We start from the raw sequence: 70,751 nt of genomic DNA on the forward strand, positions 1-70,751 counted from the left end.
AAGACTTGGCATCGACAGCTTGTTTATGAGTTTAGAGGAACAGAGGAACAAGGTACAGGCCTGAAAAAAAAGAGTTTGTAAGATTGCAGAGTTAACAATCAACAGGTACATATTTAATCAATATTGAATATTATGATGTATAATAAAGATAACAATATAAGGTCGTTTTTAACTTGCTGCAGGGAACAATCTGGCTTCTCAGCAACTCAGAAATCAATCAAACTGATCGGTTAAGCCCCTGAATATGGAGTAAGAATCAACACAAAATTGAAAGGTTGTTCCCTTCTCGGTCCTAAAACCAAAATCTCAACAGTATGATTTGTATCTAAAATGAAATAATTTATCATTACAAAAGACGGTGGTGACAGTGAACTGAAGCAATATAAGTCAGGGTGAAGCAAGGACAAAATAACAAAAGAAGAGCTAAAAAAAAACCTGGGTGAAACAGTTACTACATCTGACTGCCATCTAAAAAAAAACCAGGAGAAAGCAGTGCAAAAATGATAGCTAACAGTTCTTTTTTTTTTTTTTTTTTTTACAAAATGTGAATATTCTATTTGCAGATGTACGAAGACACGTGGCCTTTAAGATCACACAAACTATCAATTAGAAAAGTCACAAACAGCAGCTACGAAGTGACGAACAGATGTAAAAAAGAACTGAGCATGGAAGAGTACGGAGTAACTATATTCCTGACTGATCAGCCAAATGTTAGATTCATAACAGTGCCAGCAGCAGCCTTTATTTACAGAAGTAGACACACAACACAAATAAAAAAAAAGCAAAGGCCTCAGTCCCCATTAAAGCACCTCACACTGACTCCTGGCTGCAGCACTGCTGACATCTACTCCCAGCCTGCTCTCACTGCCCTCTGCTGCACTGAAGTGAAGGGGAAACTTCAATCCTTGCTTGGCCTTATACAAAATATACTCTACACCAGAACCATATATCAAACTCCGATGGTACTATTTTTCCTGTCTACAATCTTCATTCCTCTCCCCGGCTGGAAGAAATGTCCTTGAGAATTCTGCGTCTCCATGCGAGAAGTGCAATAAGAGGCGGAAAGGAGGAAAAAACAAGGCTCTTTTTGTCTGCGGTGAGCCGAGGTTTTATCCCAGCATTGCCGAGTGTTGTCTAGCATTACAAATCTCAGCCCTGGCCTGGATGGACACAGGAGGGCTCTGCTGGCCCTGCTCACACTGTGTGCATCCTTTACGCTCTGCCATGCAAATAAACCCAAATGAGAGAGCAGCTGAGAGAGAGAGGGAGAGAGAGACAGAGCGATGGAGATGGAGGGTTGTGAAAGGGGGAGAAAAAAAAAAGATGCAAGGAAAGAAGGGAGTGGAGATGGCTGCAAGGAAGAAATTAAGAAATGTATGTGGCAATGAATGAAGGAAGGAATGAATGATGGAAGGAAGGAAGGAAGGAAGGAGGGAAGGGAGGAAATAGTTTGGAGTAGTTGCATAGGGACAAAAAAAAGAGTAAGTCTCTGTGTGTTTGTGTGCAACACAGACAGAAAGAAAGAGAAAAAGAGTGGGCACTAACCGGCCTTTGGAGGGTGAGGAATGCCCGGCCCTGGCACAGGAGAATGGGATGGAGGGTGGAGTATTTTCACATTGCCGCTGCCAGCCGAGCACATTCCCACTACAGAGTCATGGAGACTTTTTAACCTAAACATTCTGAAGCAGCCGCAGTTTCCTCAAGGAGACTTCTCACATACTGCAGGCGTGAATAATAATACAGTATAGGTCTTATAAATGTTTCAGTTTATCAAACAGCTTCTAAAATTACCCCGAGTGATGCTGAAATCATCTGCTGAAGCCAAAAAAAAAAAGGATGTGAGTAAAAGTTGTTTTTTTTTAGATTGATATTTGTTGGCATTTTATTCAGCAGTTGACAGCAGAGAGAGACAGAAGATGGTCCGAGAGATGAACCTTATAAGCCTTATTGCCCCACATACACACACACACACACACACATGCTCTGATAAATGCATTATTTCAAAAAGGAAATGATTATAAATGAGAGGCTCAAAAACATGCTGAATGGAAGAAGAAGAAAATGTTAAGTTTCCTTTATATAAATTCAATGTATTTTGTAAATTATTTGTCTGAAAATGTAAGAAAAAAATTAATTCACACAATTCACTATTCATTTGCACACATCCTAGTCAAGTGCTGCTCTCCAAACACTTACTTGAGTATTTCCATCTTATTTCTACTTCATATTTACACTCCACTACATTCATTTGACAGCTATAGTCGTGCATTATTTTATGAATTGATGCAAAACTTATGATCATCTTATAAAATATGATGCACTGTTTTAGATTAAATAACCCAACAGTATATAAAGTAGTTAAAATGAGCTCTGCTTCCACCAGCTGTGACATTAAAATCCTCTTTATGTGTGAATGCATCTGTAATAATAATCCATTAGTATAATATGTATTAATATAACACTGATAGAGGCCTTTCTGCTGCTTAATGAGTAGCTCTGCTTTTGATACTTTAAGTACATTTTTACTTGTGATACAGTGTTTTCACCATGATTTTACTGCTAATTTTACTTAAAATTTGTCTACACATTTAACTGCACACAGCCGGACGTTTGGCAGTGAGAGCTGGTTGAGGTGAGGAGTGCGATGAGCCGTTTGTCTATCTGAAGAGAGACCTCACCTTTCTGAGAATTTACACTGTGGTGAGCGTGTAATGCGTCACTATTACACTGTCTTTGTGTTTCAGATGGTGGTTTATCAATGGCTAACATTGGGCTCAGGTTTGATAACACACACACACACACACACACACACACACACACACACACACACACACACACACACACACACACACACACACACACACACACACACACTGTTAAACTGATAAAGCATGAGTGCAGTTTTCAAAATCAGATATTTTGTATCAGAAAAAAACATGAATCACTAACAACTATATTATTATTATTTAGAGATGAACTGACATACATTTTTTGGATTTTTTATAACTATTTTTATAACTGATTAATTGTTAAAATCATTTTTCAAGTGAAAACATTTGCTGCTTCCGTCTTCTCCAGTGTGAGAGTTTGTCTCTTAATAATAAAATGAAATATCTTTAAAATATATTTGAAGACATTATATTGGCTTCTGAGAAATTTTGATGCTCATTTTTTTCAATTTTTTGACATTTCAGAGGAAATAGTGGTCACATTAATTGACAATAAAAAGAATTGTTAGTTGCAACCCTATCATCATAATTATTATTATCGTTATTATTATTATAATGTAATGCTGTTTAAACAGGACTAAACGACCTCCTATCAAGGACACAATGACACACTCCCGCCTGTATCTGTGTAAATGAAGCAGGCAGATACTCCCTCACATCACTCCTCTTTGTGTCATAAACAGTTAGCAAACGTGACCTGACGTGAGGTCACCTGAACCGACAGCACACACTGGCTGTCATTGTGCCTCCGTGTCTCCACCCATCCTGTGAGCTGGGACGGCCTCAGCTCCGAGTGGATTTGTTCTGGGCTGGGCAGGTCAGTGCGGGAGCAGTGTAAAAGTTAGAATTAGTTAGTTTTTATGTTTGTGTGAAGAGGAGGAGGAGGAGGGCGGCTGAATGGAGGCTGTGTGTGTGTGTGTGTGTGCGTTTATATGTGTGTGTGTGTGTGTGTGTGTGTGTGTGCGTGCTCCCCCAGGAGAAAAGAGGACTCCTAATCTGTTTTCCTGGCTCTTCTTTAAAGGGAGAGCAAGACACACTAGAGGCTCCCTCTGATCTGCTGCCCCATCCATCCCTCACTTTCTCTCTCTCTCTCTCTCTCTCTCCTCCATCTCTCCTTTCCTCGCCTCCATCATCTGTCTCTCGTTCCCTCTGCTTTTAGCCCTCGTTTTCTCGGCCCCCCGTCCCTATGCTCTCTCATCTGTTGTGTTGGCCCGCTCTGGTCTTTGTATGGCGACAGCCCCCATCTCCAGATACTGCCTAAGAGCTCTGATTCCACTTAATCACTCGGTTTTTTATTAGTTTTCCCTCGCAGGGTATTTTGTGTTCTGAATTGCGTTTATCTATTATGCTGTTTCAGATTTATTGCTTTAGGAGGCAGACTGTGTGGCACACTACCCACCAATACGGTACACGACGCTGTGATCTCTCTACGTCTGCCCCTCTTTATGCCTGTCTGCTTTCATCCCTTCAAAATTAAATGAACAAATACACAAGGAGGGTGCTGTGCCACACTTGCTCACAACTCCTCTCATACTTTTTTCCTACACTTTTTTATTAGTTTTTCTTTTATTGGGTATCTTAAGCTCTCAACTACATTCATTTAGCATGGAGGAAGACCACAGGGGAAGATGGGTCTCTACACCCGGATCCATCTGTCCTGGCATCTTTAAGCCTCATTGCTTTACTTTACCAATTTCAAATGAAAATTGAAAGTCACAGGTACGGCTTTATTTCTCTGTGAGCACAGATGTCTGTCTGTAAATAAATCTTTGGTAATTTGCAGAGTGTTTAAAGTGGCTTAGTAGTGACTGTGGCACCTTTGAATCACTTTGTATTCTCAAAAGCCACAAATATACAGTTCATTATTCATTAACTGAGTGCTATTGAGAATTTTTAGCAAACAGACACTAATGCTCGGGGTCATTTTGGTGCATCAGCTTTTGCACTGCAGTCCGAAATGTTTATTCTACTTAATTAGGAGACATGGCATGCATACTCAAAATATTTTCCCCAAAATGGCGGCATACCATGCCTGCCCTCCATTTTGTTCTGTCACTGGATCGAGTCTGGATCCTGCACCTGACTTGTTGGACCAGTGTTTGCATTTGAAAATACCCTCTCTCCATGCCCCGCTGTTACTATGCATCCCTCTTCTGGCTATTGGTCACCCAAGGTGTCGTTAACCTGCTGCACCAATAAGCGGGCGCCCTCCGATTGGCGTTCCCTCCTTCTCCGCTCTCCTGTGACGGGGGGCTGGGGGTGGGGTGAGGGGGTGGGGGGGGGGGACATGGGCGCTGGCCATCACCTCCACCAAATCCAGAACCAAATGAGAAATGAGAGAGAGAGACAGAGATAGGAAGATAGAGACAGAAACACTGAGTGAGTGAGGATGCGGTGAAAATGATGATTATACATTGATAATCAAGACAAAGCAAGATACGTTGCCATATTCACCACAACAGCTCCTTTTCTAAAAAGGACACAAAAATATTAATATTCATGACCCTGTCCCTCCCATCCAAATTCAGCACCCTCCCTCCCCTCCCCACCCAAATCCTCCCTCCTCCTCACTTCCTCTCCCCTCCATTGGGTGGCAACACTTGGTAGGGCACATGGTGAGACAGCTGTTGCAGGGCAACATGGGCATCTGTGGTGCTACGTAGAGAAGAGGAGATAGCACGGGGGTGTGGGGGGGTGTTTTTAGGGGGATGGAGACGGCATCAAGAGAGAGTGAGAGTACCCTGTCTGTCGTCTGTGCGTACGCACCCATGTGTTTGAGAAAACTTTCCCGAGATTATTATTGGACATGTGGGGGAAAGGTCGAGAGGTATTTTAGGGATAGGCACAAGAGAAGAAGAGAGTGAGAGTCTTTTTCTTCTTCTATGCCAAGCTGTGGATAAAAAGTAGCACCTGTCCTCCAACCTATGATAGAAACAACATTAGCATAAGAGCACCAGGGCCGCTCCAAGACTGGAGTTAGTGTGTTCAACACCCAAACACACACACACACACACACACACACACACACACTTCTCCCTGTCTGCATTTCATTCTGTCTTTCTCACACACACAGCTGACACCCCCTCCTCCCTCTGCACCTTCCTCTTCAGAGGGAATGGGCGTTTTCCCAGGGTTATTATCACATGCCAGGTGCCCCCCCCCCCCTCGATCTACACACACATGCACACAAACACACACACACACATTTACCTCATCCCCACCCATCTTCCCTCCCCCCAATTCCTCTCTCCTCGTCCCTCCCACATACACCCTTGCCATTTCTCTCTCCCCCAAAGCGCCAGCGCAGCCCCACCTCGCCATGCCAAAGTGGGCAGCCTCTGCCTTGGCGTTGCCTGGGCCTTCTGGTGCCCTAGATAGCTGCGTGAGTGTGTGTACATGTGTGTATGTGTGTGTGTGTGTTTGTGAGCACTGGCCCAGCTCTGTGCGGACACAGCCAGCCCTTTAAACTGTGTCAAGGCTCCAGATGCTGGGAGAGACTGGGATTAACACAGGCGTTTGTATGCAGACACATACGCACAAACAGACACACACAAAATATTCTCTAGGCCCATATATTGCATCATACCTCACATGCTATGCGTTAACATGATTTTTTTTTTTTGCCTGAGTGAGTCTCACAAAGCAAGAAAAAGATATGAAAAGGACAAAGAAAAGAGCCCGTACCTGCTTCATTATTTATTGAAACATTTTCACCGGAGCAGCGATGTCAATCTCCCTCTAAACCTGTGAACCCTCTTTTTATGACATTAATAAAATGCTGGATCACACACAGAAATGTATGAGACAGGAAACAAAGGTATCAGAGATCCTATGGCGAACCAACAGACCCTGGCAGTGCGCTGAGATGATGTACTGATGCCAACGCAGCACCTCAGAGAGTGGATTTGGATTAGACAGACAGAGAAAAGGACCTCGGAGACCTGACATACACACACACCCCAGTGTCCGTACACTAGCCCTTTAGCAGCATGCCACTACCCCGAGGGCATAGATCCACACACACACACACACACACACACACACAAATATGCAAAGACAACCACGAATACCAACCAAGTGTCCACCTACTGTTTCTTTAGTGGTGTGCCACTGCCCTTAGGGTATGCAGCTTTACACACACACACACACACAAATACATTCACACAAACACACACCAGCATGCACATTCCACTGGTGATTCTGACATCATTGCAACTGAACGCAATGAATAGGACCGAAGTGATGTGAATGATAGTGAATCACCAAGACAGTCCCCCCGCAAACTAGCAAAGGCTACAGACTGCTAATTACAAGTATGCAAGCATGTGTGTCCAAGTGTGTGAAAAAAAGAGAGACTGAGTGAATGTTTTCTTCCAGTGTTCAGCGTCTCTCTCTCTCTCTCTCTCTCTCTCTCTCTCTCTCTCTCTCTCTCTGTGTCTTGCTGAGCAGTAGTTATGGTGCCAGTTATGGAGTGTTTGCCATAGCAGGGAGCTGCCTTGGCATCGTGCCCTAATTTAGGGGAATTAAAAAGCACTAGACAGGCCCCTTTGTGGCACCGTGCGCCTGCTTTAATCTCCCCACGCCTCAGCGGGCACCCACAGCACCAGGAGTGGGCACCGTGCCCACATGACCCCAGGCAATATGGAAATCGCCACCAAAAATCCTAACTAAGCGCCGAGCCCTGCCCCTGGTGCACAGTGTACACAGTACACACAGACATGCGCAAAGCAATGCTATCACACACACATACACACAGTGCAAGTGGGACAACACCCAGCTCACAATGGTGCTTTGCACACTGTACTCACACTCTCATACTTAGACATATGATTAAAAACATGAAAAAGTAATTGCCGGCTGTTCACATGTGTACATAATTACAAAACTGAAATACACACATGCAAACACACATTTAGTTGTTTCAGAAGGCCACGGGGCCATGAAATGAAATACTCCTGCTGTTGTCCCTCCTGGCACATACGCCAGCATGTACACACACACACACACACACACACATTCACTTTTCCACTCATCCGAAGTTGGTGTGTGTTCTCTTTGAAGTGTAGGTGAGTGTAATGCTTGTCATGAGGTCATCCATCAGGGCTAATGAAACTGGCAGACCCTGACACTGTCTCACTGGGCAGCACCGCTGGCGCCGCAAGCTAACTCAAGGAGAAATGGACTGATTTAATTACACAGCGAGGGCACACGCACACACACACGCACATGTAAACACACCTGTGCACACATGCACAAAGAAAAAAAGACATACATGAACGCACGGAGGCATGCAAACTCTGCTTACAGGTACACGAATATGAATAAACATGCTGTCACACAAATATGCAGAAACACACTTAAAAAAAAGGCAGATATTGGGCATCTCTCTCACGCACGCACGCACACACACACACACACACACACATACAGCTCACAACACTTAATCAAATATTGCCCATTAGCCACATCTTGCCAATGCCAGCTAGCAGACTGGTGCAACCTCTGAAAGTACATGGCAAAGTGTTAACTCATCCTGAACGTGAACCTTTTCTGATAAACAGAACTCAGAGCACCATCACGCATGGTAATGATATGTTAAGGTGCTGTTGTCATCTCTAGAGCAAAAATCATTGAAGGCACCATTAGTGAGCTAGCTACCCCTCCTCACTGCAGGTTCACAATGTTCCCTTCCCTAAAACAAAGACCCACTTTGGCCCTGAAACAGGACGCACTCCCATCCCTCTCTCTCTCTCTCTCTCTCTCTCTCACTCTCTTGCTCCCTCTCTCTCTCTCTCTCTCTCTCTCTCTCTCTCTCACTCTCTTGCTCCCTCTCTCTCTCTCTCTCTCTCTCCCTCCCTGTCCATTTGTCTCCCTACTGGTTTCACTTAATAAGCTTCAAAGGTTTCTGGGCAACGTGGCTTTCAAAAAAAAAAAAAAAAGTTACCATGGCATTTTTTTGGCACAGCATCTTCCCTCTTGCTGAGGATATGGGGTTGCCATGACATCGGTGGGCACCTTATAAAGCATACAATTGTGTATGTGTGTGTGTGTGCGTGCACATGTGTGTGTGTGCGATGGACATCTTGTGCCAACCTCGGCTAAATGCTTAGACACTGGTAGGAAACCCAGGACAGCGGCAACGCCAGCGACAGAGTTCAATTTTGCCCGCCAACTCATGCTTACAGTTCACTATATCCCCCCAACACACACACACGCACACACTCCGAAGCACTCGATTATACTCAATTCTAATCTATTGATGTTTGGGGTATAAATTGGAAAATATATTAAAATGATAACTGATCAGATGTAAATGGTGCTGACTGAAACTTTGCATGAAATCTTACAGTTTGTGTAAGTAAATGTGTAAATGTGTGAACATAAAATAAAAACATAACATAACATGTTGTTGGCTTTGACATATTATTGATTAATAAACTCAACAACAAAAGAACTGGTTGAGAATAAACAGCATACATGCATTTTCTGCAAGTACATTCTGTGTATTTTTTTGGTTAAACTTCCCCCGGGGAGGCTCAAATCCAAGAGCTAACTTTAAAATTGGCTCTAGATTTCTACTGATGGTTAATGTTTTCATATCGGCATCTGTCTTTGTCTCTGCTAATATTCTGTGTTAGTGTGTGTGTGTGTGTGTGTGTGTGCACTCCAAAGTAATTAACAGTGCAGAAATAACCTAATCAGCAATATACACAATCAATAAATGAGTAAGGTCAGAGCCACATCACCCGGGTGATATTCCTCTGACGGTCTGTGTGTGTGTGTGTGTTTGGTGTAAAAGCAATATGTGACAGGGTTAGACAGCATAATTCTTGTTCTTTTCATGATAGTCAAGTGGTTCCTTGACCTCAGAGTTGTATTTGCCCAAAGTGAAACAACAATTTGAGGTCTGAGTTAGTCACCACACACTTCAGGGCACATCGGTCTCCTCTGTGAAGTGAATGGGAGCTGTGAGTAACTGCAGCATGTCTTTAATTTTGGCTTTAATCTGTCCTCACATAGACAAAGTACGGATCTGAATTTAGGCTGATTAAACAGAGCCGTCTTCTAAATTGTGTTAAATCTAACAGTTGCCTCTATGATTTCCTTTTTTTTTCCTGTAATAGAAGTGAGAAAGTTGTTGCTTTGTCCAATTCTCATAAACAAGCATTATGACATGACAAATAAGAAGAAATTACTATTAATTAAACCTTTTTTGGAAAATGAAAAACTTCATAAAGACCTGGTGAAGACAGGCTAATTGTGCTCTGCTTGCCCCGGACAGGGCCTCTAGTGGCCTCTAGTGGTTTATATATGATGTTACTGTCATGTTTTATCAACACAATCTGCAGACATTGTACATTGAATTGGTTTATTGTGGCGACACATTTTTTTCAAATATGTGCCTGTATATACTGACACACACTATTTAAATAGATGTTATTTATAGTGTCATATAAGTAAATGCACACAGAGATCTTTGGTTAAATTCTGCTTCACGAGAGGCTCTATCGCTCTGTCGTTGTTTTTCATGAGACAATAAAAATCTTGGTTTATACCAAACATCAAAAGAATAACTTCAGTTCCAATTGTAAAGCAATTAAATGTTGTATGAGAGCAAGATATCATTCTGCTCATGCCAGAGAAACAATCACTGCAGGAAAGAGCCCACCAGAGAGTTTCAAAATCATTTTTGAAATATTAAGGGAATAAAAGCAATGTACCTTCATTAAAATGTAAGTAAATGCTTTTATAATCTTGTGTTTTCCTCCGACTTGGTGCCATCTGTTCTCTGTCCATTGAGCTTACTGTCCCTCATGTGCTCTTTCGAAGTTTGTGTGACCTTTCCAAGCTAGCAGGAATGTGGATCATCATGGGCTTTGCCAAAGTTTGCTTCAGTCCCCCCTTTAGTCCCTCATGACAAAATTATATATGTAATTTCAAACTTTCCTAAAATTAGACAGATTCTGTGTTTTTTGCGTGAGACACGAGAATAGATCAGGCCTATAAGAGTGAACAGAGGATTGTGGAAGCTTTGGGAAATAAGCCTCTGACAGGTTCTGCATTTTCAGAGAATATGTGTGGTACTAATCTGTGTTCAGCTTTGGTTCACCCCAGCAGTATAAAACACCCTACAGAGCTCAGGTCATATAATTTGCCTTCTCTCCAAAAAAAAAATCCCTCCCTGGGACTCAGAGCATGAGTTTAATAGTTATTCTTATTAGCTTGTGCAACTGCTGGGAGCCTGCAAAATAAAATAGCTGTTTTTTTGTTGATCTGTTTACGCTCGCCTGAGGAACTTTACCGCCGAAGGAGCCAAAAGCAAAAAACTCCAGAGCAAAAAAAAAAAAAAAACCTTTCTCTCTCCCTCTCCCTCTCCCTCACAGCCAAAGTGGACTTATTATGTTACTGATGGCAGAATTCCCAGTGTGGAATTAGGACTTTGAGCTCCGATAACGTTCCTGAATCCCAGCACGGCGCTGCTTTTACTGGTGGTGGTCACACACTGCTTTCTGTCTTGCCCTGAGCCAAACCAGCCGAGGAATTAGTCATTAATAGGGGGACAACTTCAGGCTGCTACTGTTTCCCATACAGATAAAGAAAGAATATAATTGTACAATGATCTTTGTGATCTTGTTGGGGGTCCAGAAATGTTTCTCACTTTGTTTTTCAGAGTGTGTGAACAGATTCATATTTGAGAATTTGCTTATGAATAGTTTGCATTCACCTGCATCAGTCCTCACACAACCTCCATACCTAAAATGACACCAGCTTTAGCTTTCAGTAACCTCCTTATCTCTTTAACCCCCCCCCCCTCGTACCTCTTGTTCCTCGTCATTAGCAGTATAGCCTCTGTGCCCCTATGTTGCCATAGTAAAACAATAGAGTGCAAATCTTCCAATCTCCTTAATGTTCACTAATCTAATGAGTGCGGCGGGGATATTAAGCAGATTGCTGAGCATTACGTTTTTACCATTAGAGACACAGCCACCAGCTATTTCAGCACTTCTGGACTCTTTTCCTCGAAAGCCCCCCCCCCTCCTCCCCCCCCCCGAAAAAATCTGATTTTACCATTATTTCTCCAGTCTGATCCTATCGGCCTGCTGCGTCTTGCGTAGATTATGATTTGGCATGATGAAGAGAAGTAATCAAATCATGCTGCTGCTGCTCCTAAGTGTGGTTACTGCTGAGTGTGGGAGAAAGTGAGTGGGAGTATGTGTAACCGTATGTGTGCGTGTGCGTGTGTGTGTGTGTGTGTGTGTGTGTTTGAAAAAGAGAGAGAAAGAGAGAAAATGGTGTGATAACAAGCCAAGTTAATAAAGGGAAACAATTAGGACATAAAAGATTGATATGGCCCAAAGATTTTAATGCTCTTGTCTGTCTTAATGAAATCCCTTCGACTATCTGCTTCATACACGCACACACACACACACACACACACACACACACACACACGCACATATATAGTCATGTACACACTCATTATAGTGGTCTCATTGCTTCCCTCAGGCTCTCCTGACAGGTGTGGCTCCCACACACAGACAAACATTCACAAACACACACACACACACACACACACACACACAGACCAGGCCCTACAGGGCATTTTCCCTATCCTGGGACTGCACAATGGGCACTTTGTACACCCTCCCACCTCCCCACCCCAGCCCTCACCATCAACCCCCCACCGGCTTCCAGCACATCCCTCTTTAAATGGGAGATTATGCAAATGAACTCACACCACCGCGGCACCCCACATATAAGTGATGTGCATTCAGTGAAATCTATAGTCTGTCTATGGGAGCATGTACGGGAGTCAGCACATGAATGTTTCCACTCACTGGGAGACGGATGTGGCCTAAATACACAGTCGACACCCCAGGTGCTTCAACCACACTAGAATATTCTTCCTATCAATCATGAGCTACAGTGCTTCATTGTTGTGTTTCATGTTCTGCCTAAAGGTTTTTCTTTTTTACCTCAAATATGTTGACATGAGCAAAGAAAATATTTCTCCAGCTTGCAGGCAAATTTCTGCATTCACAGCTGAGAAAATATACACATCTATCAGGTCTATAGCAGCTGTAAATGAAGTGATGCAGAGAAGAAAATATTCAGATCCTTTACCTAAGTAAAAGTGGCAGAACTGCAATATGAAAATACTCATTAGCAGTAAAAACCCTGCACTGAAAATACCACTTCAGGAAAATTATTATTAGCAGAATGTAATTAAAGAATTATAAATTTAAGTACTAATAATGCAGAAAAAATGAGTGTTATATTATTATAGATAATAAGATATTATTGGATTATCATTACTGATACATTAATGTGTAACTAGCATCTATTTTATATACTGTTGGATAGTTTAATCTATAAGAGTGGATCACATTTAAATGTTTGCAGTAACTAAATAAATTCAGTGAGGTAAAAAGTAGAATATTTCTCTCTGATGTAATGAAGTAAAAAGCATAAAATGGAAATATTCAAGTGAAGTGCAAATTAAAAGTACCTCAAAACTGTCCTCATGTATCAGTACTTGAGTAAATGCACTAACAATTGTTTTTATTATCAATTAATCTGTCATTAATCTGGTGTTATTTCCTTGATCAATTAGTGGAAAATAGTGAAAAATGCCTGTTCAGATTTCTTACAGCCCCGTCTGACGCCTTCAAATGTCTTGTTTTGTCTGATAAACTTTTCTATCATGTATAACAGAGAAAAGTTTCTCACATTAAAGAAGTTGAAACCAACATTTTTTGGGGCATTTTTCTTTAAAAAATGACTAAAAAATGTTTAAATTATTAAAATAGTTGCTGATTAATTTCCTGTTGATTGACTACTTCATTAATTGACTAATTGTTGCAGCTGTATTACATTCCACTATTGATTAATGCCCATCTGTCGATACTTTGATTGATCATTGATTCTTCCTGTGGACAAATGTGCTGAAATAAAAGAATTCGGACCGTTTGATTTAGAATAAATTTTAGGGGAACTATTGAATAAAGTGGAGATCTTCTAGTAAAGCAAAGTTCATTTAAGAGATAAGAGTCAGGTGAGAAGACGCAACGACATGAACACGTCGTTATCAGGTCAAGTAAGACACAATCCACTGAAACTGCTGATACTTGCTTCCATAGGGTGCCGATTAAACTGGTTTGTAGACAGAGACATACTAGAGATGAATACAAGATGACACACACACAAGCACACACACCGCAGGCTTGTTACATACAGCAGTTAGGTTCAGGGTCAGGCCGGGACACAGGTTACCACAGGGTTAAAGCCTCGTGCACATGAGAAAAACAGCAGAAACAGATTTAAGAGAGAGGTGGATGCCAAGAGTGCCATCTGTTTGAGTTACCCCCCTTTCCAGTTTCCTCTCTCTCTCTCTCTCTCTCTCTCTCTCTCTCTCTCTCTCTCTCTCTCTCTCTCTCTCTCCCATCCCTTCCTGGCCTTCTCCATCTTTGTCTCTCTGCACATTCCCCCATTCCCATCTCCCACTGAAGCCACATACATATTTTGTCAACAGCTAAATATTACCATTCATTATTTGTTTTTTTCGCACACTGCTCAAGCACTGATAATAAACTAAGATAGTATAGATACAAGGACAAGTGTGGGGGTGGGGAGAGAGAGAGGGGGGGGGGGGGTAAGATAAGTCCAAATCTGGCAACCGTCTCAAGTGTAATGACACCTCCATCTCTATGGAAAACCATCCCCTTTTGTCTTCACTTGCATGGGAGCTCTTTCTTTTTACTGTTTTGTTCCCAGAAAACCCATGGAACATTTGCCAACATTTTTAAGAGCTGCGAAAAGCAGGATTTTTTTTTTTTTTTCTGCTGGTTTTTTAAGTCTTCCACCTCGCAGGTGTTTCTTTTTAAGGCGTGCTCGACAATGCCAAGCTCGTCTTGGCTCGTCTTGAATGCCGCAGGCCTCGGGGGGAGAGAGAGAGAGAGAGAAAGAGAGAGAGAGAAAAAAAAGAGGTTGGAGAAATCTTATTGATTAGCAGTTGTCGCTTCCCTTTTCTTTATCTCACTATGGCTCTCCTTTTCTGCCTCACTCACTCTATCTCTACACACTTTTTAAGTGTTGATAGGGGGATAAGAAACCTTTGTAGGACAAGCCAAGAATAAAAAAGGGAGCAAAAGAAATCTTAACTATAACTTAAAAACCCTCTGCTCTCTCACAGGAAGTGGCTAGATTGAAGTGTCAAACAACAAAACCGGAGCTTTGCGTGACTTTTTTAAAAAATGTATGAAGAATTATGCATTTGAGTGTGTAGGTTCACATGTCAAACACTCTCAGAAAGTCCAACTGGCTCCAGGCCTGAATGTGGGGCTTTTATTAAGAGGTGTCTAATTTCCCTCAGACCTTTAGGCTATAAACACTGGCTTCATAGATGCTGTCAAAACTGATTTATGATGCACGCCTACGTGTAATACAGAAATGGAAAAAGAATAATCAATCTTATCTCATTCGGATGTGCTCATATTTGTCTGATTAGTATTCTGTGGGTAATTGACACAATTGCAGCCAAACCTCGGTTCATTAATGTTAAGACAGATTGCTGCTCGTTAGAGCCACCATGTGGTGCAAACACAAACAGCAGTCATCTTCCTCAAAGTGGAGTTGATAACTGTGTAAAGCACATTAAGTCTTAACAAAATGTCATGTAAAGGTAATACCTGCAGTAGATAATAATAAAACCACGTTAATGCCCAACGATTCAGGTTTTTAAATTAGAGAAGGAGGGGGGGGGGGGGAGAAAGACAGAATAAACAGGTGGACTGCCAGTTAGGATCAGTGATATGCCGGCTGGATGCAAAGAAACACAGGACAAGAGGGAGGGAGGGGGAGAGCACAGAGATAGGGATGAAAAGAGGGAGCCGGGAAAGAAGTACCATCTGTTTTTTAGGGACAAGGAAGATAAAAATGTGAGTAGCGCTCAGAGGCAGAATGTTAGTAGAGACTCAGGGTGTGAGAGGAGTCTGCGTACAGGGGGGAGGAAACTACAAGGGGCACGGAGAGGTAAGGGAGAGAGGGCAGATAAGAGGGAGGCGGACAGATGGAAGACAGGAAGATGCGAGAGAGAGAGAGAAAGAGTGAGAGAGAGAGAGAGAGAGAGAGTGAGGAGGAGAGGGGACCAGAGATTGGGTCTGGCAGCGGTGCGAGCGCACTGGGCACGCTCACATCAGGAGGGGACATGACTCGACATGGCGGCTCAGCCCAGCTGGGTCAACGCTCTGCACTGCCATGTTGTTTTGGCGTGGTGCTCACTTCTCTTACAAACACACACACACACACACACACACACAAATGCACAGACGCACAACAAACCGACAAACAAATCCAGTTACCCCCAGCTAGCTCCCTCGTTCTCTCTCTCTCCCTCTGCCTCATATCTAGACACACACTCACTCACAGGCAAACACACACAAGCTCACACCCAAAATGCCATGGTTTTGGCTAGCACCGGCCGGGCAGGCGAGGGCCCTGGACTAATGGAAACGCCAAACTCGTTACTCTAACGCTGGGTGACAAGGGCACCTTGGGCTGCAGATGTTCCTGCTGATGACAGATGGAGCCTGGCACTGCCAGGGGACAGTGGGCCAGGCCTGCGCCAGCTCCATGCCACCTGCACCCCTCCTCTGTACCCCACCACACAAACTCAAACATACACACACTCCCTCGCTCTCTCACTTGGCCTATCTCTCTTGAACACTGGCGCACTACTCCCCCTTTTTCTACCCCCACCTCCTATGTGTATGTCTGTCTCTCTCTCAATCACTCTTCCTCTTTCTCTCTCTCTTCACACACACACACACACACACACACACACACACACTGGCATGCTCCTCTTCCTCCTCTGCCCACTGCGAGGATGACTGTTTGTCGACAGATATCTATGACACTGGCAGAATGTGTTGGATAAATTGTGTCTGTATTGGTATTGATCCTATTAGCAGTTTCATGAGAGTAATTCAAGATGAGGAAATTAACAAACTGTTTTGTCATGAAATGTCCGTTGCAGCATCCTGATGAGCGCTGCAACAAAATGAGTTAGCAATGTTTGTCACACATTCTGTCACTGTTATCTGATGACAGAGTGTAGTCCATAGCAATTTACACTTTTTAACAGGAAGTGGATTCCAGATCAGCTAATGCATGATGGAGACTGTGTAATGATACCATTTATCTTCATGGAAGTGGTGACAGGCTTCTGGAGTTGATTCGCCATCCTGGCTCAAAGAGACAGTCCACCAGGATAATTTGCTTGATGCTGTTAGTCGCCAGATTACCAAAGTGTGCTCAGCTGTAATTTTGATGATGGTGGTTTTCAGAAGGCTTCTGCTTTCAACTCACCATGAAAAATTGTCTTGAATGTCACCAGTCATGCCTCTAACTGAGTCAATATGTGAGGTATCAGATAATTAATGTGGCTGATCCTGCAAAAGGGTTTCATGGTTAGTTTTACACATATTTAATGTTTTATAACATAATCCATCACATTTCTCACCTGCACTTTTGGTCAAATGTCACAGAGAAATGAAAGGGAAATGAGCTGAGAACACATGAGGAAAACAAGGTAAACCCAGGGTTCATATCAAAGTCTTTTTCTCACAGAAAATGTGATGAGATTCTGGAAAAGTGTTGCGCTGCCACGCCAGTTACAAATCCAGGCACATCGTCTGTCAGTCTGGGATTCCAACTGTTGAAAGAACACCAAGACACTAGAGATTCATATGTTTGCCGTTTCATAAATTTTGATAAATCTGACCAGGCCCGGTAGCCAAAGTTGTGTCTCCAGCTTGGCCCGATGTGGTCTTTCCCACTGTTGGAATTTGTGGACTGTGATATTGAACTACTCTGTGATTAATGTGTATTTTGACATTGAAATGTTCTTGAAGTCCTGTGAATGGAAGACAACAATGTGCGTGATCATAATCAATGTTTCATGGGAGCTTGAGAATCTGTCAGTGTAAAAACCACTTAGCAGATTCCAGTGTTGTGTGGTGGTTGCAGATTTTTGGAACCTTTTTTGCTTTGCTACGTATGACCGCCTATTCTGCGCTGCAGCCCCCCCCCACCCCCCGCCCCCCTCCTTTACACTTTCACCACTCTTGCATCAAGCCTGCATCCCTCCGCCCCTCCCGTTGCCCACTTCATCCAAAAACCATGTGTGGCATGTCATTTCAACTCCCTCCACACAGAAGAAGGGCCCCTAACAAAACAAAACAATTATCTCTCCCCTCGTTAGGACCTGGCTTGCATCCCCTCTCCCTCTCTAACTCCCCTCTTTCTCCTGTCGGACCCGGCCTTCGCTCTTTCGCTTCCGTGGCTGTCTCTGTGACAATAAGTTGAGCTGAGGGTCTCTTAAGTGCTTCTGAAGTGGAGCGTTTAGCTGATTTTAGGCTTCATGTTTCTTTTAAAGGCCTCAGCAGGAGCAGAGGCACAGGATGGTGGTGGAATGAAGGCGAGGGTGAGGTGCCCATGAGAGAAAGATGAAGAGGAGGCAGGACAGCAGAAGTAGCGCGACGGATGATGGCATGTAGTGGTACGTGGCGGGCGCTGATGTGTGTTGGATGAAGAGGAAGGGGAATGGATGGGCTGGCAGTGGGCGGGTGAGCAGGTTTCACTGTGCCAGCTCTTAATTACTTTAATTGGAGTCATTAGCTAAGTGAGCATGAGAGACATCACCTGCATGGCATGCAGGACCGCACCTGCCACAGCGACATTGCTATCATCATCACACTCCAGCAGAGGGTTTACTGACAGCTCAACACTCAGCCACGCTAATGCTGCCACACAGAGGCTACAATCAGCACACGTACAGTCAGACACACAATGCAAACAAACATACGGACACACAAATATCTTCATGTACATTTGTAACCTGCGGGCCAGTGGTCACTGGGTCAGGTATTTGTCCTTCTCAACTACCATAGAGACAAGAGAGAAACACTACAGTTGTACAGGTTATTATGTTGGGTGCATCAGGTCATATGAAGGAAGGAGTAGGGCAAAAGAAGCAAAACATAAGCAATACATGGTAGCATTTATATACAACTGGTGGTTACAGTATATGCATTCAGTGGCCAATCACAAGATATGTTTAAGGTGTGGTATGAAGAATTTAGTGGCATCTATGTTTTAATTAGTGTATAATCACCTGAAAATAAGAATCGTTGTGTTTTCGTTACCTTAGAATGAGCCTTTATATCTTCAACGGAGTCCGCCATGTTACACTGCCATGTTTCTACGGAGGCCCAGAATGGACAAACCAAACACTGGCCAGCGTAGGTTCTCCTCCACGCTTGGAAGGGTTGGAGAGAAGGGCTATTCAGTTGGTTGCAATCACCACTAGATGGCACTAAATACTACACATTGGTCCTTTAAAAGCGCCTGAAGACTGTGTGACAACAACGATGGTTTATTGCACGTCACATGATGCGAGACGCCTATAAAATCTTGGTCATAATCTGTGTCAGACTGCACGTTATCAGTGTGAGGCATTTCAGATTGTGCACTGGTGAATCATCACTCTACCATGTAAATAGAAAAAGTCGTCAATGCGTCATCCGTCTGTGTTTTAAAAATGCAGCAAAGACACAAATTTATTTTTTGCTTCACCTCCATTGTTTTGTTTTTGTGTGATTATTAAGAAGATTAAGAAGAACAAGTGTGTTTTCCCCCTAAACCTTATTCAAAAAACTATACTTAATGAAATGTCACGCTGGCTGGTTTATTTTGTGTCATTTCATGTCATATTCTGATTGGTTTGTTTGTAGACTTGGGTCGTAGCAGCAGTCACACTGTGGGAATTTGGTCTTAAATTTCTGACATTTTTGTCTCAAGCTGTCGCCAAAGCTCCAAATCAGTCATCAGTGGATCTTTCTCACAGTGTGATCTAGGCCCTCTGTTTTGGATTAATGATTAAAGATTTCACATTGTTCCACTCACAATAATTAACTTTAATCTCAGACAGCCCAAAGTCGTGCAGTGCATAGAGGCCTTAAGATGATGTATTCCACTTAAAAAACATGATTAAGGCAATATCAATCAATCATGAACAATAATAATAATAATATATGGTGTATAATAATATATATTTACATCTATAATTTAATAACAATCATTAACAGATGTTATAGTTTAATAGTTTTATATTACATGAATTACACTAAATTATATACATTTGCAGCTATTATCTCATAATACACTTTTTTTAAAGCAAAGCGCTTCCTAACAGAAATAACTGGTCATTTTAAATTAAACCACATCAACTTTGCAGAAGTATAAATATGAAGTGACCTTATTTATTTACATATTATCAAAGTCTAAGTCAAGTCTCAATTAAATAAAACTGTGACATGAGATTCAGCCCCTTGTTTTTGAGGTTGTGTATGATTGCTGTACACACACGGACCTACAGTACTTAACACGTGTTGTCTTTGTTATGGCCGTGATATGACTGCCAGTCATTTCATTTCATTTTCAAGTTTTATTTGTCACATACACATTATCAGGACAATGGCAGTGAATGTTTTTCCCACTGTGCCCCCCACCCCCATTGTGCAAAGAGGTAGCAGTCAGCAAACACCTAACTGACACAAAGGCAAAAAAAGTGCACACACACACACACACACACACACACACACACACACACACACACACACATCAACCCATTGTATTCTTGTAATGGTGACAGTGATAGTACCAGATACTAAAACCAAAGAAGAATTTATCCAATGACAAATTTTGATGTTGCTGTCTGCAGGCTACACCTATCTCAGTCCTTCTCAGCACCCCACAGACAGCCTGGCAGGCGGGCTGGCAGCCAGGCAGAATGGCAGTAGGCTGGCAGGCTTAGCCCGGGGCACTATCTCCAGCAGAGCCAACTTTGACCAGCTGGTCCAGACTAACACCACCGAGTGAGAATGTACCACTGCATCAGTAGGGAGGTAGATGTTAGCCATGGTCCAGACACCCTCACACCCAGAGCCTGACACCTACAGCAGTAAACCTGTACCGGCGGGATTTAGGTGAGAAGAATCTGTCTGGTCTATGACTTAACAGGACATTACGATATTACAAATATTCCTCCTGGTGTACCTTGCTACCATCCCGATTTCCTTCCAGAGAGTGCGTGATGGACCCCTGTTCGCTCTCACTTGCTGGTGCCAGATCTAGGAGCCTGATCTGCTCTCCAGGCTGGTCCAATCTACCATGACGGTTTAGCTCCAGTGGACCCCTAAGCGGCTGGGAAAAATCTGGTGGACATTCCCCTTCCAGCAACATTTAGTTACTTAGGTAGCTTAGCACCATATAGTCTACCATGCCAGAGCTAGAGATACAGAGGAACACACAGGAAGTCAGAGGTAAGACATCATCAGCTCAAAATGGTCTGACCTGGGAATATTTGTTTTGTAGTCGATTAACACGAGACACAATGAGCCACAATAAGCACCTCACAGACTTAATTAACTGTAACTATGAAAAAAAAGTAAATGTACAAAAAGAGGCCTCAAAACCTGTATTTGTAATTCAGTTTCCCCTTGATACACCTGGTCTGAACTGATATCGTGTGCCCCCCCCCCCCTCCATGACATACACCTCCCAACCATTTCCATCTCTGACAGTTAAAAGGCCTACACACAAGCAGAAAGAGCAGGCAGCTCATTGTGCGTTTTAAAGCGCTAACTAGGCCACTTAGCACCCCGTGACGCTGATCTGATCCCCGAGGCGCTGAACTTGGCAGCGGGCCCTCCTCCTTTCGCTCCTTCCTTTCCCCTCGCCATGGGAACCAGGCCATCCTTAATGACGCAGGAGTGCTCCGCCGGATCCCACAATGCAAAGGGGGCTGACATCTGTCTTGCTAAGTGGTGCACTCTCTTGTGCACCTTGTTTGTTCAATCAACAACCACCCTCCTCCTCTCCTTTTCCTCCCCTCCCTCCACTATGCCCATTTTCTTTTTTTATCTCTCTTTCTTCAGAGAAAAAAAAAAAGACAAAAGATTACATGAAGGATAGTACAGAGATTGGAGAGAATACACGGTTCAACACAATCATCATCATCATCATCAGCATCATCATCACACACATACCAGCACAACACAACAGCGCAGTGGGGGAAATTTTTGTAGAGAGCAAGTGCACCATTGTATAATAGCAGAGCTGGATGACTACACAGAGTGCATGTTTAGTTGTAAATAACCCAGATTCTGACACTTCACAAACAACCACCTTCACTATGAGGAATGAGAATTTAAATTGCAGAATTTGATTACCGCTAGTGCGGCTATATGAGCCTCCCAACATCTCCACCTTCTGCATATTTAGAAAAAAACAAGTGCCTGATTAAAAGTGGCCCCTAATTCCTCATCGCTAAGACCTGGGCAAATATTTGTCCCATCAATCTCGGGAAATATAGCCATCAACCCAAGATGTTAATCACATGCTAATGGAAACCAAGGGACTCAATGCACCCCCGTAGCGCAATGTACGCTTTCACTTTTTCAGAAAGCCCACGTGAATGCAAATGGCCATCTAAGCAGTCATTTTGACAACATGCCAAGGAAACGTAAAGAGCCCCCTTCTTTATGCTCCTCTGGGAATGTATGTAGAGATGTGTGGGATGAGTTCACTTTACCAGGCCCAGGTGCCAGGATATAAATGAATAATAGGTTTTATGGGCCCTAACTGAAAAAAAGCACACACACACACACATAATCACACATACCCACTCGCTCAAGTGCATCTGTGGTGAATGATGTTCAAATTCCCACAACTACACTGAAAAGAGATTGGGCATGAGAATAGGTGGTTCCTATACATAATTCAGGGGTCCATGCTGAAACAATTATGTTTGCTTACTGCTAAGTACCCGTGCTCAATAGCTCGTTTGCTCTCTAGTTTGGTGCTTTCAGATGTAAGTGCTATGTGCTAAAAGTCGGCGGAACACAGCTTTTTAATAAAATATAGGAGCTGACACTTGAACACTTGAATACGAGAGTGGGTGGAAAAAAAACAACAAATGCTCTTCATGTTTTTACTCAAGCTTTGCATGCAAACTAAATTGCACTAATCTAACAGAGCTGGAAGAAAACTCATTAGCAATGCCAGGCAAAAGGAATGTGGACAAACAGGCTCTTTTAATGACAATATTACACAACACAACATTTCGGTTTAGATTAATCTAAACAAAATTTTGAACATTAACACAAGTCCAATGTGGACAGTTCCATCTGTTGCAACAGAAAAAATTGCATGACCAAAATATAGGTCATCTTGTCAACAATTAGTGGTGAAATAAGCCACCAGAGCACTCTGAATAATACATTCAGACTCAAATACATCTACATATGTAAATATTAATTACAATTGTCAGAATAAAAAGATAATGGCGATATCTTGGAAGTGATTTGACAATGAGTCAAAAAGTTTATCAGAAGATAATATGAGGCTTCAGCGATCTGAGTTAGTCAAAGTGGATATTTTCCACAGTTACAGTCTTTTTAATGTAATAATTCCCTCTCTGTGTGTGGGCAGACAGTGTTTTCCTGGTTAGCTGCAGTGGAAGGATCATAACAAAAAGAGGAAATCTGCCACTAAAAAGATTGTAACTTTGAAAGATATCGACTTCATTTGATTCATTTGGACAGCTGAAGCCTCATATCAGCTTATCAAATACATTTTCAAATACATTTTTGCACAGAAGGAGGGCTGTGGATTTTGTCCCCCATCACTTACACTCACTTGAAAATGCATTATGAAGGGATCTCTAAATGGCTGCTGTTTTGTGACAGACTTGAAATATGTGAATCTATCCTTTAACTGTAGTTAAAGGATAGATTCACATATTTCAGAAAACAACAGTGTCATGTATTCATGTCACCACAGCTGAAAAACAATTAGAGGTGTGTTGAAGCTGCAGTCTCAGCGTTCTTCTCCTCACGTCCCGTCTCACACTTGCACTCCTCCACCACCATCACGCTCTTCTCCCGGACCTCAGCTCCACAGCGCAGGGGCACAGCCACAATGTGAGCTTTGGACGGGGCGCAGCGGGAGCAGGGGGCCTGGCGGTGGGACCCCACCCCGGCACCCGGCCCGGAAAACTCCCCTTCAGATGGAACGAACAGGGAGCTGCACTGGCCGAAACACAACTTGTTGTGCACTGTTACTGTGTTGCATCCGTCTGCTGTCACACGCTGGGAAGATGACAGAGAAGCACGAGATTAGGTTAAACATCACAGCAATATTGTCAGTGTTACCTCTGAGGGTGTAAAAATCAACACAATGTGTTTATGTAGGTCCACACCATCACTGCTAATCCACCAGCAGAGCCATAATCAGCTTTATGAGTAAGCAGACATCTCTCTAATTGCCACTGAAAAATCAACACTTCCTTGCACTAGGAAATTTGCTATATTCTATTTAAGTGTGTAAAAAAAATCACTCATCTAAATGTTATTTTTCATGCTCAGAAATATATTTGGCAGAATGAGGAAATAAAGTCTTAGAATAACACAGGATATAAACATCTTACCTGAGCGAAAGGTACTGCAGTGCATGTCTGTTTGGTGTCCTTCAGGTTGACTGGCAGGGACATGGTCATCTTGTCTCCTTTATCTATGGCTCTCTGCCACATCTGCAGGCCTTGTCTCTTCTTTAGTTCCATCTCAGTGGGGTTTTTAGGGTGCAGGTGGTGTAGTGGATTCACAGGGGCCTTGGAGGCCGGACCTGCACGCCCCTGAGACAGGAAGGCAGGGAAGGACAATCTGGAGCTGAGGGAGGGGGCTCTTCTGGGGGTCAATCCCCGTCTGAAGAGCCCCGACTGGGCTAAGGCGTGAGGGTCCAGCTGCACAACTTTGACTATTCCCTGCAAAGGTTCATCGGGTCCGCTGCCAGATGACTCAAATTCGATCCTCGACCCTCTCAGAATGTTGTCAAAAGTGTTGTGAGGAAACGTGAACGCTACAGTTGTCCAACTCGACAGAAAGACGAAGCGGATGAGGAGGGCCATACTCTGACAAAAAAGGTGATACTTCTCTAAAATGACTGGAGAAATAGTACAGAAATGTTAAAAGACAGACTAAAAACAGCCAAACAAATACAGCAAAAGTCAGTATAAAGAAACAAAACAAACAAAAAAAAAAATCTGGTGGTGTGGTCCAAGGTCCCAAATGGTAAACTTGCTGTCAGTGCTTTGACAGTGTGATGGAGGGAGTCTTTTATATAGACAGCTGCCAGTTCTCACCTGTGTTTTAATGCAAAGAAGGTGTCGCAATTCCCACACCAGACCAGACATCACACCAAGCTTAAAAATCCAGGTCGTGGATGGTTGCCAGACTGAAAGGATTTCAGTTTCAAGGTGAGTGTTAGAAACATGGTCATAAAACATCTGAAGAGGGATTTTGATCTCTGAGTTTCTGAATAATGGAACCTGTGGGTTGATTCAGTGGGTGTGCTTTAATTTAGAGTATTTTGGTTTTTTAGTGAAAATTTTAATGGATAATGGGTGAAAAGTTAAAGGGAAAATCAACATAAAGTGTCTTTGTTTAATTAGCTACACGTTTAACACATCTTTGCCTAAAAACATAAGTCCAAAATCTCCAAATGGTGTTGAGATCTGGTGGTTTTCAGCCATTTCAACCAGCCTTTGAAACCATTCAGATTTGACTGTGTGAGTCACATTTATTAAATCAGGATTAAACCCCCTTGAGTTTCTCATTTTTAAGGGGGTCCCAAAACATACACTGACAAAGACAAACTGATACAAAACACAACACATAACACAACAATGCAAAAGAAAAAATGAGAAAATTATGGATTTTTCTTGCATCCTGCATACAATATATTACAGATCATTCAAAATTTTCTGTACAAGCATCAAAAGTCAAGTACAATATGCAACATGCACATAAAGGAAATGAGTGTAATTGAAACAAACAACAAACCAAAACACTGCAAACTTAGTAGGGAATAAAAAATAAAAAATAAGCTTCAGGGAGACTGCTGTAGTTAAAAATGTTGTCTAGTCACCAATAAAACCTTCTTATTCAGCAGGTGTTCCAGTTTCCTCTGGCTGTAAAACAATGAGTTTATGTTCTCTGTGTTAACAGCCTCTCCCTTGACATCCCATCATTACACCATTAGACTTCAGTGTGTTCTGTCACCCGTGACCTGATCACACACGGGCTGTTGACGGGCCATCAGTTATAACAGAAAGGATGTTTGATTTTCTCATAGAGACCCGGATGTTAAGAGGCACTTTCTCCTTATTGCCTCCTCTCTATGCCTGTTTCCCAGAGCCACCGCTGAGCAGTGTGGTCCAGATAGGTGCAGGAATGGGAAAGTCCAGCGACTTAAGCTGTTTAATTCTCACAGACACTGATCTTGCACACACACCAGTTGGTGAGGTCTATATACCGATTTTATTGAATGATTGCAGTATTAGTAATAATATAAGATGTGTGAGGATGTGTTCAGTATTATTGACAATAAATAAATCTCTTCTTTTATCTGCAGGATAAACTTTTTCCACAAGAGGGCACAGTTTACAAAGTTTTAACTCCTCTTCCAATTCACCTGCTCTCTCACTGTAAGTTCAACTCAGTTCAGTTCAGTGTAGAAATTGTTTCGGCCTTTGACAATTATAATGACTATTATACTATTTTCAGAATGCAGAAACTCAGTTTAGAAACAAGGTTAGGTCAGGTTTATTGACTTTGTCAATTGTTTTACACAACTTCCTCCTTCTGTCGCTGATGGAGCCAAGAGATAAAGCCAATAAAACAAGATATAAGGAAGCATGGTGTTACAGTAAGTGCAGAAGAAATCAGTATTGTGCTTGTAAGAAGTGTCCCGACTGACGGGTTGAATCTTCTGAAGGAAAAGATCAACAAAGGTGGAACTTTCAAAGGTCATCTGGTCCTGACTATGATCGTCACTCTCTAAGCAGTGCTCAAGGAATATTAAAGGGTTATAGCTTATTGATTTCGAAGTGAGACACATAATGTACATATAGAAACAGCGGCAGAACATGTGGCAGGTATGAAACAAAGTGCTGCTAAAAAACTGTAAAATCCAGGTCATACATTTTGTCACATAGCAAGTAATTATCTAAGTAAACATACAAGCAAAGAAAAGATAAATTAATTATATTGTAAACATTCATTGTAAATAATGATAAATACACAAAACACATGTTGGAGACGGCTCCACTTAAATAACATGTGTATATATCCAATTAACTATCATGAAAGCTTTGAATAGATGTAACCTGAAACCTGACTGAGGAAGCATATTTTTGTATGTCAATAGATAATAATGTACTAAATGCTCATATAAGTACATTATGGTGTGACACGAGACTGGCTGACATGTTACTGTATCCTGACTTCACTTCATGTACTCTTAAAGTTTTCCTTTTCAAAAGCGCCTGCAGATGTATGCGCCTCCTACCTCAGAGTGAAAAGACACTCGGCATTGTCACGTGTTGCAATAAACTGCAGTTCCAACTGTTTTATGATGTAGGTAAGAGGGACATGTTTTCAGATTATGACGCCACTGAACGGGGTCATCAGGTATCTATGGTACAGCATGTTACGGGAAAACCTGCTGATTCAGCGGCCAGACATGAAGACACATTAAACTTCACTAACTAGACCCACTAAAGATATCCACAGTACACTGTAATCAGTCCTGTCTAACGTAACCTCCCCTGTGCTGTATGTATCAGCAGCAGTTGACCTGTGGAAATGTACTCACACTGCATAAAGCACAGTGAAGGAACCACAAGGCTAGACCAGAACATTTACAGCTTTCCATTCTACCATTAATAGCTGTTCACTGTTATTATTTATCACTGAGGTCTGACCCTATAAACCTCGCTAACTGTACTAATGGCCCGCAACACAATTGAGAAATGACTATCTCATTCAATCTGTTTGTGATTGGAAGTGTTTATGTGAAAAACTGATGAACTCTGTCAGGCATTTGAAACCACACAAATTTTTTTTTTATCTGTGCCATAAAATCACCCAGCATGTGCAGATAAAATACCAGTTATTCCTTTAGATGAAAAAAACAACAACAACTGAGATGCTAGACTGAGAAAGGACTGGTCTGTGTATAAATATTGAAAATATATCCTCATGATTTTGAAAATCAGCATATCAGGCCTTCATTCTGCACCTTTAAGCTTCCAGTCTCTCTCTTCCCTTTTAAACTTGCATTAACTCTTTTTTTTTTTGGCCACTTGGTGGCAGCAGAAACGAGCCATAAGCACAACATTAACACTGTCACCTTGTAAAGCTGATACAGTGAGTAACTTGGCAAACATTTGCTTATTTACACAACCAGCAAACACAGAGTAACACATGCAGTCATGTTTCTGTCCAACTGAAGAATGTACACAATAAATTGACTCTCCATTCAGATGTTTTTGCTCCCCACTAACTCCTGAGTAAAATCCTCTGTTAAGCTGCTAAATGCTTCACTATAAGCTCACCAGCTAGTCACAAACATCTGTCGGTCTGCTGTTTGGTGCAGTGAGTTTACAAAAATAAGCTGAAAGACACTAAAGCTCCACAGAACAAAGGTACAGTAGTCATGTGATCTATCGTTAATATAAAAATAGTGATTATACTCCCTTTAAGGACCAGTTCAGTTGTTTCTTAACTGTAATACTTACTGATGTTCTCTCTTTAAAGGATTTAACAGAATTATATTATGATATTTAGCATAGCAGAAATAATTTTGTACACATATTTACCAGCTCTGTTACATCAACTAGTACAAGTTTACTAGTAATAGTTGATGTGGATGATAAATGAACTGTTCTCATCTGACGTAGTTTTACTTTTAATCTTGACAAGCATGCGTTTGCATATTAAATGTTTACCAAACTAATGTATGAAAATATGTTAAACCAAAGAAAACCAGAATCATTTTATGAATAAAAAACAAATTGAGTCTGATATTTATTATTTCAATCAAAACATACAAAAATGATTTTATCATATCATTGAAGTGAAAGCATGTGATACAGTATTAACACCTGACAAACTGAATGCATTTTATTACACATTACTAATGTCCACACATAACTGATGACAGCCCTTTTAAAAACATAAATAGATCACAGTATAAATGTGCACTGAAACACAAACACAGCATCTCCATCGTCTGTCTCTCCATTTTGGATTGAAATGCTCAACATACTGACAACGCTTGTAGGCCTTAGTTTATCTGTCTGTTTTTAATTAAATAAAAAAGAAAACAAACTTTATACATAGAAAACAACTTTACACGCAAGATTTCTCCTCCAATAACAGGACACATCATGCTTTGTTACCGATGTCCTTGTAGAGAACCATCGAAACCACCATGGCAGCAATCTGTAAAGACAGAAGTTCATCAACACATCATCTAAACAAAGTTCAGAAGAGCTGGCATGTAGGTTAGGTCTCTTTGACAGTGTTTTCTGTACCTCAAGAGCGGCGATCCCTAAAGCCACAGCTGCAATTATCACAGCGTTGTCCACTATCAGATCCATCAGCTTGTCAAGGCAGCCATCAACCATCTGGAAGAGAAACGACAGGTTTTAGAAGAAGTAGAGAATAACTGTTGCTCTACATCACGAAATGGTTTTACTGCTAACGTGGATGAAGTTCTTCCACAAGTAACATGGTCTCATACCGAACGTTCTGCTGCATCTGCACTGCATGTACCCTTAACGTCAGTGATGGTGCTATTGCAACATGTGGTTGGATACTTTCCTCCATGGTCAGTGACATAAGGGGAGCCTTCAAAGTCTGTGTAGTTCATGTATCCGCAGCACTTAAACTAGAGGGGGAAAAAAGTGTTAGTGCCAAATCTTAACAAAAACAGTTCAATAGCCTTATCAGCAGTGCCATGATGTTGTAGCAGAGCGTGGACAGAGGTGCGGCCTGCTCCATCATGTAAAAAATATAATGTAAAAAAACAAAAAACAAAGACTTCCTTCCACCGAGGATATTAGATTTTACACTTTTCCATTACATTTGGTAAAATTTGGTGGTGATCAGCAAAGGGTTAGTACCTAACTGCAAGTCCCTTAGGGTTCAAAAACTCAAAGAATTGTTTGTGTATGCTCAAAGAGCCACAACCTTTGTCTCAAAAGTGGATAAAATGATTATCTGTGACCACAGCGATGTGCATATCTAAGATGACTTAATTATAAATACAGTACCTCCTCCATGGTGGCGTTCCAGAGAGAGGTCATAGCTTCGTTTTTTCCGTACTCCTTCTTGATGCTTTTTCTAACTTCATCCCCGAGACTCTTAAAAAGCTCATCAGCCTAAGAAGGACCAGGTTGACAAAAACACATCATCACGCTTTGTGACATTTTAGCACAGTTCTTCAGGATTTTTCAAGTTGCCAAATCTGACTGGAAGTTGTTGGCGAGGAGCTTCGCTTCTGAGAGGCACTTACCAAACCCTGAAAGACGAGCAGCACCACGGCTCCTGCTACCTCAACGAGGAAGATAATCAGCACGATACTGAAGAACTGAAAGGGGAGAAAATAGATAAATGATACTGTGAGTCTCTCAGTGTAAAACATTTGATTGATAGCAGCATTATGTCTCACCAAGAGCGTGAGAGACAGACTTGGACCAAAAACATTTAAGCAGATGTAAAGTTAGCAGGAAGCCGGTAAATACTTCAGGGATCAAACGTAAAGCTACAGTCTAAAATATTTAACAAGGTCCCCTGAGAGCCGTCACATCCATACTGAGAAGGCATTCTTCTTCTCTGCTGAAATAACCACTAAATATTTCAGCATTTGCAGTTACCAGAATTTATATCTAAATTGGCTCATAGTTCTCTCTTCTGTCCTTCTCTCGAGTTACTAATTAAAAATCCCTTTTATTTAAAAAAAAAAAAAAAAAAAAGAGGCTTATCTCACTTTGAACAGACTGAGACTGTACAGAGCTACCAAAAGTAACACAATAAATCAGATTATTTTAATTTGATTTAATTCAACTTAATTTCATTTGGAGAAAGTGTTCATTCTTCAAAAGGGTGGTGGTGGTGGTTGAGGGGGGTGAGTGGTGGGGGGGGGGGGCAGTTTAGCAGTATTTCAAACAGATACTGTTTTCAAAATATAAGTAAGTAAAAGGCTGCTACTGCTAATGATGATTATTATTGACAGTGTAATGACTTTATTCAGTGCTCTCAGTTCTTCAGCAGAGGTTGACCTGTCAATCATTGCTCACCGTCAGCAGCATACACCTGCTCTCCCTGATGGCTCCGCAGCAGCCCAGGAAGCCAATGACCAGTAGCACACCACCCACCGCGATGAGCAGGTAGCTGATGTTGAGCAGCTGGGATAAACCAGACGGATCATCTTCCAGGTGCTCCAGTAAACCCATTAGAGAACCGCTGTCCACCTTCACCCACACACCAACACCCAGGATGGCTGCACCTGCGGCCTGCACGGCGGGCGCAACACAAAAAGAGAGCCTGATAATTATATAGAAGAGGTTGTGCCTTTTTTAAAAGAATATTTTTTTTGAACAACACATACTTGCTTTTCTGACAAGCATTGAAGGACAGGTTCACAATTTTTCAAGTCAACAGTCAGGTGTCCATAGGAACAGTGAAAGAGGTTTTTCCTCGCTGTAATCATTCCTCCTGTTCATACTGGCTATTAAAAGATCCCCTTCAAATGTGCTTTCAATGGAAGTGATGGAGGCTGAAATCCACAGTGTGTCCACACAGTCTGTGCAAAAATGCATTTAAAAGTTTATCTGAAGCTTACATGAGTCATATCAAGTGGATATCTGCCACATTTACAGTCTTTTTAGCATTAAATTCCCTCTTTGTGTTTCTTGAAAAACTGTGAACCCGTCCTTTAAATAACGCTCATATTTGTTCATTATCATAGAGACAGGAAGCACTGTCTCTATCCGAAGGCAAAGGAAATCTGCCTGAACTCATTAATTAACACGTCATATCTCATTTGTTTTATCACCACAATAAAATGAACTGTATAAAGGCCATGCTTTACATTTACAGGAGGTTATCTGTGGGACTATTTCATGGTTGGGTGTGGTGACTTCCCATAGTCGTCATCAGAGACTCATCTTACATCTTTGTACATCTTTAATGTACAAAAATGAGAATGGTTTAGATATTAAGCGAATAAGTGTATTTCCTAAAATGTCAAACTATTCCTGTGAGCTATTACTGAAAGTACAAAGTACGTAGCTATGTTTTTCTTTTATTTTTTTTTTTACAGAAATAGATGGAAATATTCTGTAAAAGCAAAATATGAAGCCAAAGGGAATAGCTTGCTTTCTTTGATATATTACTTTGTGGGCTGTGTGTCTTCTATGTGTTTTCTTGTGGGACAGGACCATGAAACAAAGCCTGACAGCAGAAGCAGAAACTTACAAAGATGCCGCCGTTGAAGATGAACATCATGATTTTGAGAAAGCCCGTGCAACACATCTTGGCTGATATTTTCACACTGTAAAAAAAAAAGTTCCTTATTTCAGCAAAAAACTTATTGAGAGTACAATTGGTCACACTTCATATTAATCACTTAGGGGATTTTAGTTAAATGGACAACTTTGCCTTTTATCTCTTGTAGGAAAATCAATGGCATGGGGCTGGTGTATAACATAAGCAAGCACCAACATGGGTCAGATAGCATTTACTTTAGTTATACATTAACCACAGTCACTGGCAGTAAAACAGAAAGGGTCTTAACCTTCTTCAAATGTGGCTGAAAAGTTTTTCATGCTGACGTAATCCAGGGTTTTGGTTGAGGTGTGAGATAAGATACTCACTCAAAGCCACCATTTACTGTTATTTTTCCCTTTCCTGTGAGTCATTTAAAGGATTATCAAGCACCCGTGTGAGTCACACGATATGTTTGTGTGTTTCCTCCTCGCACATGCTGTTAGACTTCATCTGGCACAGAGAGGGGAATTTCACTTCCTGCAGCTTTGGACTTTTGTACTCGTTATTTGTAAAAACGTGATAAGTGTGGCACCCTTTATAAATTATTACCCCCGTCTGTGCCAGCAGAGAGTGAAAGTGTCTCTTCTACATTGTTTATAGTGTTTATAAGATGAGCTGAATTTGAGGCAAAACATACAATTTATGAAAAACAGATTAAAAAGTTGCCATATAACGAGGTCATGATCATGTTGTTGTGACCTGTTTCCAATTAATCATCTAAACGTGACCTCTGGTGAGATCATCATAAATGATAAAAACCAATCAACTTACTGGTAGCACAGAAGAACCATAAAACACAAACACAAACACACCCTTGTCCCCAACCTTGCACAACACTTGTCTCAGAGAAATGACCTTAGTTTTATAGTTATTGATCTTTTCTTCCTCATTGCAGCTTTGATTGTAACCTTCTTCACAGCTGTTACTTTGTTTCTGAGAAGCAATAAAATATATCACCGGCAATATAACATGTTGTTTACATGAATACTTTGCATGAAAGCAAAACGGGCAAATAACAGTATTAACTCTACTCAAAAAGTCAGAAAAAATCTGAAGATTAAAGCTGCTACTAGAAGTATAACCACTAAGGAAACCTTAACTTCCTGTTTTTATATTCCTGAACAGAGAAGTGAGATGGAGTGTACTTGGTTGTCTGTGAAATACTTCTAGTAGAGTTATTAATACAAGTGGCCCCATTTAATTATGGCTACTTACACAATGTGACATTACTCAGACATCAGATTGCTATTTACATCACTTTAAACCTTTGATTACAACAGAAATATGAGAATATAATATATATATATATATATATATATAATATATATGTCATTCATTAATCATTGTTCTGACTTATGACAGTAAGTTCGGTGTGACAAAAACAAACCACATTAAGGTTTCTGTTCATTCATCATCAGGTGTTTTGAGGTGGGTTTCAGATTAAGACTAAAAGGTTTTTAGTTGCTGAGTTTATAGATCGACATATGAATAAAACCTGAATATGGAGCTCGTACCTGTGCTGTAGTAACGTCTGTCCGCTGAGGTCTGATCAGTCAGGAGTGTCTGCTCAACGAAGCCTTCACATCCCCCTTTATAGTCTCGCAGGTTACACACACACACACACACACACACAGAGAGATAAAGATAGGGGGGAAAGAGAGTTCATGCCCTAAACGTCATTGACTTTGCTTTAGTGTAATATTTCCTGGTGACCAAAGTCCCTTCAAAAATAGAAACTTTACAACATCCATGGTCACAATAAAAATATAAAATATGATATGTCCGTTATTCATTATTTAGCACAACAACAGAAACAGATGATCATTTCAATATGAGGAGCCAGTACAAAAAAATTCACTAATTTAAAGTTGAGCATGAACACAAACCTGTTGAATGTTTTATTTTTATAACACTTGGGATAAAATGTATGTATGTATATGGTTGATTCCAGGTTACAGTGGAATGATTCATTACTGACGTCAACACTGAGTGGAAACTTGAAAACTAGAACTTTTGCTAACTTTTTTTTTTTTTTAAATAAAGTGTTTAATACATAAAATAACTTATTTACTTCATGTAAATGAAAACCAGGAGACATACTTTAAAGCTCCATATCTTTTAATCTCAATCTTTAGAAGGACCAAATTTGAAACCTGGCAAAGGAAATATTGGACTGCCATTATAATACAAAAACAAAACCATAAATTAAAAGCAGATCAGAATATCCCTTCAAAACAGTAATAACAAGTCTGTACTACGCACAAACCCCTGGAATGACACAGCACCTTCAGGTATGTTTGACTTCGTACTGAGCAGCTAGTGAGCAGTCTTCCTCAGCAGGATCACACAGGGCCAGTAGTTCTCAGGATACACAGTGTTTGTCAACAAGTCACAGTGATGCAGTTTCAGAAAAACACCCACAAGGGGGCAGCATGACACAAGTAGATCACAGTGATCCTCCACTCACTGCTGATCTGGTTCATTCATTCTCATTCTTGCCTGCAACAGGTGCTGTTCACAAACGACTGTGTAAACAGGAAATAATAAAGCAAAAGGCCAAACTGATCAAAGCAGCTCTTTGGCATCTTAGTGTAACAGTCACGTTCAAATTATGAGGAAGTGCTGAAGACTCTACCGAGTTGAGAAAAGATCAAATGGAAAGAAAAAGAAAGTCAAGCATAGTGTTGCAGCAACATATGGTAAAATACATTCACAATAATCAATTTTTGGTAATTCACTTGATCATGAAACCAGCGCTCTATGAGTTTCCACTGTCAACGATCAGCATGCGCAGCCACTCTGGTTGTTGGGGGGCGCGTCCTTCAGGTTAGCTCCCTTGTTATTGGCCGATAGACTGACATCACCGTTGACCGTCTCGTTCATCTTCTCACAGATGACGTCCACCAGCTTGTCAAAGACCTGCTTCACGTTGATGTTGTCTTTGGCACTGGCCTCGAAGAACTGGAAGCCTGCGGAGAGAGCACGGGGAGAGGTGAGGGTTATGAGTAATTATTAGGCAAAGTTCTTGTTGAGCACGTGATTGAACTGTGTGTGTGTGTGTGTGTGTGTGTGTGTGTGTGTGTGTGTGTGTGTTGACCTAGCTCTGTAGCCAGTCTTTGGGCAGCCTCAGCTGGGACCTGCCTGTCTTCCTCCAAGTCCAGTTTATTGCCTACCAGCACTACCTGAGCGTTGTCCCACGAGTACGTCTTGATCTGGGTTGCCCTGGGAGACACAGACACAATATTTTCACAACCTCTATATGTCCTGCAGTGCTGGTGTCATTTTATTGCTGTATGTGTATTTCTTACATTCAAATGGTGCTTTATCAACAATTAAGCATCGTTTAAAGATGAAGAACCTTCTGTAGGTAAATTAGAGCTGTTTCAGAAAATCATAAATATATGTTTTGTTTGCTATTATTTATTGAAAGTATTGCTATTGTTACTACTGCTGTTATTGTGCTGGGATTGTATGTGATTATTCTTAGATTTCTATACTTTAATTGAATGTCTACATGTTCTGAAGTTAATGTTATCAGATGTGTGTCTTCATAGGGAAAAAAACCTTGAATCTATCTTTTTTTTGGCACAATTTGGCACAAAAAGGCACAATTTTCCCTAAGTTTTGTCTTGTGAATTAAATACAGCAAAAGAAGAAGCGTTTCTCCGGTATATAGAAAGGAAACTAATTCAAGCTTTATAGAGACATACAGGATAACACACAAACACTACACACACACAGTGGCTTAATAATAATGTGACATTACATCCAGAGCTCTACCCACCAGTCCTGTACGGCGTTGAATGACTCCTGGCTTGTGATGTCATACATGAGGAGGAATCCCATGGCTCCTCTGTAGTAAGCTGTGGTGATGGTCCGGTAGCGCTCCTGACCTGCTGTGTCCTGTGTAAACACATGGCACACCTTAAATAATTCTACTGTCATTATTTAAACCACAACAAACCTCCAGGGAGCTGGGAGTTCACAGTTGACACACTAACTGGATGAAATGTCATTCCAACACATGTAATCCTTGTAATTAGCGTTAAAGACAAACGTATAGAAAAAAATAGTTTTCTACAAAAGATTCCTGGGGGAAGAACATAAATGGTTAACTCTGCTGTTCTGAAAAGGTGAATCATTAACGCCTCCCATCATATGTTGATGCTGCCACACCCTGTAAGTACACCAGGATACACTGTGTGCTTTTTGACTGTGCCTTCATGGACAAAAATAAGTTCGGACGGTTGTTATGCTCCTTCTTTATTCTTCTTTATGCTCCTGTCCAATTAAATGAAATTATATCCCTGACATGAATACATTAAAACTGCCTTTAAAAAATGACACTTTTAAGACTCAAACGGATTCATCTGATAGGTTTGAATGTTCCCTCCTCATGAAAAATATTGCCAGCAGCTACAGTATGTATGATATTAACATTATGCACACTAAAGATAGAGATTCAGAGTTTGTCTGTGACCTATAGTACATGTCAAAGGAACCGTACGAGATGTTACTGCTCATATGCCCAACTTTGGTGCAAGGTTTTATAAAAATGAGTTGAGCTCATTTTAATGGCCCCACGAAACCTATTCAAGTTGCTCAGCAGCAGACAATAACATTTTACTTGGCACTATCCTCATGTAAAAGTATGTGACTGTATCACTGTTAGGCAGAGCAGAGGAGGCATGCTATGCTGAATACATTAAGTTGAAAAAAAAAAAGAAAATGGAAAAGATGTATTACTTTCATCTAACAGGAGAAGTGTGGGTGAGTCCTCGCCTTGCACTAACATTCAGTAATAGATCTGTCCTGAGCGTCAGTCTGCATAGTAAGCACATTCAGCTCCAGCAGCTCAAACCCTATGCATCTTTCATGAACCCCGCCGTCTTGGGACGATGTTAAACATCAACTGTCATTAACTCAAGAGTGTGAGAAATTGGTTTACGCCACATCCATGACAGGCAGCGGCGTGTAAGAGGGCAAACTAGGGAATGGGTTGAAGATAAACAGTCTGTGTTGTGTAACAATGCTTTCGAAAGCACTACAGTATTGACTCTGCCTTTGGTTTAGGCTGGATTTTGAATTTGCAGTTAATTACATCAAATATATTACAGCTCTCACATTTAAATTTTTTTTCTTTCTTGATACATTGTCTGTCAAACCTGTTCTCTCTGTACTGTTAATTTTTTTTTTTTTATCTGGTGCGGGTAATAAAAGAGCATTTACAGTAAGATCTTGTTGATGTCACAGCTCTCTCTAAATTGACACCTCTGCTGCAGGCTAACTAGACACTTAATCCTCTTAAACTAATGTTCAACTTGGAGAATGTCTTGTTTTTGTCAGGGATTCCTGGTTGAACTCAAAGATAAAACAGTGTGTTGGATTTTTGGAGTTTGGTGTCCCAGTGTATTGTATTATTTCATAAATACATGGGCTAATTTTTGCAGTTGCATGTGTATTGTAAGTCGATTTATGTAAAGGTCATTATAGTACAGTATATCCCAGAAAATATCCTGCTAAAAAATAATTGAGGTGGCCATATACTCTTTTTTGAGTATTGAGTATATACTCATACAGTCTTCAGAGATCATAATACAGGCCTTACACTCTCCAGGGACATGGAGAGTGGTTAAATATAAAAACTGGCAAATATAAACACCTTCAGGACAAAAATAATGTTGTAATCGTCCACTTTCAATAATCTATATCACTACTAAAAGTGACTGTTTGCAGATATTTGGCTGTCGTCCACTAGAGCTCAGGGTTAACTGCTAAAGGTGCAGGAAAGTAAATTATTCTTTAAACTGGGGGGCAAACAAGGTGACTTAAGTTTTCCTGACTGTCTGCATGTGAGGCATCAGTTAATAAAACTAATAGAGCTAATAGTATCACATACAAAATCATAATCAGTATTTAAAAAAACTAAGGACGTTGAGTTTTAACGCTCGGTACTGTAACAGTTTGTGAGCCAAATTAAATAGGGTTAAATCTGCACTACTGGAACACTGCGAGCCTTTAGCATCAGCTTCTGCACAGAGCAAACACCTTTCTCCGAGCCAAAGAGAGTCGCAGTGTGCTCTGGCCTTATCTGCCAGATTTCTGCCCTTTCTTACTGCTGCAGAGGAGAAACCAGACTACGTGCATGTAAAGGTAAATAGTTTGAAAATAAAGGACTTTTCATCAGCTCTGGTATTTGAGTTTTTATGTCAGAAAATATTTCCAAAAATGCTCCAATAACCAAAAAGGAGCCACAAACTGTGGCTTTGTCTGTAGAAATGTATATTTCTTATCGACTGAATTTCATTTTGTGCACATGTTCACATAAGCATGGCGGTCTGATTTAAAATAGAAGTGCGTTCAAGCTACCATCGTGTTCCCAAGACGAGACCAAACCACCCCCCCCCCCCCCCCCCCCCCCCCCCCCCGCCCTGTTTATACAGATGAGAAAGCAGAGAATAGCAAGACAAGAAATACATTTAGAAAGTTTTGGGGGTTTGTTTTTATAATACTTCCTTCAAAAGCTTCCAAGCCCATTTTAAGTATTGGCAGTTGGGAAACTCATACACCACTTACTGAGTTTCAGAATAATGACTCCTTTTGACAGTGTTAGAAAGTATTTTGGTTCCTAGATATCTGTCTGGTGCAATACTTTTGTTCTACTTTTCTTTTTCAAGTTTGCTTTTTCCAACTTTCAACTTCTAATTGGAAAGAAAACATAACTGGAGAAAAGTATGTGGAAGAGAAGCTCTACCAAACACACGAACGCCTAATTATCATATAAACTATCATCTGCACAAAGGCATTAAAGGATAGTTTCAGATTTTTTCAAGTCTGTCTAAATAGAATACTGACGTGCTAATATGTATGTGGAAATGGGTCTTGGTCGCTGCAACAATTCCTCCTCTCCATACTGACCCTGAAGCTATTCCAACAGAACACAACTCTCACCCAGATCTGCAGCTTGACCCTCTTGTCGTTCCTGTAAATGGTCTTGACTTTGAAGTCGATTCCCACTGTGCTGACGAATGCTGAAGTGAAGGAGTCATCTGCATAGCGGAACAAGAAGGAGGTCTTTCCCACGCTGCTGTTGCCGATAATCAGCAGTTTGAACATGTAGTCAAAGTTTTGGTCCGCTGCGTCCCTCTGCTCCTGGCCTGCCCCTGGATCTCTGGCTAATGCCATCTATCACAGTCAGAGAGACAACAGAAGAAGAAGAAGAACGAGCTTTCAGACACACATCTGTATGAATAAACTCTGGAACTCATTCATAAAAAAGGCATCCACCATAATTCTGAGATGTCTCTAATAGAACCTGTGACCAAATAAGGACTTTGCAAACGATCGATGTATGAATCCATAGGCCTAAAATGACTCATCAACAGTTTTGATGATTGATTATCATTTAATTCATTTATCAGCAAGAAAGCCAAACATTCCTTGGTTCTAGCTTCTCCAATGTGAGGATTTCACTGTTATGGTGTTGACTGGACAAAAGACATTGAAAGATGTCACCTTGGACTCTGGGAGACTGTGATGGATCTTTATTAATGTTTTATGACATTTTATAGATTCATTAATTAAACAACAGAATAAGTGATCATGACAATAACTGTTAACTGCAGCCCTACAAACAAACAACACTGAATATCAGAATATAGCTGAAGGGTGTACAGTATGTACAGGAACAATATAATCACCTCAGGTAAAAACATGTAATTACAGGTTCTGCACGCTGCACTGAGCCTAAAAGACAAGTTAAGTCCTGCACATTCAAGATGACTTAAAACCACCATGGCTGCTGTTTTCTGTTTAGTTATGTTAGATTATTGCACATGGCGTAATGCATGTTACCTGAAAATAATAATTTAACCCCAACACAGAGATAAAAGATATTTTTTGGTCTTGACAATATACTGTATAATGTCTTAAGGTAAAGAACTAAAAGTCTGATTATGGTGGGAAAGTGAATGGAGATGCTCTCAGTAAATGAAATTTGATAGAGGTTTCAATCCAATAGAGATCTTTGCCAGGCATTGTCAAGAGAAAGTTAATGTAGCAAGTAAAGTTAATGCTGAAGTAAAGTGGTCATGTGGTTAAGGTCTAATTAATTCATTTGAATTAGTGATGAAAGGGGGAGAAGAAAGGTAAAGTTTATCACAGAATTATTTGCATTATGCGACAAGTATGACAACTATTTACCTTGACGATAACTTTTCTGTTCTAAAGAATAACAAAAAAAAGAGATGAATAAAGAGTAAGCTTTGGTGAATCTGGCTTGTAATCTGGAGATGTGAGCCAGCTAGCTGTAAATGTAAAGATCGGGGAGTTGTGGGACAGAAATCTGGACAGACAGTAGTTGTGTGTTTGAATGTCAGAGTGCAAAATCTCAGCTGTTTGAGAATTCAAGTTAAAGTATCAGTTCACAATTTTTCAAGTCTGTCTTAAAACAACAGTCAGGTGAACAAATGAACATTGAAACAGGTTTTTCTTGCTGTAATCGAGAGCTGCCATGATTAATCAATTAATCTATTAGTTTCCTGTTTAGCTGCAGTGGAAGGAACGTAACAAAAAGAGGGAAATTGGCACTAAAAAGACTGTAACTTAGAAAGATATTGATTCGATTGGCTGAAGCCGTCCAACTTTAACAACATGTTTGCAGAAGGAGGGCTGTGGATGTTGTGCATCACTTAAAGTGCATAATGAAGATAATCTCTTAATCATCAGTATGCACAGGAGGGCAGCATGTTTGTTTGTGCACCTCACTATTGTTTTAAGACAGACTTGAAAAATTGTGAACCTACCCTTTAACACTCACAAGCCTGAAATCCATCTACACTAACAGGCGAGGAGATGCTGGTAAATGGAAGTGTTGGTTTACAAATGGGCCATCTTTCTGCCTCATCCTTCTTAGCTCCCATCTCTGTGTTATGAATGGCTGCCAGGGCGTGCTCCGTCCACTCTTCCTCCCTCCATCCGTCACCCGCAGCTCCTGCTTTCTATTTTTCACATGGACTCTTGTTATAAAACTTATGGGATCAGTGGAGGCTGAGTGCCGGGTGAGTGGCGATAGATTCTCCTCCCCTGCCTGTTATATTTCATCCATCATCCATTTGACCAGTTCATCCACCCACAGACACTCCCACTTAAACCATTAATTAAGGTTTATCTTATCTTAGACACACACACACACACACTTTCATATTCCATCTGTGCATCCCTCCTGTCACCATCCATTCATATCTCACCCTCTCCACACTTCCTCCCTCTGCATCATACTGTAAGGAGGCTGCACCATCCATTCATTGACACCCCCCCCCCCCCCCCCCCCCCAGCCCGACCCCCTCCCTCGTCTCTCAGAGTGGCTGAGCTGAGCCTTCCTGATTGCTGAGATCCCTCCAGAGACCAGCTCAGCATTACCGCTTCCAAGACCTATAAAGAAAGACTGGCCGGCACGCTGCTCTACACACTCAGCAAAACACTAATGTCCACGCATGCGCCTACACATCAATATGAAAATAGGCACAATATGATGTGTGCAGGATTATAACGTTAGCTGCATTTACTTAAGAAAACAGGTCGTCAGTCATAAAATCAACCAACTTCTGGCACAGGATCTGACTAAACAGCAGATGTTGACATCTGGCCTAAACTAGCTGAAGTTGAACTCAATGGAAATGGGGTGTGCACTTCACGAGGACACATGGAGTCATGATAAGCCAACTTGTTGACATATAACAACAAGAATTTATCTTGTACAACTACAAACACACAAAGAAAAGTGTGTATTCTGCGCTTTCCGCTGATACTGCGATGACAGTTAATTCATTTGTCTACCCCGCGCCACCATACGGTAACTCAACCACAACCTGATGACAGTTAAACACGCTCTCAGCCTTTTACTTCAAATGATGTGACAGTTTTGTACCTTGGATGCTGTCTGTGAATGTGTCTCGTGCTCTCTTCCCGCGGTCCTCCACCTGTCCACCTGGAAGCCGGTCACTGTGCGCTGCTGTCGGCCGCTTCTCTCCTCCTCAGGTGCTGCGCTCCCGGATCTCCAGACTCTGCCTGTCACTGAGAGCTGCACCGTGTAACCGGGGCCAAGTCAGACTCAATGGCAACGTAGCATTTCCGGCACAGACTTTCAAAATAAAATCACCATTCACAGAGCCATTCAACCCTACAGTCTGAGTAAATGTTTAACACACATGTAAGTTTACCTATGGGGCAACTTCCCAAAAAATCCTCCTCTCCTATGTCTCAAAAACATTCACCTACTGTAAGATATCTATATGAATCAATGGTTACATTTAGGCTCTAATGATTGTTTTCATTATCAATGAATCTAATAATTCCCTTTTCGTTTTAATTGATTAATTGTTTGGGGAGCAAACAGTTTCAGGGAAGGATCAGTGAATGAAAGGAAAAAAATTGAAGTTATTACATCAGTTATCAAAAGGAGATCATGTCAAATAGGCTAAATGTGTGTGATTTGGTTGAAGAGATGGTTCAGAGATACAGCAGTTTTTTACTGGAATTTTACTGTTTTTTCCTAGAATCAGAAACTAATGAACGCCATGAACTTGGTATACACTGACATATGTCAAGCAGCAATATCAGGCTATCTCGGCTCAACTGTTGAGTGTCTATGGGATCAAATAACATAATCATAATTAAATAAATAAACAGGGGATGGATGAGGGGAGGCCCACAGTCTCAGACTTAGAAAACTCCTGGTTTAGAATAAAAATGTCGGAAAACAGAAGTTGAAACCTGCGAAGGTTTGACATTTTTGATTCATTGATGATAAATAATTAATTCTTGTTGAACTTCTTCTCAAATAACTTCCTGTAAATAAATAGATCAATCGATTAGCCAACTAATTAAATGGGACCTCGAACACATTTTACACAATTGTCCTGCCATCCTTTTAAATTGAAGGTAAAATCACCAAATTTCCGGTACTATTTTGTCAAATCACCGGCCAGCTTGACTCTTAATAGAAAAGTAAACTTTTAAGAGGCCCAGCCACTGAGTGTAGGCGTTACGCACCATTTACGCATCCAAACTCATGACCGCTCAGTTAAATTGGTCCCTTACATACCGTGGATGAAATATAGCAGCTGATTCCTTTAGTCTAACAGTCTCATTTAACACGCTGAACTTCACGATGTAAAAGACTGAAATGTCGCAAGTGTTAAGTCAGACAAAAGCCCTTCTGGCCTTTATCAACAAGCATAAGCCTGACTCGGAGCAACGCAGGGAGTCATGCACCCAGCCAGGAACATTCATCACCTCCAAACCAGATCAACTCTTCTTGCACCGGAGAAGCTCAAAGGCGGTATTGTTAAAACACTTGAGAATACCAGCGTGGATTTTGTGCTGTGAGGCCTTTTCTGTGAATCTGAGTAAATCATGTTGGAGCAGGAGCGAAACCACAGCTGCGGGGCTCTGATGCAACAGACCTGTCAACACTGCAGTGTGAAACCGGGTTTTTATTGGTGCCTGATACAGCAGCAGCAGCACATCGTGAACACTGGATCTTTAACCGCCAGTGTAATTCACTTATACACAGAGTGGACTGTGGACTGGTTTCAACAGTCATTACATTCAATTTCCTAACTAATCTATGTGCTGTACTCCCTCTAGTCTTGAGGAGGAAAATGTATCATGTAATAGATTATTGATTATGTAATGAGCATGAAGAAAGAGTAATTGATAACATCAGTGGAGATCTTTAACAAAAGCAACTGTAATTAAGTCATGTCAAATTAAGAAATGTTCTCACCTTAAAAAACAAACAAACAAAATCAACATGGATTCCACGTCCTGAAACAGGAGAAATCTCTTTAGAACTGGACCAAACCTTCTGTTTTGGATCTTACTCCCTCTACTGTCCATTTCAACAGGGATTGTTTTGTATGGAGAATTTAAAGAAAACACACAAAAACCAGGAACTCTTAACTGTAGACTTGGTCTAATAAATTACATTAAAATTAGACCAGAAACTAATTTAAACTGCCTTAAAACTCCTATAATCTCAAACAGTAACTTACAAAACTAACAGCACCTCCTGATATCATGAAAAGATGCACTATGGAGGCATTTTCTGTCCAAGGTGACATGAGCTCTGACACAATATTCCTTTCGGGTGATCAGTTATTAGTTCTAGAGGTCATGTGAGTGGGTTTTTGTGGTCGTTTGACGGGTGGTACTGAGCCGGGTCGTTGCGCGCCCACAACCTGTGGAACTCCTTGATGAATGGTTGGACCAGGTCTGGCTCCTCAGTGACGAGGATGTTCTCCATGTTGCTCTGCACTGCTGTCAGCGTCCAGTTGAGGGAGCCCGTGATGAGCAGCCGGCCGTCCACCACTGCAAACTTGTGATGCATGTGCACGGAGCCCACGTCGCACCGTACGCAGATCCCTGGAGAGCAGATTGAAAATTCTTCAATATCTTAATGTCTCCGGTACCTGCTATGAAATTCTGCACCAAAAAGAATGGTGATGTTCAAAAGTTAATAGAAAGATTATGAATGAATACCTCTGCACTTTAGTCCTAGGTGCTCTTTTAAGATTGAAACATCAATATACTGTCTGTTTTTAAACGGACAGTGCTGTTGGTGATTTGAGGGGTTGTAAAATAGAAGGCTACAACAAATCTAAAAGCATTTAAACCTCTCCACTTTCACTACATAGATTATTCGACCCCACTGCATAATACTACTTCCAATACTGAATCTTATCACAAAATACAGTCTCGCTGCATCTGAAATCACGTTCTATGTGTTGTACTATCGTTCAACATACTCATGTGTGAATAAACAGCAGGATGTATCTTTTCGGAAGGCACTGAGCTGTAATTATCATGTCACTTCCTGAGAGCCTCCTTGCTGGTTGGAGACGTGTAACCATGGCAACCCATGCCAACCTAACCACTACTGGCATCTGCCGTACTAATTTAAAAAAAAAATATTATGCCTCGCAAAGTGAAACCTTAGACGTGCACTTAAAGTGAAGCACTACTGACGTTACGCCAGAGCTGACTTCACTGTCCGCCATTGTCTGTTATGTTGTTGTTGTTGTTGTCACTACTGCATTGCATTGTGGGATATTTATACCAGTGTAGTGTCCAGTGCTTACATACTGTAATATTTACCCGTAAACAGAATGCAATTCACATACTACTGGTTTCATACTAAGGTTTCAGACATACTGAATAGCATACTATTATTACTATTATTAGCATACTAAATAACATGTTAGCATGAAGCTTCAGACACAGTATCTGTCTCTACTTGTGTAGAATGGAAACCATACTCATCTTGTTGTCTTGAGTATTTCTGTTCCAAGAAAGCTGCCCTGTACACCTCCCTAATCACTGTGTGTAAATGCCTTTTTGGCTTTTTAAAATATTATTTTTCACAGCTCGAAGTCAAGAGAGTCAGAAATGAACAAGAAGATGCAACAGGCGATACAAGTTTGGGTTCTTTCCTGTTTTGACCCCTTTAAGATCATTTTCCTTGTCTGTCTCTGGATTACCTCAACCAGTACTCAACTAGTGATACTAAACCAGTGATGTAAACTAAGCAGAAGCACTGTGCACTTGGTTCTTTTACATTCGAATAGCTGAGGATGAAAGGTTTCTGCAGGAAAATGACAGAATATAACAGACACTGTATCACAAGAGGAGTTGATTGTGCCAAAGTGGTTCTCATGAGGTATGCAGTCAACTTACACACACACACACACAAAGAAACACTTTGCCTAATGAAATTTGTTGCCCTGCTTGCCAATTTCTTACTTACTTAATTCTTACTTAACAATATACCGTAGCAGTAATTTATTAAATGCAGATGGCTAACGGAGAAAGTGAGACAGCGTGAGTCAAACACGTGACACAAACTCTTTCAGATTTTTCAGAGCATGATGACTCTGACTCATAATAGGGCTTGTAGTGGCAACCTCCATTCCCCCAGACAGTTCCAATCATCTCTCCATTCACCACTGAGGAAACCTGTGAGACTTACTAACAATGACACTGATAGACCGAGAGCACCTTTTGTCGAGCAAGACCTGAGTCATCCTTCCAGTAAAATGATCCCACAGAGGTTAATGTGACTTTTTTTTTTTAACAAATAATATCTAAGGACAAAATTGGATTCCCTGGGTCTTTATGTTTGAAGTTTCTTGGCATAGGGAGGCTACATCAATATGACTGTTAAGGTCACACAGTATGAAGACAGATAGAAAAAATGATTTGAAAGAGAAACAGATCTGTTTCCCTTACCAGCCTTGCGGAGGACTCCTATCTGGGAGCCAGTGATGGCAGCGTAGTGCTTGTCAGTGAGGACTCTGATGGTCACACTCCTGCTATGCAGTGCTAGTACAGCCCTGCTCAGGTCCATGTTGGAAAAGGCAAAAACACACAAGTCCAGAGTGGAGGAAGCAGACAGGATGTGGCGGAGAAGATGGGAGAAGGAGGTCTCCACACCATGAGGCAATGAGCAGCAACAGGCACTAGAAGGGCAGAAAACAAGACTGTGTCTACTTACTGTATTAGCTGCATGAGCTTTCACAGGATGTAATGGCTAACTTTGGCTTTTAGGTCTAATTTCCCATGGAAAAATGTATTCAATAGATAAAAGAATTGTCCTGTTAAGTAAATAACTGTGGGAATGAGTAATGGTAAATACATTGAAAGCATCAAGCGGCTTCATATATGTGTGTGTGTATATATGATAAGCACAGTGAATATGTTTCACTTACTGAGTTGAAGAAGGAGTGAAGATGTGCTCCACACAGGCCACCTCTGAGGGGAAGAAGAGGACCTCATTGAGACTTCTTCCAGGCCTGAGGCGACGCAGGAGCCAGCCAAGCAACTCCGCACTAAGTGAGACTGCCACCACCCCCAGGCCGACCACCTTCACCGCCCACATCACTGACATCTCACACGCAACAAAACAATGTTTAGGAAACTGTATGTAACACAAATGGTTTTTATGTTATGTATAAACAGAAAATGTTTGGTGATTATGGACATTTTAATACAAGTCTTATATGAAAATATGATTATCATATCCCTACAGTATGTTTTGTAGCGCTGAAATGATTAGTTAATCAATTAGTTGTTCAACAGAGATCACTCACCAAGAGTTCGGATAATAGATTAAATTATTAAGTCGTTTACCAAGTGAAAAATTCCAAGTGTTTTCTGGTTCCAGCTCCTCATTTGTGAGTATTTGCTGTTTTTTTCTGCTTTATATCATTACAAATGTAATATCTTTGGTTTTGGTCTGTTGGGAGATGTTACTTTGGGGTCTAAACAATCCATTTAAAGAAAAACTGACAAATCAACAAATGAATTGATAATGAAAAATAATTGTTAGGTGCAAACTTAATGTTTTTGGATGGTTCTACATATATGTATTTTATTTTAGAGCTGAAAGATTTAGTCGAATAACTATTTAATTGACAAAAACTAAATCATAACTACTTTGATAATTATTTCATTCATTTATAAAATGATGTGGTTTCATCTTCTAAAAAGTAAAGATTTATCATAAATAATAGTAAACTGAATACTTTGGGGCTTCAGACTGTTGGTTAGATAAAACAAGCCAATATATTCATATTGCCTTAGTCTCTGGGTAAAGATGATGGGTATTCATCACCATTTTCTCTACATTTAATCTCTTTGAATGTTGTCATAATAACATAAAACTACATATACTGACAGTGTATTGTTTGTTATTGTACATTATAAGTTGTGTATTTAACCATTTGCCTGAAGGACCTAACACATCACAGTGACATCCAGACTTGGCCCCACTGTGAGCCTCTCATGTGTTAGCATTACAAAGCGTCCATTTCTCTAAAAGATAAAAATTCAACAAATGTTCTGTCTGCTGCATGATTAAAAAGATTTTTTGCACCACCAGCTAGCGTCTTAGTTTGGATTAGGAAACGGTAAAAATTGTTTTTGTGGATGGGGTATTTTTCATCACAGTGGTTAGAAAAACCTTTGAACTTGGAAATACCTTCAGAATGGCACCAAGTGTTGTTCTATGACCTCCTGAGGTTTAAAAACATCTTTTTGGAGAAATGGATGCATAGCTTTGTGAATAATTTAATGTTAGTACATGAGAGGCACAAACTGGGACATTTTTTTAAATGTGATAGCAAAGAAACTTGGTTAAATACTCACACATGACTAAAACAAACTTTAATTTAAACCGGTGTTCAACAGGAACATTGATTAGATTCATTTAGTAACAAGGTGTTGACTTTTTGCTTGGTACAAACAAACACAGGGTAATTTTTTTAAGTTTTCATATCAACACCTACCAGAGAAAAAACCCAGAGGAAAGAAGACAGAAGACAGAGCACAAACGCTGACTAACTTGTCGAGATGTTTAAAGAGTTAATAAGTCAACATGTCCTCGGGCATGTCTAAATAGCGTTTAAACACGGAGACGTTTGGCTGCAAACAAACACACCAAGGCTGAGTTAGCTTCTGTCGCCACCAAGCGGGAACAGTTTGACAGACGTTTTACCTCTTCTTCTTCTGCTTCTACTCCTTCTTCTTCTTCTTTAGTGTTTATTGGCGGTTGGCAAACCAGCTTAGAGGCGCATTATCGCCACCAAGAGGACTGGAGTGGAGCGTAAAAAAAGAGATTATAAAGGAAATAAAAAAAACTTCTAGATTATTTTAGATAAATCGGCTTCTTTTAAAAACTTCATAATGTCACAGTATATCTTGCCTGCTGTTTTCCTCAAGAGACCTGACAATGAAAAGTCATGATGGTGATTACTGTCAGACGCTGTTTCGTCACTGCCAACCATCTTAACTGACATGTGACGCAGCCAATGAGTCATCGCGATATTTCACACTCGCTCCACCAATCATTTAACAGGAACCGTTGCCGGTGCCGGGACTTGTGTTGGAGCCTTTTCCTCATTACAGCAACGTGTATTTTCCTCAACTAAAAGGTAAACAAAATGAAAACTTTTTGAAACTAGAGGACAGTTAACAATCGCGACATGTTTAATAGCTCGAGTCGAGTCCTGATAGAAGATTTATTTCCTATAAGAGTCCGTTTAACTCGTCTGTTTATGGTGATTCATGTTGTACTTGAGATCAACAACAAACATGCTAAACGTTAGCCAGTATATTTGGACAGCAGCTGCTGGTTTATAGTTGTAATTCTGGCTTAGTAGTATTTCAGTATATTTTTGTTTGGTTTGATATTTAACGTCACACATTGCACACATTCCCCCTTTTGTTTTCTCTTTCTCTCTCTCTCACACACACACACTTGATTCAGCTTTTGAGCAATGGGTCGCCGCAAGTCCAAACGGAAGCCCCCTCCTAAGAAGAAGATGACGGGGGATCTGGAGACGCAGTTCACCTGTCCATTCTGTAACCACGAGAAGTCATGTGATGTTAAAATGTAACCAAAAGCCTTCTTACACAACTCTTTCAGATGTTAGTCGTTGATCTGTGTGATGGGAATTGTTGCCAACTTATCTTTTGCTCTTTTATCTCAACAGGGAGAGAAGCAGAAATACTGGGATAATATCATGCACGGTCTGTTTGGAGGAGTTCCAGACACCAATTACCTGTATCCTTATTCATACATGAGTTTTATAGAACAACAGTTGTGCATGTACATGTTGAAGCCATCTGTGTTAGCTTTTGAGCTTGAATGTTAATGCTTGATCATGGGAACAGTAGTTGACAAAATAATCTCACCTCAAGGTCCATTTATTAGGAGCTTTTAACCTGATCTCATGGCCCTCATCTACACATAGTTGTCTTCAGTTTGCCTCCTTTATTTTGCATTAATGCCTCCCTTCACATTCAGTCTTCCTCAGTGTGTATTCCTTTTTTAAAGTTGTCTTATCAGTCCAGTTATTCTCAAAAAAACCAAACAATCATTGTCCTCCTTGGAAACTGTCTCCACCTTCTAAAATACTTTTTACCTCGGCCTCTACTTTCTCTATTTTCTATAATTGTGTGATCATTTCTAGTCTTTCTTGTGTATATTTCCTGCATGTTATGAGGATATGCTCTACTGTCTTATTCTCATGGCTCATTTGTTGTCACGTGACCTAATTGTGGCGTTTAGGTCACGTGATAACAAGTGGTGGTATATGGGGATGAGATTATATCTCTCGTCAGTCCACCAACTATTGGTGGATGATTTTACACCTTCCTGGTCGACGCTATGACTGGTGCAGGTCTGGCGATAAAAGACAGCAGATGTGTACGTCTGGAGTTTATTCAGTCTCTTATCTGGCCAAGTCACCGAGGTAGTGTTCAGCTTTAGTAAACCTTAAAGCACGATATGACCACCCGTTGTTTGTGTAAGTGGACCCTGAGTTAAGATCATTTTATCAAGACTACTTTAACATTCAGTAACTACAGCTCCCATGAGGCTTTGACATGCTGTCATTGTCAAAGACTCAAAGGAGGTATCGCTGTCAACAAAATAATATCTATTTATGTTTCTGGTTTCAGCATTTTAAGAACCACAGATAAAGAAATGCATTGTTTAATGGAGGCAGGTAGAAGCTAGTTTGGGAAGCGAGAAAGACTTTGACTGTAATTACAGTAACTGCTTGATCTTCAACATAATAGCAAAGGATACTTTGCAGAGACGCAGTCACATTTTCTTTATCCTTCAGTATTGATTTCCAAAGTTCATATCATCCTGCGTCAATGTAACTCTTGGCAACAAAATCTTTTGTATCCTTAATATGTTGCTCTTCAGATCTGTCAGAGCCAGTCGATGTGTACAGTGATTGGATAGATGCCTGTGAATCAGCAAATCAGTAGCCTTCATGGAGCAGGAGGCTTTTCAGGAAGAGGATGAGGATGTGTCTGGTGGGCCTGAGCTCATTAGGAGCATCCTGGTTAGAGGACATTTCTGAAACTTTTTTTTTTTTTTTTTTTAATTTACTGGTTTCTGTATGGTCACTTGGAAGTCTCCTTTTCAATATGAGGTCCTTGGCACGAATGGGCCCTGAAGCGCTCCTGTTGTCTTCTTCCCTTTCTGTGTGAGGTCTCAGCCAACACCTGTAGTTTTGACTCTTGAGATTTATTACTTAATTTGTTCTTTGCAGTGTATCTTGACTTATCGTCACACATTGAGCAGAACCTTCTGCTTTCCAATACATGTTTTTTTTTTATTATTTGTGATGGGTTTTAAAGATCCTTTAGATGCAATGTAGACAAGCCTTAAAATAGTAGTTTATTTTGAAAATTAGAAAATAAGTTCCTGATTTTTATTTTGCTTTTTAATGGCTAGATATTGTTAGCTGAAGAATGTTATTTTATACATCAGGCCTGTAGTGTACGTAAATCTCATCCTGTCATTATAATGTGAAATCTCTTTGGCTGTGGACAGAAACTGCTTGAAAACAAAAGCATCAGTAGGTGCATTTAAAAGTTGAAAACCCTCTCTGAGACTAGCATCAGATGTAGTCGGAGGAGAGGAAGTGCTCCGGATTTGTTTCACTGCCAGATCTTCCTCACAAAGTGGGAACGAAGTTTTAACACAGCTCAGGCCAACAGGAATGCTGTGATGATTTACTGTCACTTCACCTCAATGCAACATAAGTCTTTTTGTGTTTTTTGGATGTTTGCAGCACTAGATCATCTATGTTGATCAGCCTCAGTTAAGCATGATTCACAGTAATAACTACCCACAGCTCTCCTCGTCCTCATAAAGACAAGTTTTGTCGCAGCATTAGGTCATTCCACTGGAGAGAGGAACGCAAATGTACGTGTTTTTTTTTTTTTGGTTCGCTGCTTAGTTCTTCATGCATTCAGTTTTTCTGTTGATCGAATCATTTTTTTGGTTTACATGTTCACACAATTAAAAATTTCAAGAAGTGCAAATAATCTTTGTGATTAAACGCATATGTACAGAATAGTGTAATCTTCTCCTGACATCAAGCTGTAATATTGAGTGTTTATTTTCCTATGCAACAGTGTTGAATAGCATAAAAACAAGCTGTTTTTAAACACAATGGAAATAAAGGAGCAATAAGACTTGACATCACCAGTAAGTGTGGGTTGCTTTTCATTTTATTGTATGTATGTATAAATGAACATGTTACATTTGTTACACAAAAAAATCCAGTTAAACCAGTACCCGACTCAGGTTTTTAAAAAGTATTTTCTTTTTATGATCAAGATGTGGTTATCTGACCTTGATTTGAATTAGTCATGATGGTCTTAATTTATTTATTTTCTAAGGAAATAGGAAAACAAATGTTGTGATTCAGTCTTAAACAACATGAATGTCCTGTACGGTACTGAGCACCAGCAGCTGGTAAAAAAAAAAAAAAAGTAGATTAATCTTCACAGTAAAGACATTACAGTTGGGATTTAGATAAGAAATCAGAGTTTAATAAAGAAAAAGGTAGAATATTCTTATTCACAGAGAGACTTCAAATTCAAAGTGCTGCAATAAACATGAATGACTCTGCTGTTGTGTTAACTATAAAACAGATTTAATAATAAAACTAGAACAAGGTGAAAGAACAGGCTCAAGTTCAATCCATCTTAATGACATCATCAACAACAACAACAAAACAAACTTCCAGCTCTGGTTTTGATTTATCATTAAACAGGTGTGTACAATAGAATACCCTCAGCTAGTGATTGCTCAGATGAAGAACCACAAGAACAACATTTATAGTTAAAATAAATAATTACAGCACTTAAATTCCAAGTAAAAAGTCTTCTGATCTACTCTCCTGTGGCATCTGTGACCGTGACACATTTTTCTAGGAGTCCAGCATCCATTCATCCCCACAGAGCACAGGATGTAGCAGATCACAAATGAAAGAAGACACAGTGTAGCGAGGCTGTGCACCAGGCAGGGCTGAGTGATAATAGATGAGATGTGGAGTCCCTGCCTGGGCTCTCCACCCAGAAAGAGTGTGTCCGTGCATGCGCGCACTGCACTGTGTATTGTGTTTGATGATGGACCCCAGCTGGAGAGGTATTGACGACGCCTTATGAAACATGGTGGAGGATGATTACAATGGAGAATGATTATCACTTAGTCTCTCCTCTGTCTCTGCATGTCGCCTCCCACTCCCTTCCCCTCTCTTCTATTTCTCGCCATTTTTCTCTTTTCTCCTCTCCTATTCAAGCACGTGAGGTCAAGTGTCACTCCGTCTCCGTTGTCAAGGCTGCCAATCACCCACACAGTGAGTGCGAGGCAACTGTTGCCAAGGAAACAGAGCGATTCGGTTGCTAGGCACCTGGAGCTGTGCTCACAATAGTCATTTTGTTGCTTAGCACACACACACACACACACACACACATGCATACACAAATACACACAAAACCACAGAAACGGCTTTGCTCAATCAACAAGTTTACACAACGTCAGAATGAAATTTGTATAAATTATAATTACACACTTCTAATAAATAAGAGATTTGCTTACGCAGTGGTAAGAAATCAAGGGATAGTCAATGATAAGAGTGTAATTTATCATGTGCACATTTGCAAACAGGTGCTTGTACACTGCTGAATTTGCAATGAAACGTTGGTTTTCTAATTTATAATACTTAGTAATAATGCTAATGTACCAAAAATGTACTCCAGTATGTTTTATTCCAACACCTTTTCTACCTGATTAATCAGCATGCCCCAACGTCCAAGAATTCTTCCGGCCCACACCTCAACTTGATCAATAAAATACATAAACATCCATCATTCTGACTAAAAGTAGTTACCCATAAAATAAATCAATCCCTTATTTCCCCACTGGCAAGTGGACCCAGTGAACCTAGCTGCGATGTGTGTGTACTCTTACACGGGGATGTATCTGTATGCTTGTTTTCATGAGCTCCATCAATCCCCTATTTCCCTACTGGCATGTAGATCTTGTGAACCCTCATGCAGTTTATATATATATGTGTGAGTGTGTGTGTGTGTGTGTGTGTGTGTGTGTGTGGGTCTGAGTCTCCATCATGACAGCCAGTCAGCTGAGCCGCTTGCTGAAATGTCAGCCACGGGTGCAAGCCTTGACATGTCCTCATGTGTTACTGTCTCCTGTTGCTGCTGCTACAGGCATCAAACTTTCACACATTTTTAGCATGAGCTGGGGAGTCAAAAATAGTGTGGAGTGCAAAAGTAGTTGGTAGTGCAGTGGGGTGATGGTTATGCATTGGTATAATGTACCATCCCATGGCATTGCAGTTGTTAACATCTCAAAAAAAGCCATATTTGGCACCAATTTTGCAAATGTCAGACTTCCATTCAGTATGAAGAAAATGTTCGGTGCAGAGTGTGAAGGGCTATGAAAGACACTCATCAGCTGATAAGATTATAGGCTCACTTGTGTGCACGACTGACTGACAAGGGTACGTAATCAAGAAGGTTTGGAATTAATGTCTGAGTCTGAAGACTTTTGTGTTAAGCTCCCTGAACTAATGCCCGGGGGGTTTAGCTAAGCGGTCTTCCTCACCAGCGCCTCTGCAGGAGAGGCTGAATCTAGCCAGCCACACAAACTCATTTCCTCCACAGGTGTAAAGAGTGACATGGTTGATAAACCTACGATGATAAAAACCTTTTCAGTGGCTGGATTTGATTTGGGCACCTGGCTAGCCCTGATTGCATTCTATTTAAAAACCTCTCTGATTGAACAAAATAAGCCTTTCCCATAAAAAGTCACCTCTGGATGCTTAATTAAAAATCCTCCCCTTCAGCCTTCCCCCCCCCCGCCGCCAATGTCTGTGTCACCTCCTCAGTTTGGCTATACATTTATATCTGTCTGCCTGGTCTTCTGCCATTGTAATCTACTGAATAGACTTCTGCTTTTGGTCCAGTGTAGATGATAAAGCTTCCACTCGACTACGCGTATTCTCAAGCAATAACATCCACATCTGTATTATCAACCCAAGAATACCCGTGGTCGAGACCGGAGCAAAGAGGCCCACCTCCTCCCCCTTCTCCATTCCTTTCTATCTCCTCCTCTTAGCTCTGGAGCTCATTCTCCTCTCCTGTGTTCATCCCTTCGGCTGAATGAGATTGCAGCGTGGAAGGACGAGGTCTGTGCGGAAGGCGAACCTTTAAGGACAGCACCTAGGATAAGAGAGACAAAAGAGATCATATTTATCCTTGAATAACAATACAGCAGCATTGCTCAGAGGCTACAATACATATTTCATGCAGGCTTCAAGTCACATCTTTGAGCACATTGTTAGACTAATAGCCTGACTGTGAGCTGTACGCAATAGCCACACACACACACACACACACACTCATACGCAAACATACAAGCAGCCTGCTATGCATCTTTACCTGAGCTGCACCAAGTAAACAGATTACACTGCCAACAGCTAGTCCCTTTGCTCTCCCTGGTATCAAGCAACCATTTAGCCAAGCGCTGAGGGAGAGGGCAGGCTCACCAATTATCAAATAGGTGTCAGTGTGTGTTACACTGCACTGAGGGGAGAGACTGATTACCAAACAGATGTTCAGCCCTCGCCTCCATCCCCTCCTCCTCCTCCTCGCCTACTGCCTTTCTTCATTCCATTTTCCACTCCTTTTTCCCATCTATCTTCTCTCCTCTCCTCTTTCACACTGTTGGAAGACTCCCTGGTATGCCCCCCCCCATCTCTTCCAACCCCCCCCGCCCCCCCGTCAACACACACACTCTCTTTCTCTCCTCCTTGTTCCATCCCATGGAGAATAAGCCTGACTCTTCCCTATCCACACTTGCCAATTAGAGCCACAGTAGTTGTCAATCAACAGGCTGAGGAGGAGAGAGTCATTGGGAAAAGAGGGGGTGGGTGGAGGGGGGGGGGGAGCAGCTCCCCCCGGAAAACTCGGGCTAGTTTACAAACATGACTTGCCAAACATGATTGACTCTCTCCTTCTCTTTTATTCTTTTCTCTTCTTCTCACTTTTCCTCTCAGCCTATCCTCTCCAATCATTGTGATCCATTTGTCATTTTTCCTGCTCTCGCCCCGTGTTACTCTTCTCTTTTCCTACTTTTTCAGCCTCAGATCAGCTTGTTTATTCACTCATGCACACACATAAACAATACATCATCCTTCTCCATGTATCCCTTCACCTATCAAAGCCGCACAACATGAAACCTGACACTCTCTGAAAGTGGAAGTGCCAAAAACTAGCTGGGGCCATCACGTCGAGGAGATCTTGACACTCGTCTCCCTCATTACCTATACTCCTCTAGTCCTCTCTCCTCATCTCTCCTCACCTCCCGCCTCTTCCTCCATCCCAACTGTCCATGTCTGGGCTGCTGCTGCTGATGACAACTCAAGTGGACGTGTCTTCTGTTCTCACCAAGAGCTGTGAAGAGATGTACGTAGGTGTCAGAGATCTGGTGTAAAAATACACCCCGCTGCCCTCTTCACTACACAGGACCGGTCTGTGTCTGCTCGGTGTCACTGGAGTGTCTCTGTCTAATTTGAAGACATGCAGCGGTGTAGTTTGAGCCGTGCATGTGGGAGCTAAGCTATGATAGCATGAGTCTCACATGCAATGGGTGTGCCTGCAGCAGCAGTTTTGAATGTATGGACCGTCTTAAGGCCTTTTTTTTCACCTCAGTTTTACTTTTTACTCATCCTGCATCCACATATTTATAATAAAACTTTCATTTCCAATAATTCCTCTATTGACTGCGTAAGTACTTTATTCCATGCCGAAAGACATCTGGTTTGTATTCATAAGAGAATCAATTTCCTGAATTGACTTGATTGAAAGTGAACTGGCTCCAGCTGGAGGACCTAATGAAAGAAAATCGGTCTGTGTTTCATATTTATGTCTGTCATATTTATGCAACAGACGTATCAATCCTTTAATGCACCTGCTATTTCAGATAGGATGCAAAATCACAAAGTGGCTGTGCCAGAGGCAAAGACAAGACAGGCTTGAGATGGAGACAGAGACTGAGCGGACGCCGGGCCGCTGCTTGCACATTACTGCTTAATTGCTTGGAACTAAAGGCGCTGTTATGAGGAAGTTTATGCTTATGCCTGCAACAGCAAATCTTTCCAGCCATTTTGGCTACACTGTGGAGTCTAATAGTCACTACCCAGACAAAAAAAATAAATGACTCACTGATGGCTATTGGTACAAATTCAGCCTAGGGTGCAGAATAAGAGAGTCATTGGCCAAACTTTCAGTGACAAACTTAACAGAGACACTTTGGTTTTCTTAATCTTTCTGGGCCTAAATGGCTCCAGTTGGCCTACTAGCCCAGATAAGCAGACATCCACACACCACTGTAAAAGTGCAGATAGCCAGCACCTGTCCTCTACGTGACAGGCTTGGATATGAAGCTTTCTTTGTTTGTAAATACATCCGCTTCCACTGACAAGGAGAACCCAGTTCAGTTCAGAGTGGCAGGCATGGATTGAGTCTTTAACCCTTTCCGGGGTTGTGTGAAAGAGATTTCTAATCATCTTTGTCTTCTTATCCACCGGCGCTACAGAGGAGGAAGACACGCTGACACGCTGCTGTTGGTTAAATGTTAAAGCTGCGTGCAGGTGCAATTCTCATCAAGTGATTTGATAGGCACTGGGGAGTGATGCTGATGGGACCAACCTGTTTAGTTATCAAATCATAAAGCGTGCCAACGGGAAATTGATCGGGCGTTAATTTCGTGCCACGTAGAGCTACAAATCCAGCTCATAAAGCTTTCATATACAAGTCTTGTTTAATTATCAACAAATATCTTGAAATATCAGGACAGTCTAAAGTGATGGGACCCGGAGCAACGCCACGCCGCGCTGTGAACTGTGTCCAATACGTTGTTTGTGGCAAATAAACAGCGACAAAAATATACATTGAACTTACCGTTATGTCCATCCTTTAGTCAGCTCCGTATGCCATACATTGTATCCATGCTGAAGTGTGTGAGAATAAGCAATACTGTGCAGGGAAACGCCCCCCCTCCCTGCCATTCCTTTCTCTCTTGTGCGCTTCTCCTCCCGCTTGTGGGGAATCACATAACCACTCCTTGTTTTTTCCATCCTCTCCGAGGGAGGGATGGAGCGATGGAGCCTAATGCAGCAGCATCAGCATCCCATGCAACTCCACTGCAACCTCTCACCTCTCCTCTCCTCTGCTCTCCTCTCCTCCTCCTCCTCCTCCTCCTCCTCTGCTCCTCTCCTCTCATTCTGTCTTGCCCATCCAGCCCCTGCCGCCGAAGAGCATGCCCCACAGTGCAGCGCTTCCCAAGCTGGGGTGCGGGGGCCTCAACGGGGCCACGATGGAGCTCCTGCTGGGACTGGTGACATAAAAGAAAAACATAATAATAAAATTAAGAACGTGAGTTTGCGGTTAGGAAAATGAATGCAGGTTTTTATTTTTTCCTCAGTTCTGATATTGCGCTTTCTGGGGATGTTTTATGACTTATAATGTGTTCCTCACTGGAGAATTAATTTCACCTTCTCCATTATGTTTTTTCTCTCAATAAAAAACATTAATGTATAGTGCTTTATGTTGCATTTATTGTGACTCTAAGGTGTTTTGTGACTCCTGCAGACTCTCTATAATGTTCCTAATAATGGGGGTGGACAGAACAGTGAAATATAATGCAAGCAGGTGCAATAGCAATGCAATAAATCCATGCAATAAATAATCAAAGCCTGCAAACATTGTGAGGCTTATAATGTGAAAATGATATAATATTGACTCAACTCTGTGTTCATTTTTAAAGTCATAGTTTGTGGTGCTGTTGAATTGTGCAAGTATTTCACATCAAAAGGCTAAGTTAGATATTTCTGCTCTTTTGCCTGTAAAAATGGACAATTACAATTAAATACAATACAATATGACACTTTAGTGGCAACAGTGTTTCTATTATTTTGTTAAAGAAATGGACACACAATAGAAATATAATATTTGTATATTACTATAAATCTAAAATACCTTATAGGACATTTATTTTTTTTACCAAGACAGAATGGAAAGTGTCACTTGGAGGTGAATCAGATGCAGAAAAAGAGAAACGTCAGGGTAAATAAAGCTGTTGTTCTGTCACTTATTAGGGCTGAGATCATTAAATGGGACCTATTGTGCTCATTTCCAGTTCCACTAGAGTAGCTTTGAATGATTCACAGTTCAAAAAACTCCTTATTCATCTTGTATTGGCCCTTTATGCAGCCCCTCAGTTCAGCCTCTGTCTTTAACTAAACTGTAAAAAAATATAGACGTAGTCACCGTGACGTCACCCGTTGGTTTGTGAACTGCCGTTTTGAAGTGATTTGATCAGCGCCATCTTGGATTTGACCCTTGCTATCTTTGATTTTTGGAGCCAGAAGTGACCATATTTGGACGAGAGCGTGGAGCTGACCATAGTGCTAGCTGCTAGCTTGGTTAGCACAGTGCATTTACAATCTATGGTTAACAGTGATAACGCTAATGCTAATATTAATTTCCGCTAGCAAAAAACAGGCTTAACTCTATTAAAACAAAATGTACAATCTGTCTCTTAGAGTCTTTTATCACAACCAAACACTGAATGTTTTTTAGGCAACTTAAACGTTATAATTAACTTTCATGAACTGAAAACACACTGAGAAATAGCAGCAGCTACGCCTATACTCTGGGGTTACACCATGGTTACGTTATGTTATTAATGTTGTCTCCATGGTAGCAGCTTGTCAGTCACAATGTGGCCACGCCCTAAAGCATACCCTCCTTTATCATCTATTTTACTCTAAATGGGGCCATAATTTACAAAATGAACATCATGTTGTATTGAAAAAGACTTAATTCTAGCGATTAAGACCATAAACTCATTTGGAAAATGTTTACTGAGGTAATAAATCAGTAGGGTCATTTTCTCGTAGACCTCCATACAATCGGACAGGAAATGAAAACATGTTCCACACTGAATTAGCAGAGCCTCCTTAGCGGCGCTGAAACTGGTCGACACAACAACATACGGAGATATTTGGAGCTCTTTGATCAGCAGATCAGTTAGAAATAAGGGAGGAATAGAGTACAAGCAGAAACAGCCACAGTGATGATGATGTTTGATGAAGAGCTGCAGACGACCAGCACACATCCAAAAGGTAAACTACTTATTTTACTATTCTGTGCTGTGTAATGGAGTTAAAGGTTGGTGTGACTACCCACAAAACAATGGAAAAATACTATAAAGTTAGCGGAGCGGAGTAGTAAACTCGCATGCAGATGAGCTAACATTGGCTCGGGCTTAAAGTAGAAAAAAATGTTGGAAACCAAGCAGAGCAATCACAGGGATTACTTCTATATATGTTTATCTCATTATTTCACACTTTGGTCACATTTAATATGAACATCCAACATTGTAACATTATATATATATGACTGAAAATAAGGTTTGCATGTCCAGACTGGTGTTCTCTGCAGGGTCTCAACAGAGGTTTCTACATGGCCTGTGGTGAGCACGTGTGTGCTTGTGTGTGTGTGTGTGTTTGTTCCTACTCCTAATCCAGTCTCCTGGGACTGCTGTATCCGGTTGATGGTCTTCTTTAGCAGACATGCTGGATGGGATTGGTGCCTTTCATAATCCTCTGCTCATCTGTTGGCCTGTAAAGGAGCTGCCCCTCGAAACTCAGAAACAATAACGTGTGTGTGTGTGTGTGTGTGTGAGTGCTGGATGCTCAGTAGTGATTGTCACAAGTTCCAAACAAGAGCTAAACTGGCTTTTGTCAACTTTTTTTGCTACAACTTATCTTAATTCCTCCCTTCTGTCTCTTTTTACTCTCTTTATGTCAGAAACAGAAAAGCAGACAGACAGCAAACATGTAAATTTGCCGTTTGAGATGCTGTAAGGCACTGGAGCCTTCAAAGCCATAAAAAACCGATAGCATATTTCCTCAAATAAGCAGCCATAGAGTCTCGCTTTCTTTCTATCTCTCTCTCACACAAACACACACACAAATGCACAAACACACACTCACACACAGTGTTAATGGCTTCATAATTGTCAGAGGCAGACCATTGAGCATAATCAGGAGACTGCAGCAAGGCGAAGACCAATATTTGTAATTTACTATGACAGATAGTACATTTTTATTACCCAGGGCTGCTGGTTTGTTTTTGGATGTGATAAACCACACTCATCCACACACTTTTTATTTATCTCTCTCAGTTCACATACTCACTTACACTCATTCTTTTCTCCAGCTTTTTCTTTCTTTCTTTCTTTCTTGCTTTCTTTCTTGCTTTCTTTCTGTATTTCTTTCTTTCCCTCTTACACACATGCACACAGTGGTTCAGCCCCAGACAGTGTGTGACCTCCGGGGTCGGGAGGATTGTGCCAAACAGACACTGAATCAGGGAGCAAAGTTTAGATCACCACAGGGAATCACAGGTACACACACACACACACACACACACACACACACACACACACACACACACACACACTTGCTATCACATATTTCTATATAACCTTATAACATATAATATAATGTATTATAATTAAAGCTGTGTTTGCATACAGTCTATTGTTCATTCATTCAGGTATAGCTGCACTTAAATTACCTGATGTTTATGTGTAAATGATCAAACCAAGTACAAATCACTTCTATGAAAGCTCTGAATGCTTCAGGTATCAATTGACTATAATGAAAACATTATATATCACTATTGGGACATCATTTATAATTAAAAGCTCATTTGTACACTATGCTCAAACACTGAATTGTATGAATCACCAAACATGACTTTCTCATTCATCTCTGATGGAGTAAATCCGGGCTGTTCTCTGGTGTGACATGATATATTATAAAATGTCTTGTTTTCCCAGTGTGTAGCTTTGAGAGACAATTACTCACATCCAAAACACTGATTTAACAGTCACAAGCCATTAGAATAACACACGTAAATTATTAAATTGAGTGGTTTTGCACTGTGAGGCAGAACTTTAAAATGTCAGTGATTCATACTCTAATTGGAGTGGAAGGCTGCTCAGTAGTCAGTTTGTAGGACTGGGAACGGGGGGGAGCAGGCAATCAGAATGGAGAAACTATGTGTGTGTGTCAGTGTTAACAAGAGAGACAAATAGGACACACAAATAGGAACAGAGAGAGACAGAGAGAGTGAGGGAGAGAGAGGGAGAAGCAGGTGCATCACTAATGGCTTTTTAAAAAGGTTACAGCGTAGAGCTCTTCTTTTCTAATGGGGCTCCGGCTGTGCTTGAGAAGCAATTTCCGGAAAAGATAATGTTGTCGAGAGAGTGCAGAGAGTTCTCTGTTTGTGTCTCTCTCTGTGTGTGTGTGTGTGTGTGTGTGTGTGTGTGTGTCTTGTCGTTAACAAGACTGACAAACACAAACTCAAAGGAACACAAAGAGGGGGCGGAGAGAGATTGAGGGCAATTGGGAGAGTAGAGGACGAGAGAGAGAGAGAGAGGAATAGCCTGTGTCTACATTTCAAAGTAATTGTGCCATTACATTACATTTATTAACTTGATGACGAATGGCTAATGTGGGCCAGCGCAGGTCTCCGGTGAAAAACATTTTAAAATGCTCTTTTCTATTTTAGCATATTTTAACATTCCTAATGTGCCGTTTGATTTCATAAACATTAAAACTGGTGAATCCTGAAAGCTTCCCTGCTGGTTTTTAGCCTCACTTTTGCACGGTAAGCGCTGCCATCCTGTGTTCACAGCACCTCACTGCAGCTTTTTCAACTGAGCTGGTTCCCACATGGCTGCAGGTTTCCACAATCCATCCTGTCATATGTTAACAGTTGTAATAGTGCATTTTACAGACCTTTCCATCATTGAATTTATTGCAGATGTGTTCCCTTGATTATAGACTGAGACAAATCATACATATTAAATTTCACATTTGTACTTTATCTCTGAGCAGAAGCTGTGTAATAGTCACTGAGGGGCAGTTCTTCCTGACTAGTGTGTCCCAGTTCCACACTTCATACTGATTCTGCTCTGTTTACATTGGAAAAGTGACAAATGTCAGTATGCATACTGCTTAATTCCTGAGTATGATTTTGATGGACACTATTTCCTCACAATGCGTTACAGAAAGCACGACAAAAGCCAAAAGACATTAAAACTTATCATGGACGTGGTGAAACAGCTCAGAAAACTTGTTTTTGTGAAGGTTAATTGACAGCAGCTTACAAGCTTCATAACTGATAACATAGTCTCTGACTTTAAAATATGTCTGGAAAATGTACTGTTTGGTTTAATTATGATAAAAACAAGCAACAAGGGATTTGTATAATTAGCCTAATTTAATTATAATACTGTATCTAAAAATCAAAATACACAAATTCATCATTATCGCTGCTCACTGACAATCAGTCAGTACATTAACACAATCACTTCTTCAAATAATAAGAAGGTTATTTATTTTAAAGACATCTTTCTGGTTTATATCATTGTTAATGACTTGTATGTTTGAATAAAGTTATTTTTTTAAATGGCTGTGGTGTGATTGACGTCTGTTGGTGTGTGTCTTGTATAATTTGCTGTAAATACAAAATTTTAATGTAAATAAAGTTTCTTGCAAACCACCTGGAAAAACAGTGTGCTATAAAGTTAGCATGTAGTATATGTGCTGTATACTGTTATTATGTATTGTACAGTACTTTTAGCCCTTTAAAGCCTATAAACAGATGTGTATATTAATGTCTTCTTGTATGGATCTTTTTCTCTGAAGACATCTTGACACGTCACAGCAGGGAAACACACAGGTGTAAATAATAAGATTAAAGATGACTGAATTCCATGTGTCTGCTGGTTTAGTGCATGCCGGCTCACTGTCATGTCTTACCAAGACACCTGAAGAGAACGGAGCCATCGGCCATCGTTAATGTTATTAGCAACACCTGTGCTTTTCCTACTATGACAAGTCAAAATGTCTGCTGTAAAAAAAAAGGTCTATAAGTCTATAAGGCTGTGAGGAATTTAAACAAATCAAGTGAAAAATGTAATCCAGGCAGCAATGTGTGGTAATCACAGTTTATTTTGGTAAATAAATACAAAACAGAGACATTTTAACATGAAAATAACATTATTTGGACATTATGGTGTTTGTTACCTCTTCAGTTACAAAAATTCAGACTGAAAAGTTTCACTGTAGGTAATCTCAGAGCTATAATGAGCACCTACTGCTATAACAGGCATTGTTAGGACGCCTTAGCAGGGGTCCTTTGAAGGCCTGGAGCTACACACAAGCGCGAGTGTGTAATTATAGCAGCTACTTTTGACAGTTCAACTTAAGAAAACAGATTGCCAAATTAACAGTTATGGTGCCATACAGTGTGCTCATTATAAACATACACACAGATCCCAATAAACACGCCCACGCACGCACACACACACACACACACACACGCACACACACGCGCTTAATAAAACCATAGCAATGTTTTCTTTAAATAACCCATTGCTTTCTCTCCCTCTAGTATAACTTGCCTGCAGTGTCCTTTTGAACTGAGCAGAACCGAAGCACGTTGTGAGCCACGCCGGCTGTACACTCCTCCACCGCGCTACATTCCTGCTTTAGATCAGGCAACTACTCATGGTTCCTACAAGACAGCTTCAGGTAGCTTCACATTGTTCACACAATATAAACATAATAACAATGCAGTATATACTGTGCAAAGAAACCTATATACTGTACAAAACTATACAAAGCTCAGGGTCTAATCTCTGCGTTACACACTGGTCTGTACCACTGGTTTTATAGAACCAGTGTGAGGAAAACGATGGTAGATCGAAGCAGGGAAAACTGGGAAAAACTGGACAGGACAGATGCGCAAACATCAACAACTGATTCCATTAACACTCTCATAAAACATTAATTTTGGAAACATCATCTGCATGTGGGTAACATCAGATTAGTGTCCTGTAAAGCAAAGCGAGTAATTACATTAACATTTAGATAAAAGTCATTTAAATTAAAAAAAAAAGGTATGAAAATGTTAAAGGGCATAAGGGAAGAAGGACAAAGTGAATTTTATGTGAACTAACACTAACAAGGAACTCCACATGGATATAGGCAGTAAATCAAATAATAAAACTTCCCAAATATTTCACAGTATGAACGTAGAACCTACAGACATTAATAAACACACACCTGAATAGTAAGTAGATAAAAGATATTTGGAAAGTGGGTTGAAATCCAGAACAGTTCACTTCAAGGATGAATCGACCGATGCCCGAAAAACAAACGTGATATCACAAGCACAGCTCTAGTGTGTATAAATCTCCCTTCTATCACTTCACACACGATACACAACAGGAGATCAAACCCATTTCCTCCAAAAACAAATAGGATACAACACAGTTTACTGAACACTAAATCGGTTCATCTGTGCTATAATTTACAAAAGTGCTTTCCTCTTTGACAGCGTCTCTTGTTAGTTTTGAGGACAGAAAAAAATTCTATACCATAGTATTCGTCGTTACCTGCATTTTTATTATGTAAAGGTCTCTGTTGTCAAACTTTTCCTTTGTTTTTTTTTCCCATTTTATTGTCCTGAGTGTTACAAAATGGTCTTTTTGAGGATGATCCACTGGTTATTGGGCTTTTCTTCCAGAAACATTGCTGAGTTTCTTTATTTGATCAAGTGTTTTATCAAGTCATCCCCAGCCAACAGTCTTAAGAATCACTGTTGAGTCTTTGTGGAAAACAGGACAAGGAAATAGGACACAGTATTGCTTCTGCAGCTCTGGCTTTGGCGAGTCTTTCATCCGAGTCTTTTATACTCGAAAGAAAAGGGAGGCCAACTTGGAGGACAAACAGGACAGAACAGGACAGATAAAGGACAGGTCTCCATCTCCTATTGGTCCTTAGCGGATGACAGCTTCCAGCCTGACGTGCGCGTCGTCTGCTCTGTCTCCTGTGATTGGTGGACCTTCAGACCTGGGTGGATTTGACTCGTCGGAGAGGATGTCGTCCTTCTGGGTGGGCAGGGCAGGGCTTGGGGCATTCAGAGGTCAGGTCTAGACTGCGCTGGTGAGGCAACGCCGTGAGGGGAGGAGCACATCGGGAGGGGCGGGGGACGGGATTGGCTGATGGTCATGTGATCTCAGAATACGGTAGCCCTGGAGCCTAACAGGAGGGAAGTGGACAGAGAGAAGATTAGGAGACACAGAGAGGGAGGGAAGTTAAAACCTGAGAGAATATAACCTATAATCTTAAATTTGACTGAGACAAGGAGAGGTAAAACTGCATAATGATGTTGCCTTGACAACAGAAAGGGCGTGCACAACAGTGACATCAGACAGAAAGAAGCATTCAGGAAACATCCAGATACAATGAAGAAACCGTGGTTATCAGTGAGGACAAAAAGGATGAAAGACGGCACCACACACATTTAAAAATAAGCATTTGTCTATTTATTCTATTGTATTATATAATCAATAGTGTATTGATTATTTTATCATTGTTCTTCCATAAATCTTTACCCCACCCCTTACCTGAAGGCCACTTAACTTTTCGAGTGGACTCTCCACACGGGGCAGGCTGAGCAGAGGGATCCCGATGGGGGGCTCAGGGCGCTGTGGAGGTGGTGGAGTCTCACCTGCTAGTTGGGTTGGTTGGAAGTTGTTGATCACGCACGCCACCTGATGGAGAACGGAGACATGAGGTAAAAGAAAAAGAAGGGGAAAGATTCAATCCATCGCACACATACGGATGATCGATGCGTGAAATACTCCGCATGAGCTCGGAAACACACACTGAGGAGGATGCTGAGATTAAAGACAGAGATGGAGAATGAATCATGGAAGGAGGGATGGAAAGAAAGCTGTAGTGTTAAGATGAACCACAGGCATCACTTTCATCTTAAAGGAGACATATCATGCACATTCCCAGGTCTACATTTATATTCTGGAATATCTTTGCATGATTTACGGTTTAAAAACTCCTTATTTAACTTAAACTGGCTCTTTATGCAGCCCCTCAGTCCAGCCTCTGTTTAAAACAGGACATTTAAACCCACTTTGTTCTAAATGGAGCCCAAAAAGTACAACATGTTTCCTTTAAGAGTTAACACTGATCCTAGAAGTTTTCCTGGAAAATGTGATGTAGTAGCAGTGAGGCATGTGAGATTCAAGACCAAATGACACTGTTTGAATGTGCCTTCAGTTCAAAACATTAATATTCATAGGTGTAAAGTGTGTGTATGTCTGTGAGTATGAGTGTGTGTCACACACACACACACTCTCTCGCCTCCAGCTCGCCTTTATCATCAGTCCATCCTCCCACCATCTCTCCTGCACCCACATTATGCCAACACCTCTCTCTCTATTCATTCTTCCCTGAAATAATCCTTCCATCACTTTCACCCTTCATTATTATAAACTTTCCTCCTCTCTCAACCACCTGCTTTCACCCTTCTACCACCATCACCTCCTCTCTCTCCTCATCCTCTCTCGCCTCAGCTTTCCCTTCATCCTCCTTTTAATCCTCGATATTCCATCTATTTCTTCTTTCACCCTCCTCTCCTTCTCACCAGAAAGGCAGCGATGGCCCCTCCCGCGACAAAGCCAGCCAGGACGTCATTCCAGTGGTTTCTGTGTTCAGTCACTCTCACCACCCCCACCAGCACAGCCAGAGACAGCAGCACCAGGCACAGGGTGGGCTTGGTCAGACGGGTCCCCTTGGTCCGGAAAACCAGGGTCACGTACATCTGGAAAACAGGAATACACTTGAAATGACAAAATATGGCATGTTATTCGGTGAGCTGAGCCAGGTATCGAATCTGCAGGTCTTCAGTCAGCCGGCTGAGATAATTCAAGTCATGCTGCAGTCTGAACAGCTTAACGTGTTGAACGCTGTGGATGAACCACAAGAGGTCGCACTCTGCAGGGATTTTACAGCAGCAGGGCGGTTTGATGAGGCACAAAAGAAAACATCATAAAACACTGCCATGAATAGATGGATGGATTCTACATGTGTATCCCTTCATTACGTTAGAGGTCCATACATGCACGTATGATCTACCCAGAGAAATGAAAAACTTAGTTATGTATGAGCCAAAAGCAACGTTGGTGGTTGAAAGTGTTGGCAGACCATATATGTTGGACAGTTTATGTTATTTTCTTTTAAATAATATTATTTTGTTACAGATTAAAGTGTATATTTATATAGGAAGTGTACACTGAGGTGTCTTTTGTAGTACATGACTCCTTTCTGTATTGTTCTTCACTATATAAGTTTAATTCATTTCAGATTGTATATTTACAGTTTTTCCATAAGCATGACATAAACATAAAAGTATGACAAAAGAAATCAGCCAACTGTCAAGTAAATATTTAGTTGGAAGACATAATTGAACATTTCTGTCTTTTCCTGGTTTTAGAATCCAGTAATACAACAAACATTAATATCTTTTCTGAGAAACGTTGGTACTAATTTCTCACAAAGCACCATTTCATTTATAGTAAGTTGATAAGTCGTAACTCATGGTTTTAATCATTTTTAATACATAATTTACTGATGCTGTTATAGGACATCCATAAGAGAAATGTATGGACTGCCAGGTTATGTGTTGTGCTCTAACCAGCCAAAGGGACTTTGACCAAAATTAGTTCTTGTTAATGTCTCATAAGAGATCTATAAAACATTAGTAAATGATTTATTAAGCATTCATATATTAGTTACAACTTATTAACACTTTGAAAAGGGCGCCTTATTATAAAGTGCTGCTGAAACTTTTTATTCTGAGAGCCTTTGGAAGGAATTTCATTGAAGTACCTTTTAATATTACTAATATTAAATTAAAATTCTGCTTCAGTGAACATGTAGCAAACAATGGATGGTTGGATGGGGCACTTTTCAGCTTTGGCTCGACCAACAAAACAGTCACAACGTCTTCATATCCCATCCTGTCTCCTTTCACCCATTGCCCGCACCCCCAAAAAGTTTCTTACCACTGTGTAGATGGCTGAGTAAAAGCTGAGTGCTGCATCTTTGGAGGGGAAGGATTTGCGAGCGGACGCCACCAGGTACGGGTTTCCTGTGCAGGCTCGGCGCTCTGTGATGTACTGCAGTGGAGACTGGCATCCCAGAGCTGTGTAGTTTGGTTTGCAGGCAGACAGGAAATGAGGTGTCTGGTTTCCTGTCACCACTTGACCAGCATTGGCAAAGATGGTGGTGGTGAAAAGGCCGAACGAGTAGACACCTGTGTGATAAAGAGAGACAGCGTGTGCATAAAGTAAATGAATCAATGAGATCAAATGAGTCAAAAAACAAGCACTTAAATGGGAATGTTTGCACCGACTTGATCTGTGTGGGAGTGAAAGGCCAGACAGACGTAGCCTTTGCTTTTATGCTTCATAGATTCAATCCATCACTTTAAAAGCTGGATAAATGCAGGATACAGAGATTGTGTAAAAGGTCACAAAAAATCAACGGAACAGGAAAGGAAGAGAAGGACAAGGGAAATTAGTCCAAAGGAGACCCAAACTAAGGACAAAGACTCTTTCTGCCACATACTGTATGACAGAGGAGTACTGGTGTCTTGGTCTCAGAGTATCAAGGCTCCACTTAGTCAAAGCTGATGAACCTCTGATCTTCAGAATTATGACTGACCCAGAAAGCGTACAATCCTACGGAGGAGAGGGTTGAAATAACAGCAGTCGGCGGTCACTATGGTCTTCTCCTGAGCTCCCTCCGTCTTCACAAAGAAGCTGGTCACTTCTCCGATCAGAATCTGGGACAAAAAGAGAGAGAGAGCGAGAGACAGAGAGAGAGAGAGAGAGAGTAAATATTTTTTGTCAACCAGAAAGCTAAAACTTAAGGATTGATCAGCGTCACTGAATATCCTGTCAGTTAAATATGTTCGCCTTCTATCTCTCTATGTGTCCTTCTTTTCTCAAATTTTACTGCAGCTCCATAAAACTATGACGATACTTTGATTAATGTTGCCACACAGGTTAACAACCTCAAAAAGTGAACACTGACTTTGCCAAATAACATAAATTAAACACATCCTCACACTGATTTCATGAAATATTTGAAATGAATTAGCTAATGTTTTACGCTATAAAACCTCCATTATAATTTTACTATTACAGCCCGAACACATATCTGAACACCCAGTTAAAGGGCACACAGTCCAGACCCCTGGCAGGTATTTGAGGAACAGTTTAAGAGTATAAGAAGGAAGTCAAATCAGCAGGACGTTGATCTCTTTTGACAGGGGAATAAATTGGACTAAACACCATGTAAGACATTCCTGGAGACCATTACGCCCTGCATACTGAACCTGTCTGATTAAGGGACCCCCCGCTGACAGAACCCTGGATAGATGTGGGTTACATGCTCATACAATATGCATGGCTCACAGCCAGGAAAAAAGCTCACTGCGCTCAGTGTGACAAATGAAGGCTGAAGTTTACACTGATGTTGCGGACTGAGAACCACCAATGAAAGGTTCAGTGAAAGTGGTGGGGCTCGTGTGTCACCATAAATTATATCTCTGGAGTATGACGTAACCTGTGTGCTGCGAGGCCATGTGTGTTGGGTTCCTT

At 41.0% G+C, this 70,751-nt stretch overlaps 6 protein-coding genes and 1 long non-coding RNA gene across 12 annotated transcripts in view; 1 reads left to right on the forward strand and 6 right to left on the reverse strand.

Annotated features, from left to right (window-relative positions):
• Window positions 1–23,644: 23,644 nt before the first annotated feature.
• dand5 (DAN domain family, member 5) lies at window positions 23,645–24,756 on the reverse strand. The gene is made up of 2 exons (XM_044345699.1): window positions 24,280–24,756; window positions 23,645–23,941 (listed from the first exon to the last, which is right to left on the reverse strand). Exons 1-2 carry the CDS (start codon window positions 24,754–24,756, stop codon window positions 23,645–23,647), a joined length of 774 nt encoding a protein of 257 aa, XP_044201634.1.
• Window positions 24,757–28,704: 3,948 nt separating this feature from the next.
• On the reverse strand, window positions 28,705–33,916 carry tspan34 (tetraspanin 34). Its single transcript, XM_044345700.1, has 8 exons — window positions 33,760–33,916; window positions 32,174–32,249; window positions 30,994–31,209; window positions 30,210–30,284; window positions 29,968–30,075; window positions 29,436–29,582; window positions 29,227–29,319; window positions 28,705–29,134 (listed from the first exon to the last, which is right to left on the reverse strand). The coding sequence occupies exons 2-8, from the start codon at window positions 32,228–32,230 to the stop codon at window positions 29,078–29,080; spliced, it is 753 nt and encodes a 250-aa protein (XP_044201635.1). The 5' UTR covers window positions 32,231–32,249; window positions 33,760–33,916; the 3' UTR covers window positions 28,705–29,077.
• A 429-nt stretch (window positions 33,917–34,345) lies between these two features.
• On the reverse strand, window positions 34,346–42,399 carry LOC122978741 (ras-related protein Rab-3D-like). 2 transcript variants are annotated; one of them, XM_044345701.1, is made up of 5 exons: window positions 42,174–42,399; window positions 39,197–39,430; window positions 36,030–36,148; window positions 35,343–35,467; window positions 34,346–35,214 (listed from the first exon to the last, which is right to left on the reverse strand). In XM_044345701.1, the coding sequence occupies exons 2-5, from the start codon at window positions 39,428–39,430 to the stop codon at window positions 35,027–35,029; spliced, it is 666 nt and encodes a 221-aa protein (XP_044201636.1). In that variant the 5' UTR covers window positions 42,174–42,399; the 3' UTR covers window positions 34,346–35,026. The 2 variants fall into 2 exon arrangements, with proteins under 2 accessions (XP_044201636.1, XP_044201637.1); XM_044345702.1 differs by lacking the exon at window positions 42,174–42,399 and adding an exon at window positions 41,050–41,201.
• A 1,321-nt stretch (window positions 42,400–43,720) lies between these two features.
• pld6 (phospholipase D family, member 6) lies at window positions 43,721–49,033 on the reverse strand. Of its 3 annotated transcripts, none has more exons than XM_044345704.1 (4): window positions 48,801–49,033; window positions 47,014–47,192; window positions 46,535–46,764; window positions 43,721–44,671 (listed from the first exon to the last, which is right to left on the reverse strand). In XM_044345704.1, the coding sequence occupies exons 2-4, from the start codon at window positions 47,190–47,192 to the stop codon at window positions 44,421–44,423; spliced, it is 660 nt and encodes a 219-aa protein (XP_044201639.1). In that variant the 5' UTR covers window positions 48,801–49,033; the 3' UTR covers window positions 43,721–44,420. The 3 variants fall into 3 exon arrangements, with proteins under 3 accessions (XP_044201639.1, XP_044201640.1, XP_044201638.1); XM_044345705.1 differs by having other exon boundaries at window positions 48,744–49,033; XM_044345703.1 differs by lacking the exon at window positions 48,801–49,033 and adding an exon at window positions 48,592–48,794.
• Window positions 49,034–49,139: 106 nt separating this feature from the next.
• Window positions 49,140–52,313, forward strand: LOC122978743 (transcription elongation factor 1 homolog). Its single transcript, XM_044345706.1, has 4 exons — window positions 49,140–49,236; window positions 49,572–49,697; window positions 49,798–49,868; window positions 51,021–52,313. Exons 2-4 carry the CDS (start codon window positions 49,582–49,584, stop codon window positions 51,083–51,085), a joined length of 252 nt encoding a protein of 83 aa, XP_044201641.1. The 5' UTR covers window positions 49,140–49,236; window positions 49,572–49,581; the 3' UTR covers window positions 51,086–52,313.
• On the reverse strand, window positions 51,887–58,323 carry LOC122978744. Its single transcript, XR_006402731.1, has 3 exons — window positions 58,100–58,323; window positions 56,499–56,590; window positions 51,887–55,357 (listed from the first exon to the last, which is right to left on the reverse strand). It is a non-coding gene; the product is annotated as an uncharacterized LOC122978744 (long non-coding RNA).
• A 6,385-nt stretch (window positions 58,324–64,708) lies between these two features.
• Window positions 64,709–70,751, reverse strand: part of plppr2b (phospholipid phosphatase related 2b) — a 48,322-nt gene continuing 42,279 nt past the window's right edge. For 2 of the 3 annotated variants that reach the window (XM_044347622.1, XM_044347624.1), the window contains 5 exons: window positions 69,811–69,931; window positions 69,150–69,400; window positions 67,730–67,906; window positions 66,709–66,839; window positions 64,709–66,324 (listed from right to left, as the gene is read on the reverse strand). In XM_044347622.1, the coding sequence (XP_044203557.1) occupies window positions 66,216–66,324; window positions 66,709–66,839; window positions 67,730–67,906; window positions 69,150–69,400; window positions 69,811–69,931 (789 nt within the window). In that variant the 3' untranslated portion in view covers window positions 64,709–66,215. Of the gene's footprint in view, window positions 66,325–66,692; window positions 66,840–67,729; window positions 67,907–69,149; window positions 69,401–69,810; window positions 69,932–70,751 lie in introns of all 3 variants that reach the window. The other variant, XM_044347623.1, reaches the window with a different exon arrangement.

This window comes from Thunnus albacares, chromosome 3, assembly GCF_914725855.1.
Source record: "Thunnus albacares chromosome 3, fThuAlb1.1, whole genome shotgun sequence".
Lineage (NCBI taxonomy): Eukaryota > Metazoa > Chordata > Actinopteri > Scombriformes > Scombridae > Thunnus > Thunnus albacares.

Excerpts from the sequence above, each read along its gene's own strand:
- tspan34 (XM_044345700.1), bottom strand. The coding sequence starts at position 32,230 with ATGTGTTGCACGGGCTTTCTCAAAATCATGATGTTCATCTTCAACGGC. Across the intron at positions 31,210-32,173 it reads TCTTCAACGGCGGCATCTTT|GCCGCAGGTGCAGCCATCCT; the intron begins GTAAGTTTCTGC and ends CCCGCCGTGCAG. Across the intron at positions 29,320-29,435 it reads CAGATGCAGCAGAACGTTCG|ATGGTTGATGGCTGCCTTGA; the intron begins GTATGAGACCAT and ends TTTCTCTTCCAG.
- dand5 (XM_044345699.1), bottom strand. The coding sequence starts at position 24,756 with ATGGCCCTCCTCATCCGCTTCGTCTTTCTGTCGAGTTGGACAACTGTA. Across the intron at positions 23,942-24,279 it reads CTGCAGTACCTTTCGCTCAG|CGTGTGACAGCAGACGGATG; the intron begins GTAAGATGTTTA and ends TCATCTTCCCAG.
- pld6 (XM_044345704.1), bottom strand. The coding sequence starts at position 47,192 with ATGTCAGTGATGTGGGCGGTGAAGGTGGTCGGCCTGGGGGTGGTGGCA. Across the intron at positions 46,765-47,013 it reads TTCACTCCTTCTTCAACTCA|TGCCTGTTGCTGCTCATTGC; the intron begins GTAAGTGAAACA and ends CTGCCCTTCTAG. Across the intron at positions 44,672-46,534 it reads AGGAGTCCTCCGCAAGGCTG|GGATCTGCGTACGGTGCGAC; the intron begins GTAAGGGAAACA and ends TCTGCTCTCCAG.
- LOC122978741 (XM_044345701.1), bottom strand. The coding sequence starts at position 39,430 with ATGGCATTAGCCAGAGATCCAGGGGCAGGCCAGGAGCAGAGGGACGCA. Across the intron at positions 35,468-36,029 it reads TTCAACGCCGTACAGGACTG|GGCAACCCAGATCAAGACGT; the intron begins GTGGGTAGAGCT and ends TGTGTCTCCCAG. Across the intron at positions 35,215-35,342 it reads AAGACTGGCTACAGAGCTAG|GCTTCCAGTTCTTCGAGGCC; the intron begins GTCAACACACAC and ends CTCTCTCCGCAG.
- LOC122978743 (XM_044345706.1), top strand. The coding sequence starts at position 49,582 with ATGGGTCGCCGCAAGTCCAAACGGAAGCCCCCTCCTAAGAAGAAGATG. Across the intron at positions 49,698-49,797 it reads AAGTCATGTGATGTTAAAAT|GGAGAGAAGCAGAAATACTG; the intron begins GTAACCAAAAGC and ends TTATCTCAACAG. Across the intron at positions 49,869-51,020 it reads GTTCCAGACACCAATTACCT|ATCTGTCAGAGCCAGTCGAT; the intron begins GTATCCTTATTC and ends GTTGCTCTTCAG.